A 72,089-nucleotide genomic window follows, 5' to 3' on the forward strand; every position below is an offset into this window, starting at 1 on the left:
TCACAAATGCAGGCACCCTTTGATACAAACCATGCACTTTGTGGCGGAGATGTTCCACCCACCACTTCCCAGCACTGCAAGAGGAAAAAACATATCCAAGGTGGAGCATCAGCCCACGTCCATCTAGAGGAAAGCTGAATGTCAATCAAGGAACTGCTGAAGCTGTGCAAGAAACAATCTCATATATATATATATGTATATACGGAGACAGAAAGTAAACCACTCAGAGCTGGTAGTGACAGTGAGCTTCATTCAGAGCAACACCTCCCTTGAACACAGCTCTTGGCTAAAGGGCAGACTGCACACCACCTGGCTGATTGGTGCAGAAGTATTTTAAGCCTATAGGGTGAAGGCCTTCCCAGGTGCTGCAATCCATGGCTGCAGGTGCATTACCAGCAAGTGTGGCACCATGCACCTGTGAATAACGCTGCAGTACATAGCAGTCACTGGGAAAAAAAATCTCCTATTAAACCTATGTAAAAAGCATGGAAACTGTGTGTGCACCGTGTGATGGATGGATGGGCAAATAGCAATGTGTATTACATTGGCAAAAGTATCAATCTATGAAGCATAGACAACCATTTTTAAATTGTATAGACTTAGAGCTATGTATCTTAACTGCAGTCCCACTTTAGGGTGGATGAGTGCTGGAAGTGAAAGTGGAAAAATGGGGGTTGGGATAAATCCAAATGAAAGGGAAAGGGCTCCTCTTCCCTGGGGAGCTGTGACCGGCAGAGATGCGCTGCCGATGGCCCCTGGCTCGGAGTCAGCTCCCAGCACTGCACTGCAGGAGGGGCCGCAGCAAAGCGCTTCCCTTCACAGAGGTGCTCTCAGAAGAAGTGAAAAGACAACAACCGCAACCAAGAGAAATGAGAGAGAGACTCTTTGCTGTGAAGCCTGTATGCTTTTCCAACTGGTCTAATAAAAACCGTGCCCTCCAATTTTCTCTCCCAAGAGAAGTGAGAAGTTTCTATGAACTTGACTCAGACTGTTTGGAAATTTGGCAGGGTCTGCAGATACCAGCCTGCCAGCGTGGAAAAGTAAGCTAAACAATTCTGCTAATGCCCCAAACACAGCACTGGGAAAATAGATTCTTTTTTTTGTTGTTGTTTTTTCCCCTAAAATTTTGTTTTTCTCTCCTCAGGCGAGTAACTTCAAGCATCAACAGACATGAGGCAAAACTCATTGTAATAATACCTGAAGGCATCCTGGTCTTTACTTGTGTCAGTTTGAGATTAACAGAGCATTTCACACTTGGGTTGAAGGTAGCACAGGGGAGCTCCAAAGCAATCCTAACCAAAGCCAAGATAAAGCTTCCTTTAAAGAGCATCAAGGTAGAGCTGCTCCACCTCCGTTCCCAGAGGTGCCAAATGTTTCTTCCAGCTCCAGTGATTAATGTGTATTACTTCATAAGAAGAATTTGTAACTTCTTGGAATGCCAACCAGAAAGCAAAAACAATGGTGTCTTCTTCTCTGCTCCCCCCAGCAAAAGAAAATAAAAATGCAAAACAACTACATCAAATGCACAGAGAATTAGAAATTGTTATATAACCCTCTGTGTGGTTCATCTGTTTACAGAGATCAATTAAATTGTAAGTATTTTCCATTGCACCACGTAAAAATAATTTTCAAGCGTTTGAGAAACAGGGTGGAAAAAAAAAAAAGACAAATGAAAAGAATAAAAAACTTTAAAAACTTAAAGATGAACCAAAAAATCAAATCCAGATATTTACTGAAGCTTGGGAAAACTTGTATCCCCACCTTGACTGGTGACTTGACTTGCTTTCAGAGGGCAATTATTCTCAGAAGATATACTGGAGCCATATATTTCCCCTCTCAGAGCTTCTCCGTGCCTCCAATATCCTCTCAGAAAAACATGGCAGTGCATAAGAACAATGAATACAGAATTTCTGGTGTATTTACATGACTGTGTTGTTCTCCTAAGTGCAGCTTCATAAACATCAACAAAATAGGCATCATGCTTTTCTCTCACCTTAGTTAAGCAGGTTAGGACAAAAGGCTTGTTCTCACCTTCCAAGAGTTTTGTTTTCCTGTGTTTTGAGCATTTTAACCAAATGTTTAACAGCAACCAAATCATTGCACACGCCTGAGGAAATGCTTGGCACTGCTGGAGGCACAGGAACATTTCCACCTTCCTCTTGAAGCAGCTTTGGCCCTAGACCAAGACAGAGGAGTGCTGCTGCTCCTCTCATTTGCACTGGTACTCATGTTATCCAGGAGCCCACACTGCTGGCTCAGCATTTCCAAGGCAACATCAAGTCCAGCCTTCCTGCCCTCAGCACCCCATCTGCTCAGCATAGGCAGAACTATGGACACCAGATGGGTTTATTCCATGTAGGTATCCTCCCAGTATAACAAACTTCCAGATGGATCTACAGCCTAACTCCCTGTCACTCTCACCACCTTGATATCAGAATCCAGGACTGGATTTACATCAGTCCTTCTGGTGGGGAACAGAAAATGAATTCAGAAGTAGGTAAAGGTTATTTTGTTTCACTTTCCACTGGTGAAAATAGACTCCTTGTTGTTCTCCATTAACAAGATAGTGTTGCATTGGCTAAGGAATTTACAAAACATTTTATAAACTGTTACAAGATATACTTGTGTTAATTAGTAGTGTACAGCCAATATCCAATACGCATGGATTTCCTGCACATAAACTGAATCACATAAGAGAACAGCCAGCATGCACCTTGGCCAAAGCACACCACCAGCACTGAACGTTGTAGGAACTGATGGAAATCAAACTTTTGTATGTCTGTGGGACACCCTCATTTTCTACAAATTGCCAGAACACAGTTCTGTGCTGAGCTGCTCTCCAGCAAGAAAGCTTTAATACATGGGTAGGTGTTAGGCTACCTGCAGTAAGGCTAAATCATACTTAGGTGACTCATTACAGTACAATAGAGGCATCATCACTTGGCCTTCACTCCCTATCTTCCATCTACCCTTAGGAGCATCCTTCAGAGGGTCATGCCAGGAGCAGAAGGCCATCTCTAATTTCCAACAACATGCTAAACCTATGTGTTCCCCACAGCACTAAAACCTTTCTCTTCCCATCTGCACACAGGTCCTACAGACTTAACCTGTGGACCTCAATTAATGACAAACTCATGATATATAAAGAATATAAACATTGTTAATTAGAGAAATCTCTCTAATTTTAAATGCATGCAAACTACAGCTGAGCAAGTAAAAATAATGATAACTATTGAAAACAATGGAGTTACGTACACTGCTTTTTCAAAATAAATGAGTAGTCCGAGGCTTTTGGTTTTGGTACTTTCTGGTGCACCAAAATGTCTGATATTCTGACCCCTCTATATCACTGAATCATTAAGATTGGAAAAGACTGATGATCTACTAAGATCATCAAGTCCAGCCATCAATCAGTTTCTTACAGTGCCATTAAAAATTCAACCCATGTTTTGAAATAATAACTCAAGGATTTTGGTGATTATACAAAACATCTGGATGAATGTGATAAAATAAAATAGCCTCTTGTATTTCTTGTAGTTCTGCATCTAAATATCAACTCCTTTACTCCTCCTCTCATAGGGCAAAGATAGATCTTTTTGTTTGGAGAAGGGACAGAGCACAGGAAGCCAACCAGCTCCAGAAAGACCAGTGTGCAGCAGGTAGATTCTCAACACAGTGACACCACTGAAACAAGTGGAGTCATACAGCTTCTCTCTCCTGTGTCTTAGTCATTTCATACACAAAAACAAGCCAAGGTTATTTAATTAAAGTCATTTTCTTATTGGTTATAAGGTGATAGTAGATAGATTTTTAGTAGATTTTGTTGGTTAATTAAATGTTCTCTATAGTTATCTCCACATAATACTGAATTTTTGACAGTGTATTTTAACTGGTTAATGACTTTAATATTAACATCTTTCTTACTAAAAATAATTATCAGCCTGACAGTATACCTCTGGATCCTCTCTTCCTTAAGGCAAACTGGGTAAAATCAGCATGGGCGCCTTAAATACAGTGATGCACTCACTAGGCTGGAATTACCTTCCTGAGACCACCTAAGATAAGCCTTGACTCCAGAACAAGACTGGACTTTAGCTGGGTCAGGACTGAGAGGCAAAACTGCCTAGTCTGCCCTATAGGAAGCTCATCAGCACTGATTCATTTTCTGTTCCCCTCCTCACTTCTCCCTTCTCATAACACTGATTCTGATCCAACACTATGCTCCCCCTCAAACAGCTCTGCTGAGTCACCAGTCTTAATAAAGGCAATTTAGGACCACAACTGCTGTTCTGAAACTTACACATCCATCTGACCGACTGGAATCCAGCACAGATGCTCCTGTGGGGCAGGAGTGCCATTCTTGGTACCTCAACTCCACTGCCTTGCCCTCCTTGCTGGTCAAGTTCAGGTAATGTAATAATTGGTGGGTAAATGGGGACAATCTTTACTTTTTTCTTAATTGGACAAATATATACAGAGAGAATAGCTTTATTTTCCCTCTCTTATTTATATTATAAAACAGAAGGAGAAAGGAAGGTGGGACTTTGTGCCTTTGGGGAAATAAGCTGATCTGCACGAGAAAGTACATCCCCAGGCTGTTTTCTCTTTGCAATCAGGCTGAATAACCTGTCCAAACTATAAATACACAAGGCACAAAAATATAGCAGAAAGGGGAGTTGCCAAATATACTGCATCCTTTGGTCAACAGTGGTAGCATCTGTCTTCCCAATGACTTCTGAATATTATCACGCGATTGCTCCATCACGTAAAAGTTTCCAGAATTCTTCAACACAGCAAACCATTGAACACTGTTCTCTTTCCACTGAAGTCAGTGGTAAATCTCTGAATGCAAACAGAAGTAATCTTGCTTTTGAGAAGGAAAACATTCATCGATAGCAAAAATATCCCTCCCCAGCACTCTGCTGAGATGAGGTTTTCTACTCAGAACGGAAGCAATACATTTTGCTCGTACAAATAGCAACCTTGCTGCCTCTCCTTCCCAAACATTTGCACACACACATCTTGGCTTCTGTCTAAGCAATGAATAAAGTTGCAATTAAATGTAGAGCTTACATATAAAGCACATTCATATGAAATACATGCAGACTGAGGAACAAGTAGCTTGCTTGCTGATTTGAAAATACATTTACTGTAAGATTTCCAAAAGATGGTATTTAACATTGTCATCATTAACATGTCTGGATTTTTCAGCTGGATTTTTTAGGTTGCTTGCCGTGACCACAGGTGTTCTTGTCCAGTTTCACACCTTGAATTGCAAGCACAGTTGTTGCAAAAGCAAAAGGAATATGGCAGAATATAATGCAATTAAAATCCTTAAAATAAACAAATGACATTTTCTCTTGAAATTGGCAATGTCAGCAATAGAACACTAACTTCAGGAGGCACTCAGCTGACTCAGCTGCAGAGGAACACAGATATGCCAGACCATACATCAAGTGTAGAAAGTGCCATGGCTATATAATGGAAAAGGTACACTGGAAGCAACAATGCTGGAAGACTGTGGCATCGTGGTAAAAAGGGGTAAAAAAAACCAACACACACACAAAAAAGGGTAGATGTGGCACAAAAGGACATGGTTTAATGGGCATGGTGGTGATGGTTAGACTAGATGATCTTAGCTTTTTTTTTTTTCCCCAACCTCAATGAATTTATGATTCTGTGATCATAACTAAATAACCTTCCAGCATGAAACAGCAGAGAGAACTGGTTGTGCCACCAGTGAAGGAGGCCAGAGCTGCCATGCCACAATCCCTACTCCAGAGTCTCTGTACTGAACAGACAGTTAAGAAACAGAAAATATACGGATAACAACCAAAATACTCCCTGAATGTCTGGAGAACCTGAATCTTTTTGTAGCTCTGAGTTGAAGATAGAAGATGAGTTGATCACAACCTCTAAGTATCTATGAGATAACATTAGAGTAAAAAGATAATCCATAAATAAAATACTACCCAATTGCATCACTGAAAGCTGAAACTATCCAAAGTCAGAAGAAGGACAATGAATGGAAAAGTTAAATGATAAATACAAACACTTTCCAGAAGGTGCAGCAGGCAGTGCTGTCTTCTAAGCAGGACCTGTACTCGTCTACACAGGTACATGCCAACTCAGCCAAAGCTGTGATTTTGATGCTGAAATTTCTGTGCAATATTCCATGGCCCCCACAGCTCTGGTGATTGGAGACCTCTGGAGAGAGGTCTGTGCTCAATGGTTTTGGACCAAACTATAATTGGAAATGATGGGATAACAATTAGATCACGTCCTGTCTAGTGTTACAGACTCCCAAGCTCAATTTGGTCATTCAAATGTTGCTTTAAGATAATTATTTTATCAATTTACATTCTTATTCTTTTGAACTGTAGCTGTGTTATGGATAGAGCGTCATTAGTGCATAGATATATATTTTTTATTGTTCATATTTTTTCAAAAATATTATGCAAGTACTGCTGAAAAAAGAGCAAGTATCATGAAAGATTTCTGGACATCCATAACACAGTGGATCTCAGACATATATTTTAAATGTCAGCAGAAAAACAGCTGTCAAATGCCTCCATATGAGCACTAATTGTAAAGATTTTGATCTGCCTGATGTCCAAAGGCAGAAACACTTTCAAATTAGGGCTCATTTCACCAAATTTAGTCTTCCAAACATAACTAAACAAATCATTGCTGGTAGCACATGATATCAGTGCAAAGCACAAACACACATTATTTCAATTTTTGGTGATGATGGGTTTGCAAATACACCCATGAGACCGAAGGCTGGAACCCATACTTAAGCAATCCTTCTACACATAGTTGTACCAGCTGGACACAATATCCACACAGTCACAGTCTACCTGCAGAGATTCTTGGCTGGAGCTCTATTTGGCACTTTCTGCTGGTGGTATGGATTTGGGTCCTTGTCTGCTTTACACACCAACAGATAACTCCAGGTGCCCTAAACCACTTGGATTTAAAGGTCATCACAAAAGTAACGCAGAAACAGCTGCCTGTTTTCTGGCTTTTGTTTTAACCGAGGCTTTAATTCCTTTTGTATTAGTCATAAGCCATGATATTAGCAAAATATCATAGATATTCCCAATGCTGCCAAAACACTGCTGAGTTGTGGGAGAAAGAAACTACTTTTCGTAACTGGATGTGCTTTGAGCTTCCAGGAAGGGTAGGCAGTTCTGACAAGTGGGAAAAAAAATAGATTTCATTAAAAAACAAAACAAAACAAACAAAAAACACATTTACTTTTAACTATGAGGATAAAGACTGATTACTTGATTGCTAAATTGTCTTTGGGTCAGGCTGTGCGGTCATGGTTAGGGGCAGAGGAAAGCAGGAAAAGTTCTCACAGAATTGCCAGAGCAGGAGCTGCCCTTCACCCAGTCTCAAAGACTATGAAAAAGAGGCACAATAGATAGGAAAAATAGCTCTGATTCTACTCCTGCAGACTTTGGGTTAAGAACTGGCCAGGCTGCAAGCTGTAAAACAGCAGGAGCATCCTGCAAAGCCAGGGCTGCAGGGTGCTTGCAGGGGGATGGAAGAGGGAGACAATGCAATTGCATAAGAAAAATAATAACCATGCAAATGCAAGAGCAGTGCCTTTTGTACAGCCCGGATGCAGGAGTATCCATGTACAAGGCAGTCTCCTCAAGTCTTCCTCCTCATGGAGGTAACATCAAAGGCACCCCCCAAATAGCACTTTTGCAAAGGATTATGCTTTTTTTCCTGAAGTGTCTGTCTGCCCTACTTCAGCACAGACATTTCAAGCAGTTACCTTTGGTGATGCTATGGCCTGTGAAACACCTTGCAAAGACTACTGCACTCCAAGATTTATTTATGATACAGCATTTTGAAAACAATGACAAACTACATGTGATCAAAGCAAGAAAATAGCCTTTTATTTTCTTTTCCCTCCTGTGAGAAAAAAATAGTCCCCCTATGATCAACTGGGATGGACACAAGTATCACTCAGAAGGCAAAACTATGGGGTAATTCCATTAGAGAGGAGCTCTGTTTCTCATTTGGGAAAGGATATGCAATACAGTAGTAGAGGCCCCAGAGGCAGCAGCATTCAGCAGTCTCTCTGGGCCCAGAAAAGCCCACCTTCCTGCTTGGACTAGGGCCACTGCACTTCCAGCACCTCACCGTGGACTTGTGTACACCCTTTAAAAACATCATTCCCAATACCAACGTGCTTACCAGCAATAACTCACTAACAGGATTTGCCTTCTGGCAGACCCTTGCCCTCAGTTTTACAGGTCTCCTTTAAAATACAAACACCACTACTGCCAGTAGATCATGACTCGTTCTGGCAGTACAATGCTCTGGAGCCCACATATCTGGATCCACAGAAGATCTGCTTGTGAAGCAGGGCTCCTCAAGGAGGACTTCAGTGCTCTTCCCCAGAGCCTTCGTGGGAGATGCAGGAAGTGGTCACAGTGCATAACCAGCTGTGGTCACAGCCTCAAAAGGTTTCTGTGATACCAATCCTGTTGTTGACCGCTTCTTTCCTGCCCAGTAGCACAATGTGTCATTTTGAGTAAGTCGCTGCATTTCACGGACCTTAAATCATAATGTCTGTTTTGTTTAGCTTCATTCTTCTCTCTCTTCCTGTAAGACTGACACCACAGTAGCCAAACTCTGTGTTCCACTGAACAGATGATCTCCAAGTAATGAAATCTGGTTCAAAATCACTGTACTGTAATTTCACAGCAGTAAGTATAGGTCAGATTCTGACTCCTCAGCATTTTTCAGGACCTTCTGTATTATTTTAACACCATACTTTTGTTACATGCAATCTAAGGCTTTGGTAGAATAAGAAGTTACAATTTCAACCCAAACTTCCCTGCAAATTGCTGGTTTACATACTCACAGCCTGTTGCAAGGCTCACAGATTTCTCTGTTAAGTGTATCAACACTAGTTCAAAAGAAAAAAAAATAAACCCACAATTACTTGTTTATTCTTTCTGTGCCGCTTCCAAGATAGTGATGAGAAAAAATATTTTCTTAAAAAAAACAAAACAAAACAAAACAAAACAAAAAACCAACCAAAAACGCCAACAAAGCAACAACTAACTTTAAGAATTTTCCAGTCATTACATCTTGAGCTGAAGAGCTTGGGTTTTTCTTTTCCCCCACTCCTTTATATCACCAATCTGGGCTCTTACAGCTGGTGGAAAAAATACTGTCAGTAGAATTGTTGAATCACTCAGGTTGGAAAAGGCCTTAAAGATCATTGAGTCCAACCACGACCTAACCATATTACCCTAACAACCTTCCACTAAATCATGTTCCTGAGTACTACATCCAAACGGATTTTAAACACATCCACCTCCCTGGGGAGCCTATACCACTGCCTAACAACCCTTTCCGTAAATAAGTTTTTCCTGATATCCAACCTAAACTTACTCTGGTTCAACTGAAGGCCATTTCCCCTCGTCCTGTCACCTGTCACCAATGAGAAGAGACCAACCCCTCTCTCACTGCAAGCACCTTTCAGATATTGGAAGAGAGCAATAAGGTCTCCTCAGTCTCCTCTTCCCCAGACTGAACAGCTCCAGTTCCTTCAGTCTCTCCTCATATGGCATATTCTCCAAGCCTTTCACCAGCCTTGTTGCCCTTCTCTGGACAAAATCATACAAATCATATATACACACACAACTTTTTTCTTTTTTTTTTCTGTTAAGTCGAATTCTCATCCAGACAAATGGATAATATTGTACCTTTTGCCTTTGTTAAACATTTATGGGCTGAATTTATCAAAGACTTCATCAGAAGTTCTCAACATACACACATTGCAAAATGTACCAACGAAAGACTGAAACCCAGGATCCTTCATCCTCAGAGATGTAGGCTAAAGACTCACGCTATTCTCTGTTACCACCACAACTTATTTGGGATGGAAAAGCCTCAAGGAGATGCCCCACAAACAGATCCTGTCCCAAAGAGCCTCTAAACAGCCAGGAACTGGCCTGTTTCCTGTACTGCCTTCAGCCAGTCTGCAGCCCCACACTGAGCCATCACTACTGTCCCTTTAGAAAGGCCTCAAATCATCATGGCCCTATGCTGAGAAGCCCCTGTCCTGTCTCCATCAAGAGAGACAAACGAAGGCCAGCCCATATCTAGGTCTCCAAAAAATAAAAAGGCCTTGACTTCTGCTCCAGTCCTCCTCTGATTTCACTCAGAACATACCGCTTCTGAAAAATATCATAATTGGAAAACCAAGTAAAGCTCAGGGATCTAAGCACTTCCCTAAACTCATAACAAAATGATTCCACCAGATTACTAAGGTCTCAGGATACAAACAAAATTCGTCATACAGAGAAGCTCCTGCTTTCTTCCTCATAGAGGTGTAAAACAACAACAGAAAAGGTATTTTTATGGCTATGGAAAAGGACAATTTTAGAAAGCTATTCATTGAAGAGCAATTTTCAAAATTTGAGTCATGTATGGGGTGACAGTCAACCACAGCCCACTGCACAGAATAATGTTGTATATTGTATCCAGTACAAATTCAGTACAAACCTGCATAGCCATATGCAGTTTCTTGCCTGCTTTCAGGTGCAAATCCATCATCCTATTAGAGATGTGGAAATAAATACAGAACAGCAAAACAACCAAACACTTCGCTCCTGTGTCTGTCAGAAGAAACAGGATGAATGATCTTCTTCACCAAGAACAACTACAGCAAGATCGAGGCTATGACCCACTCAGTTCACAAAAGTTATTGCATTGATGGTGTCAAAGTGCTCCATCACTGAATGCCTTTGACACCGAGTGAACGTTTGCTCCCAGTCTTGAACTCCTCACCTTGCACAGTAATCATGTAGTGAACCTAACTGTTCTTATCCTCAGAAAGAAAATTAGCACAGTGAATTGGCACAACTTTAAGGCAAATCTGGTTCTACCTGTATGGGCTGCCAGATGAAAGCTGGATCTTTGTCCACACAGACTGCTACAGTCTGTCCAAAACTGAAGTTCATAAAAATCAAGTTGAAGTGCAAATCTTTTCAACTGTTGTACGTACAGAAGAAATCAGTGCAACAAGCAACAAAAACAAAAAAACCCACCCCAAAACTCTTTTTTTCTCTGAATAAATCAAGAGCATATAATCCACTCTCTTCAAATTATATGGAGCAGAAGTAAATCCCAAAATAATCCCAAAACAAATTTTATATTACAAATATATTTAACAGATGCTATACACTTCAAAACAGATTTGGAGAACATAATTTCCACACTTTATTAAAAAACATAGACAACAAAATTGTGAAAGAAACTTCTACAAATGGAATCATGAAGAAATTCTTGACTCATCTCAAGGCACCACAGACTCTCACAAGATGTTCCCACATTCATCTGCAAGGAAACCATAGAGAGATACACAAAAGGCTCTTTCCAATAATCCATCCATGTTTTCTCACTGTAACTTCAGATTCCACAGGTGCTCTGACACTTGATTTCATACAGTGTCAAGGATGGCAGCGGCTGGTGTTTAAGTGTATCCTCTGCTTTAAATGGAAAAGCTGCTTCTGCCCGGAGACTTGAAAATTAATTACACCCTGTGCTTTAGCTGGGCCACTCAGGTGCGATCCTGCCCTTTTCCAGGGATACCACTGTGGGTCAGCAGTGGGAAAAAAACTTCTGTGTCAGTGGACAGCTGCTCATTGCTGCAGAGACCACTCCTGGAAAGATTAAGATTCACAGTTCTCTGCTCGATTTACGAACGAATTTATCAACTAATAAAAGTCACGTAGATCGGGGACAAATATTCTAGCTTCTGTATGCTTAAAATTCTCCTTTCACTATTTTAAATAAAGACTGCTTTGCTAAACACATCAAAACTAAGTATGACGCAGAATAAGACTAGCCTTGATGTGTTTTTGTCACCTTACAAAGACAGTTTAAATCTACTTTTTAATAAGCATTTCTAATCTTCCCAGCTTCTTCAACCTAATTCTCTCTGACAACACAGCGGCTGGTCTGCATGACTGAATTTATGTATTCTTCATCTGGTTGAATAATAGCCGTCAGGGAACAGACAATGATATTTCTTGCTACTTCAATGATGCATTGTGGCACTGAAGTACTTGAAGAAAGAGACACAAAGGTTCTCTTTCGCTAAGCTTCAGGAAGCTAATTTTGGGTTTCCAGTTCCTCTGTGCAGAGAGAACATTCAGGCTGATGTGAGGGTGGGTGGGAGCATGCAAGATACAGATGATTAGTAATACATTTAACTATCCTTTCTGCAAGCTGCTTCCTAATGTTCTCCCCTAAAGCAGAAAAGATGTGTCAGCTTGTGCCTATTCACCTTTTGCAGATGAAGGTCTACCCTGCAGGCAGAGGGTATGGGGCAGCTGAAGCGGTGGCCCACACAGCGGCTCTGAGTGTAGTCAAGGCCTCTCTCATAAGCTCCAAGCAATTTTTTGGTTTGTTTTTGTTTTGAGTAAAGACAAAAAGCTGTACTATCATTTGGATTATTCAGTTTGCAGCTTCCTTCCCATTCTTATTACTACAGGGTTATTCTTCAGACTTCAGCATGCATTGCCAAAGAGCAAGTGTTTTCTGCTTAAATGTTAAAGGAAAACATATTCATAAACCAGTTCAGGACGAATCTTGAAAAACATAGGAGGGAAAGTGAACAGTGCTACTAGCAACTTTTTCTTTTTTTAAAAAATATAAGATTTTAAAATTATATACTGATAGGTTTGAGAATGTTACTTTGTTAAACAAAGCTCCAACAGCAATCCGATTGTCTTATGCTAACAAACCTTGTATTTTCTAGGTATTTTTTTTCTTCTATCAGAAACGCCTCTATCAGCAGTAGTACCAGAAAAATTCTGTGTTTGTGGGCAGAGACATGCTTATAAAGGAACAGACACTATGACTATTTCTTCTTCAGAATATTCTTATCAATAAATGGGATAAATCCCCTTTGCCCTGAATACTTCCCTAATATTTGGAACAGGAACAAAATAATCGCAGCTGAGTTTACACCTAATCATTCAAAATTGCCAGAGGGAGAAGTACACCATCCATGGTCTAAATAGCAAGTTATGACATCATTTACTGCTCTTGTGGTATTCTACTTGAGAGAACACAAATTGTCTTTTGAAAATGAACATTTTGTTACTCTTCCTGGTTGTTTCTGGGCTCATAGAGCTCTTTATTGCTATGAAAGCACTTGGATTCTTTTATCACTGAATTCAATTGGGTCACACAGAGAATTAAACAAATGCCCTATTATCTGCAGGCTTCACAAGCAACATCAGAGACACACACAAGCACAAAGATGTCTGAAAGCTGATGAGTTTCAGGTATTTATCCTTGCAACATTATGTTCCAACAGCATCTAGGATGGCTCTGCAGGTAGGCACCTCATCAGAGAATAATTACGCCTCACCCCACAGCAGCTTTGGTTATGATGCTTGTGTTTAATTGCAAACTGAAAAGGAAAGCTGCATGCCATGCACTTAAGCATCACTTAGCACTGTAGGTACAGCTAAGAAACAAAGCCATCAGATGCTGATGTATAGCAAAACAAGAGCTTTCTGCTCTTTCCTCCCTCAAAAATCATCTGCTCCTGAAAACATCAAAAATGTTCACCCAGAACAACTAAATAAAAGCAAAGCAAGTCTTTTCCAACATGATACCCAACAGCACAACTGATCTTTGAAATAGCCCAAATTAGTGACCAGCTGCAAAGGTGTTTGGTCTTTCAAACATCTGCTAACAGACATGTTATGCCCTCCTCTTTCTCTGCTGTACCTTATGATCCCTTACTGCCAAGACTAAAAACTGTTTTGTGATTTCAAATTATTTTGGATGTCCACAACCTAACCCTCATTTCTGATATCAAACATTTGCATGGAGTTTGTGTGTGATGTAAGAAGACTTAGATATGAAGTCTGATGATATCATACACCCTGTTGATTATCAAGAACAATTTCCAAGGGGGAAAGGTGCAGTGAAAAACAAAACAAAACAATCCACACTACCACAGAATCTTTAAAGAGTTGTCTTACCCTGTGATTTTCAGCTCTTTGAAAAAGCAGGAAAGAACAGAGGCACCCCTGGTGCCTGGGTTAAGATAACTACAAAAGAACTATTCTTACCAAGTTCCTTCAGTAAAATGAAGAGTGCTTTGATTGCATTATTTATTTTTTTTTTTGGCCTCGCTAATCTCACATACTGATGGATAATTTCAAACAGCCAAAATATTTCTTCTAAGAACATTGATTCATACATATTAAATCCAGCTGGGTGTTTTTTTTAGGTTCTTTACAACTATCAACATTTTCTTTAAATACTTGGAAACTGCATTTTATATGATTAAGAGTGCAAATATGTACATGAGGGAAAAGGCAGAAAGAGTGTGACTCCATTAAGAGCAGTTTAAAGAGGGGTATTTATGGCTCTACCCTCCCTCTCCTACTCCCCCCTCCCAGGGTCTACATGCTAAATACAAAACAAAGCACATAACACTTTGTGCCTAATCAAAGTATTAGCATCACTAATTGGTAGCATTACCATGGCTGGCAGTAGCCTAAAGTAAACCTGATGGTTATTTAACAAGAACGGGTATGTAGAGTCCCAGCTTTGCACTCAGCACAAAGGCAGTCACACGAAAACTGCAGCTGAGACCTCAACACAAATATCCATACTACAACTTACTTGCAGTCTGAGAAGTTTTCCATAGGCTATAACCATGCAGTTCTTCCTCCCTTGCTTTTGGGATCCAAATACATCAGCACGAGTCTCCTTCCCACACTATGGATTCCTGTCTCTGTGCCAAAGGATAACTTAACATCTGTGCCACCCGAAATACAGAGTAAAGCAACCTGTTCTCTTTGTTTTCCTAAGGCTGGGGTCACAGAGGTGGGGACAAAAGATCCAAGAGAGTTTCCATTAACAATATGAATATTAGCACAGGAACAGCAGAAGTGCTGAAATTCTCTCTACTCTAGACATACCAGCAATTTACATAAAGGGAAAGACAATACTTATGCTTATATAGACAGATTCTGAAAAGGAAAAAGAAAAAAAACAGTACTAGAAAAAAATGTACTCTTTAAAAGACCTTTATTTTGGTTGCACAGTTACAATTCTGAAGTCCATCTTTGCTTAGATTGTTTCCAAACAACATTTCATAGATCACCATGTAAACAGTGCATTCTCTATCAGTCTAGTGTACAAGAACCTTATAAAATACAAATTGACTTTTTTCATCTGTACACTTTCCAGATTAGTTCATCAACATCAATTACAAATGCAAATAGATTAATTGGCAAAAAAAGTGTTTGGTTACATTCTTAATATATTAGTACAAAATGGCACAAAAGAAAAAAAGGTCATTTTAAAGGCTATAAGCATCAGAATTCTTAAGCAGTTTGAGTAAGTTCAACTGATTAAGAACTTGTTTTCAAATACCACTGAACTTGGAATTTAATTTGTAATCTTTTCTTCAGATGTATGAAAGACCTCACATACAAGTTTGGATCTGCTCGTGGAAACTGAATCACAGCAGTTTCAGAACAGTAACATTCAAGTGCAGTTAGGAAGCTGGGAATTTCTATTCTTCCCAGTAAATTTACGAATTCACAGATTAGAGCTTACTTTCATCTAGCCAAGCTCATTGATAAACACTTCAGATGCAAAGATACCAGGCATATGCACATAACACTTTATTTCTTAATGGAAAAACTCAAAGAAGAAATCCAAATAATTATATCATCCACCCTATCTACTTTTGTAGAGTCTTCCAGGCATAACCAGAGTTAACGCCAGATAGAGATACATGAATCATCTGAAAGATTAGAGGCAAACTGAAGGCTTAATTTGAAGACTTCAGTTAAAAAGAGTTCACACTAACTTCACGCCTATGTCTTAATTTTGAACCACCCATATCAAATGGGCAGGTGGGTGAGATGGAAGAGAAAAAGACAGAAAGACATTGCTAGCTTAAAACTAAATTCCAACTTGTGAATTTATTGCCTCAAGCAACAATTCAGGAGTTTGTTTTGGCAACAACATTTAGCAGTATCCCAGTGATAATCCCATCCCACTCCCCCTTCCTTCAAAACAAGTTATCAAGATTTTGATTAATCTCCTAACCCTTAAAAGGATTTTAAGTTAAGTTAACGGAACAGTATATGATGCTGACTGGTTTTACTGGTAAGACAGCACTCACGTCCAAGAGAGCAGGCAGTTATGGTATGACTGAGAAAGTTACTTCTCAAGTTAAAACAAAAGTCTCATAAAAAAAAGTGAGTGTGATGAAGTACAGAAAAACCATCATTTTTACTGAGCTTCATGATGAGCAAACCATTACCGTAGAAGTGTTGTTTCATAATTTAAATATCAATTGCAAAGCTTTCTCTAGAGACTTATTTTAGAGAAAACCATAGGATGATTCCAAGAATCAGTGCTCCAATAGCAAGTATACCAATGAGGATGCACATCTTCTTTCGGGATCTTTGCTGTAAGAAAGGAAAAAAAAAAAAAAAGCTGATTGAAAACTGCATCACAAGATCAAAAAACAACTCAACTGTTTTTATGACCCTACTGCTTGTGAAATCTAAATAATGTCCTTGCAAACAAATCATATAAAGTTATTCACGGAAAGAATAATCCACGACTTAATTTTCTTGCTGTATTAATCAACAAAAGGATTTTAGTAGCGTTTCCTGGCTCAAATAACAAACTAATGAAAAAGAATGCAGCAACATAATTAATGCATTTGAATAAAACACTAGGGAAAGAAAATATTTAAAAGCAGATGGCCTTGTACATAGGAAAAATCAATCTGCAAAGAAGAGGAGGTAGAAATGACCTTCTCTGAAAAAAAAATTAAAAAGTGTAAATGTATTTACAGAAGTCCCAAAGTACTCATTTTTAGACTTCTGCAAGATGGACTTTGCATCAACTCACAGTTACTTTAAAGTTGTTTTTGTGATGTTTATTACATCCAAATTGCTCTTAAAGAAAAACAAAACACAAGATTAAAAGACCTAAGTTCTAAGATGTCATTATAATACACTGTAAGTTAAGATCGTGTCCAAAACTTTCAGATCTCCCACAGAGGTTTGTAACTTGAAATACCAGAGCAACCACAACTAGGAACAGATTCTCATCCTTTATCTCAAGCAGAAAGAAAGGAAATAACACACTCTACTAGTGGTTTTGCAGGCTTTTGCTAATAGCCAAAGAATAATTACACGCAAATCATGGGAATCTAGTTTACAGCTCCAGAGTTCTGCAAAGCTCTGCTCTCCTTTTAGCAAAGATCTATATCACTGCTTATGTTGCTTGTCCTGTGGGACTACATCTGTGCCAGTTCCTCACTGAGGCAATCTGGTCTCTGCCCAATACCATGCAGACCATCAAGCTTCTTTCTTAGATATTCTCTGCTGCTAGTCTTACATATTCTCTACTGCTAGTTTTGCTGACTCACTTCTCCCATTTTCAAGCTGAGATTTCTGCCCCTTAGCTGTTTAATCACTTTGCTTGCTAGCACTCAACTTTTTATTAGGGTCTCTTTCTTGCTGCCAGATTGTCTCAATTCTATCAGATTGTTTCCCTACAACTCTTACTACTCCCGGTTTCTTCTTTTTTCATTCTGGAGCACCTTTTACCAACACCACATTACAGTCAAACACTTTCTATCTAACATTACTTAGGCAAGGTAATGGAATAAAGACACGGGCATCTTATTTCCTTTTAGACTCGATGATCATTTCTACAAGTACAAAGCAGTGGCAATAATGGGGGAAAGAAACAGAGCAGCCAAGCCTAGCTTTGACCCCAACAGCTCTGCTCCACAAACACATTCCACAAGGCAAAGCGATAGTGCATACTTCCTCAAAAAGGAGTTGTGAGAGCACTAACCAAACCTAGTTCTCACTAGGATGCCTAAGCTTCTACCAGCTCCCTAAGCGGGTCAGAGCACAGATATATTAAATGCTTTTTCAAGTACACAGAACAAAGCTGAGCTTTCAAGCAACAGCAACTTCAAATCAATCCAACTACACAGTCCTTCCTAACACAAGCAAACTCAGCTGAGTATTCAGTCTCTGCTGTGATATATATGAAACAGGAGCTCATCAAAAGCTTGATAACCTTGAAGTTACCCAACCCTTCCTCTTCAAGATGAATCAGCACAAAGGTTTTCATGTTAAATTTCAACCCCAAAACTGACACCTTCCAAAGAAAATTTTGACTGCTGCTATTTTTTTTTCTTCCTGAATTTTGTCAGTATCAAAATAGCCATCAGTCATACTTAATGGTGGGTTGTGCCAATTACTGCCACTTAGCATACAGTTTGAGGACACATCCACCCTTTTTCCCTCCTACTTCTGAAATCAGCAAGTAATCCTTCAGACATTTTGTCATTGGTTTACCAACCTGGTTACTGTTAATACACATAAGAGGATTAAATTATTATTTTTTTTTTAATCTACGGACTAATTTTTACTAAAGAGGAAAGACTTATTACTTATAAGATTATTTATAACAAGTGCCAAAAAATTAGAAAGAAGTGGCATTAAAAGGTCTTTTCAAAGGGACTTTTCATCAAAAAGTTTGAGAGTTTGAAATGCATTTTTTGCACCATGGCGGCAATTAACAGAAGCTAGACATGCTCAGTTTTGAGATGATTTTGTACAGTAAAAATTGATGCTGGTACAGCACCTTCCAAAGACCTCCATACTCTTCTAGTGATCTTTACAGACTCACTCTTCACCTTTCCTTCTTGAGCTGTTAAAAGAACTGCTTTTAGTCCTAGGTAACTGTAAAATTCAAGGTGATCTGAGACAACCTAGATAGCTCTACATGAAACACAAAGCTTTCAGAACTTGCTCTCCCTTCCCCCTCCAAGGTGATCCATCCAAGTCTAGGAAACACTTTCAAGAGAGTCCTCAAGATCTGAAAAAAAGTCAAATTCTGAACTGCTATATTAAATCAGGACTACTGAGAAAGGACACTTAGACACAACTGGCAGTAGACACTGACATTACCTGGTAGTTTGCTGCTCTTGCCAACTGCTGGTTTGCTTGTTGCACATGTACATCAGCATTTTCCACGTTAGCTTCTATGCTATCTGTATTTTAAGAGGAAAGATTTCAAGCTTTGGTTAGTCATAAGCCAACTAAACGTTTGGAATACTGAAATACACTTGAGAGCAAGTGTGCCACCTGTCCCCTCAAAATGTTGATTTTTTTCATTCACACCCAAAGTTCCCATACCATGCGTTATGGAAGCCGACCTTTCCTATACTTGAGTTCATTTCTGAAATGCTGAGGTGAAGTTCATGTCAGCAAAAATCCCTCTTGCTCTCAGCAGGGATGAGCCTTAGAAACTGACCAGAATAGAAACTTTCTCTTAGTAGTCCTCTGCCATTCAACTTGCTACTGCCTACCCTTTGCTCAGATTAACAAAAACAACAACTAAGATCTACGAGATCAGAGGAAACAGATCAAAACACCCCAAGAGGCAGAAATAGAATACGAACACACAATTCCAAAAACTACTGTTACATATTTTATGTACCTTAAAAGGACATAATTAAACATACATTTAAACTATATTTCTAAAATTATCTTCATGGATCCCCATCTACCTCAATCTACCCATATTAAGTTGCACTTGATTTGCTTTAGCATTAACATTCTCACTAGAGGAATTTTTCCAGCAAAACCACTGCTCCCTAGGTGACGTAACTTTTCAGATAATATTTGAGTTGGGCTTACCTATTACATCGCCTTGCTCATGAATCATCATTCCTAAGTCTTTAAAAATTTCATTGATGTCCATAATATCAGACTGCAAGGAAACAATCATAACGTTATTTGACAGAGCATAACAAGGTATCTGTAAATGCATCTAAAAATACTACTCATTTTCCTCCTGAATATACACTCTTCACCCTACAAGAAAAAGAGAACTTTTAATATTAATCTGGAAGACTTTTTTGTACTTTGAGAAAAAGTTTATGAAAATTGAACTAACTGAAGATGGCTGTGCACGAGGCACAAACTCACATCGCTTCAAAAACAGGATCCATCACTGCTGAAGGCTCTTCTACACACAAGCTTGGCTCAGTTTAAGTGACAGCACAGGTTTGCGCCAACTTAGCTTAATAAATACCAATTTAAACACAATGAATAAAAGTACACGTACAAAGTGTTTCGCACTAGTTTTAGGAAACACACTGAACACACAAAGGCCACAAAATTTACAGATGTGGCATTTATAATATAAAGCCAAGTCACTGAATCAGGATCACGCTACCCTACTACTGTTTGGCTGCAATGAAGTTATACATGTCACATTGCCACTGCATGTATGATCTCAACTAATAACTGATAAATACTTAGTTCATTGTATGTGCAACGTATGGATGGCAAGGGAGAAATTATCACAACAGCATCTTTGTTGTTGATGGCAGAGATGTGGATTCCAGGTTGGCTGGAAAAGCTTATTTTGTCTTCATAGAAATCTCCTGATGTCAGTATTTTATCACATGACATTGGTATATTCACAACTCAGTGCTAAATGCTTTTAATTTTTTGACGAACCCTTAATTACAGAAGTTTGAATAAAATAGCGCAACTCTATTTCTGAAAGAAGTATTCAGAAAAAAAAAGAAGAAAATACTCTTACAAAATTAAGAAGCTGAATGATTGGGAATAGCTGGGTAGGAAGGTACAGCCTTGGTTCAATTTATTTTTGAAAAATTAAAAAACAAATAATTGGCAACATTTTCCTCAGAATATTTTCTTGTTCCTCAATGAAATCATCTGAGATTAAACACATCAAAACATGGCTTTCACACATTAGATTTCTGATGTACATTTAATATATATCACGTAAAGACAGTATTTGTAGAGTTGAAAAAAAAACTATCCACAAACAATTCCTAGGCCCCCAGGATTTATGCTAATATAAAGCAGTTTTTTTCTTTGGCAGCATTAAGAGCATATTCTGAAATCTGCTGTGTAACTGTTTATGCCTACCTCAAGCTGCCTAATGGAAGATTCCCTCTCCTCAATAAGACGGAGATCATCCTCTGTAATTTCTTCATCTTGCACTTGTGCTTGAGGTTGACTGTCAAAGAAAACCAACCAAAGCCAAAATTGAACAGTTACCATATGGAATAAATTAGAATATGAAGAATAAGATGACAGCCAAATACGTATGGCACAAAGTTTACCAGTTAACAAAGCACACATTTTTAGCCCTGCATGCCTAGTCAAGAGAGAAGACCTAACAATGCTATCTTTGATACAGGAAGTTGCTGCTATAGCAATCTGCACATAGCATTGAGCGAGCTGTTTGGAAATTCCAAGTAAGTATGTAAGGACAAAGTTTCATCTGAATTATGAAGTGCAGAGTTCAAACAGGCAAAGATAGGCTAACCGATATCAACAGAATCTGAGACTGAGATGCAGTTTTTGTAAGAGTGTAAATAACAGGAGATCCCAGTAAACAATGGATCAATCACAGCTTAACCATCTCACACTATACACAGGCTGGACTATGCTTACCTAAGTTTGGGTGTCCCACAGCCCAGATACGGACTTGGGTCAGCTTAAGAAGATGATTGAGGTGAAGGAAAAAAAAAAAAAAAAAAAAAAAAAAAAGGGAGACAATGTGAAATGCTTGATTTTCATCCCATCTATCTCACTAAAAAGGCTCTTTTTCACTATTTCACTATGGAGGAAAGCTGCAAAAACAGCAACTCTTCTCTGTAAGCAATTTGTTTTTTTAAATTCTGAACTAGGTTAAGTTTTAATAAGAAATTCAGTCTACCTGTCCCAGGAGACGAGTGTTCCTTCTTTGTAGCTGTCTTCAGGAGCACCACCCTATGTGATCAGTGTATGGAAAAAAAAAAAAAAAAGGTAAAAATATTATGAACCAGAAAGGAGCACTGTCAGCATTTCTATAATGAGTAAATATTACAAGGCTTATAAAGAAGTCAACTTGAAACTGAAACATGACTTAACATGTTTGTTCCTTGATTTTGCTTTTGCATGCATAAAGTTGAAATACACACAAAAACATTCAGCTCACTAAATACCTGTTAAAATTTACAAGTACAGTAACATGTACTTGGCACAGACTAAAAAGGCAAAATTGACACGCTAACATCTCAGCCTCCTCAGCGCTTCTCCACATCAATACTGCATAGATACCTGGCAAGGGATTCTTCCTGGTAGAAAAAGTTCTCATTTCTAAACGCCCAGAAAAAGAATTTCAAGATCACTAAAAACTGCTTCTGTAAGACTACAGTACAAACTCAGGCACATTCTGTGCCTTTATGTGACCAAGGGGGGAAAAAAAAAAAACAAAAAAAAAACAGCTTTCAGGAGTTTTCATTACAACATAATTCAGCTTTAACAATAAAATGAACCGTTAAATTCAGCTGCATGGAAGTAAGCAAAGAAAGCCACTATGCTCATAGTCATATTTTTACACATTCTGCAACATTTGGACTGAGATATAAGCTCTTGTAAAAAGCATTACAAAGGCATGTTTGAAACCACTACCACCACCACACCGTAAACAGAGTACAATAGCACATTTTGCAGTACTTACAGATATCCTTGAGCTGGCTCTTACTCTGGCTACAAAGTCTTTTTCTTTCTCAGCAGCTTGCCTTTGCAGCCTCTGAAAATTTGTGAGCGCTGTGGTGAATTCCCCTACAAGACGATCTTTCTGTATTTTCTTTTGACGCTATGGGAGAAGAAGTTTTACCAAGCCAAATGAGATCAGGCTTTTCAAGACTCATCATTTCCAGACTACTCAATACTCAGGTGTACTCTATTTTTTTTTTTTTTTTCTTCCCTAAATACTGTCTACAAAACTACTTGCATGGACAAACCTACCCTTTCCCCTGGGATTACACAACTCTGTCACAATTTTAGAGATTTAAAGAGGAAACCAATGTATTTAGTTCATTTAACAGCTGAAAATAAGAAATGAGCAGGTCATATACAAGGCACCACGCACTGATACAGGGAAACCTGATTAATAAATTTAGTCTGTGGTTAAGTGTGAAACATCTTGATATTGCAAATTCTAAAATAAGCAAAGAAGAATGAATGAGGGGAACAGCGCTGAAAAACAAGAAACGAGCAGGGAAAAAGCTCTCCACATGTATTTTACATAAACACTGGAAATGCATATTGAACTGCAACCAGAAATGGGTGCACACCCCTTCCAAATCCTTAGAAACTGTTAGAGAAATAGCTACTCTATCTTTCAAGTATTTTTTTCTTTTTTTTTTGAGGAAGATGCCAAGGAAGAAACGTCAGTATCAGGTACACCAGAAAGCCTCAATTTTATTTCCCTAAACATATCCATTATACCAACTCTGTCTTCCAAATTTGCAAGAGCCCATAACTTGCCATTCATCAACCCAATGTCTGTGTATTTCACTGAGTGTTGTCTTTGATGAAAATGCTCATGATAAAAGGATTAGAATTAAACAGCAAAATATCCCACGGCCAACTTGTCAGCAACAAGGCAAAGAATAAAAAACATCTTTGCCTCAACCAGAGGTTACGTACTAAGACCAAGTTCTAACTCTATTAGAAGTTCACAACTTAGCAGACAGAGCTCAGGTGGAACACAGCCTGCCATTTGAAATGAGTGTTTCAGGACAATTCACTTTCCTAAGTGCTCTTTCCTAACAAGTCACAGATCAGACGAATTGTCCAAGCAGCAATAGGCTGCATTCATATTTTCTGGGGTCCTACTGCTCTTTCCTTATTTAAGTCATAGATTTCATTACTAAAAGAAATCAAAGGATGGAAGTTGAGAGCAAGCTAATGACAACAGCTACTTTGCATGTAAACTCCTGCATGTATTTCACACAAATCTGGGAAAGAAGCAGCTTAGAGACTGCACAAATTGTTTCAGTAACAGCTCTTGTCCATTCCTCTTAAGAAAAGAAAAGCTTGTGGACAAGACATAGCATATATGCTGATCTGAGTTATGCAGATCAGACCTATTCTGCACAAATTATTTGGACAGCGTGCAAACAGATCTGGTCATCTGCCACACGGTTAAGGCAGGCAATAACTCCTGGCCACTGAAGAACTCAGAGTGCCTGGCGAGTCAAACTCAGCAGCAACACTGCTACAGATTACTGAGTGCCATAGCTGAGATCACAGGCACAATGTACTGTTTTGAGTCCTGCCTTCTCAGTCAAACTCAATCCTAATATTTAAAAACATCTTTGAAACAAGTCTGGAGCAAAACATACTTGTGTAGTAATTGTTCCTGCCATGCAAATGTCCTGACTGACCAGTGCTTACAAAGCCTGGTGTAGAGTACAAAAAACAGGCATGCAAACTGAAGTCACTCAAATACTCTACATGAGCCAACATGATAGTCAAACAAGCCATGTTCTTTGGTTTTATACCTGTTCACTTGTTGCAGGCAAAGATCCAAACTCTTTAATGTATTTGTCAGTTTCTTTGGCAAGCTGGTTTGTGTACTGCTGCTTCTGTTGCCTAAAAGCAAATGCAAACCTTCATTAGAGACTGCTGGCTAATTTTGTTGAAGTTTCACCAGTTCTCAGAAACACAGTGGTATTAAACACTCACTGAAGTGTACGATGCCATCCTTCTACTGTTCTTCACTGCAAAAACATGACAACAGATCACCACAGATTCCAGATGACATAGACACTAAAGGAATGTTTCTCAGTGTGACAGCACAACTACTCACCTTTTACACTTTTTTCTTTTTGAGATATTGTAATTGTTCCCCTAATGCACAGCAACAAGGTCCCAATTACTGTGAATAAATAAAGATGCCTTTCCATCACTTTTTTCAGGCTATCAGTAATTGGAAAAAACCCGCTCTTATTTTGTTAAGGAGTTCAGAATAACTGTATAAGGGACCAAGCTTCCTCCTGTATTGAAGAATATTGGGCCCGAACATAATCCATGATAGGCCAATTCCTGATAGTCACAGGGAAGCTTATCCAAAGAGATTTATATTCTCCCATGATACAACAGCTGTGAACTTACCAGGAAAGTTTAATTAATTGCTTAAAAACTTAATAACTTAAATTGTGCTTTAAAAATACTTGTGCTCAGCAGCACTTCTATTTGCACTTTATGTTTCTTTTCACTTCTGCTATTACCACACACTTCCATTACGACTTTCATTTTTATTTTCTTCCCCTGGAGAAATTTTTTTTTTTTTTTTTTTTAACCTGTTTTCACAGGCTGTAAAGCAATTAGCAAGCAATCAACATAAATAGTTGAAAGTAATCAAATAACTCTCCCAGACAACTTCAAACACAAAAGGAAGGGCAAAACGTTCAGACCAGTGGAAAGATCACGGCTGAAAACCTTACAGAAATTTATCACATTAGCACCTTCGTAAATGGACTAGAATTCACAAGTTTCTAGCCTTTTTAGTTTTGAATTTATGCTTAGTTCTTGCCTGCTACTGCATAACTCACCTACATTGATCTTGATGTATTCCATCTCTAGCATGACATCCACCTGGATGTGGATCATACCTGGCTATTGTTATGATCCTCAAGCTCAGGTTATTATGAAGCAAGCTGGCTGTTCACACAAGATGAATACAATGCCTTTGGCTCAATACTTATTTCCTCCTACTACTCATTTTCATATTACTCCTACTGTGTGCAGCATTAGCCACAGTGAAGACTGACAACTTTCTCATCCCTAGGGTTAACACAACACAATGTTTACTTGCATTTATGCTGCTGAGTTTTATGTGGTAAAGGAGGCTGATTTAAAAAAAAAAGTCATACTGGTTCATCAGACTGTGCTGAGAAGTGGAGAGATGCTGACTGACATGTTCATGGAAGTCCATCTTCAGGAGATGGAACAACAAAGCACAGCATCCATGTTTAAATCTTATTTCATCTTGCTTTTTTTTATTTATTTATTTTTTCGTAATCTGCTCCACAATATCACTGCTTACTGTAGCTTTCATTATTAAAAAGAGATTCCACTTTCTCCTCAGGTACTGTATCTCACAAAAAAAAAAAAAAAAAAAAGACTCAATACATTCAGTACATTATTTTGTGAAACTGATACAGTCAGATTTGAAGAGTTGACTGGAGAATGGGGTGAAGGGTTGAAGTAGTGTTTCTTATTTAAACAGCCATGTTGCTTTTTGGCCCTGTTGCTTTCCCTTTGCTGACATACAGAATAAGTTTTGTACACATATTGATACTGTAGGCAATGTATGTGTGCATGACACCTGACTAGTGCACAAAGAGTATTCAAAATTAATTAAGAATAAAAAAAGGCTCCTCGACATGCAAATTTCAAATATTTCCCTATACCTGCCTTTCTCAGTGAAGAAAAGCACCTTGCCTAAGGAAAAAACAAAAACAAAAACAACCCACATCTAATCATCTTCCTGGAAACTGTCTGCAATGGAATGAAATTATTTTCATGTGAAATACTCACAGCTGTTGCCTCAACTCATGTGTGTCCTGTGGTGTTCCAAGCTGATTTAGTATTCTCTGTATTTCGGCAGCTGTTTGTGAAGAGGAAGAGAAAATTTAGTGGTGCACAGACATTTCCAATATAAGTTCATGTTCTTTTGCTTGACAATTCTAAAACAAAAACAGTTGACAGAATGATATTGAACACTTTTTTTTTTTTTTTTTTTTAAATCTCCTGAAAAGATTTCACTAAGAGATTCCATAACAATTTGTAAATGATTTTGCCAACTCAAAGACAAAGCCCAGGATTTCTCACAAAGCATGAGAATATATTCAAGTATCTAAGCAGAAACAGACAATTTAAAGGCTAGCATTTTAATGTAGTAAGTATAAATTAGGCCTTTCTATTATAATACTGTAAATTAGAAGCACAATTATTTTCTGGTTTAATCGTATTTTCTGCATGCTATTTTGAAAAGCCATATGAAGGCCTGATATGACACTACTACACGAAAATATTTAAGAAACGAGGCAACAACAAAGCATTCATTGGCTTGCCATACATTAAAACACCAAAAATCAGGTTATCTAGATTTAAATTTTAATTGAGATCCTTGTTGTCAATATGTACGTCCTTTTTTAAAAACAGAAAAAAAAAAACACTGCAAGGTTGTAAAAGTATTATATAAAATAATTTCAAAATGCAAAAAGCAACACTTCAGCTGCATGTTTGGGTTACTAAATTGACTGTCACATGAGAAAGCAAGGGGAAAAGTGGACACATACTTCATGACATTCACTTAATCACACTACAAAACTAAAATTCTCTGTGTGCTCCATCTTGGCTCAACAGTCTCACATCTTTTTAAAATAAATAATATGTACACAAAATAATTTATTTTTGCTCAGCCTCACGTAGGAGCCAACTGGTCTTCCTTGTACATGGTGCCCTGTGGTGCTTCCCAGGCAGACTGGTACCAGTACAACACTCAGACATAGAAAACATGACAGTATAATAATATGCAGGATTCTTACTACACTAGCATACTATCCATTCTTCCAAATTCAGTTAAAATTACAGTAGAAGTCATTGTTTAATAATGGCAAATACCACAAAGAATAGATACCATGGGAGAGATCTGCAACAGAAAGAATTTCAGTTACAAAATGCAACTACTCAGCATGCTGATAAAACTAGAATTCCTTAGAACATTTTTACTAATCAGACTCTACTATTTGTATCAAGAGGTAACAGCCTTAAGTTGTGCCAGGGGACGTTCAGGTTGGATGTTAGGAAAAATATCCTCTCATAAAAGGAACAGGCTTTCTGGAGGTGTTCAAGAAAAGGGCAGATGTGGCATTCAGGCACACAGTTTAGTGGACATGGTGGTGATGGATTGGTTGTTGGTCTAGATCATTTCTGTGGTCTTTTCCAAGCTCCATGATTATATGACTCTATGATACGAAGTCTCCAGTGAAACAGATATTAGATCTTCTACACTGCTTCACACAGCGTGGTGATCATGATGACTGCTGCAGCCAGTTACTTCTTTGCACATTTATGTACTGAAGATATTTTTAAAAATGGAAGAAGTTAGTCCTTGAGTCTTACACGAGATCAAAAATCAAGTATCTCAAGACAGAAGGTTTTGAAGGAGTCACAAGCTGCTAAAAAATTAGTCAGAGAAACAGGAACTGTAAGATGGGCTTTGTGCAGCTTGTTCCTTATTCGAGTTGAAAAGCACCAAAACCTAAGTGAAAATTCTTCGATGCTTTCTACAGTTGAAACCTAATACCATCAGCTTTTCCCCAGGTGGAGGTCTGGTACTTGCAAGGGCCAAAAAGCTCTGTGCAGCCACCTCTACTTCAATGCTTATGCACAGCAGCAGCTTGAGCCCAGACATGCACAAGCAGCCACAAGTACCCATAAATAGATATTTTGGTTAATTAAACCCATTTTTTTTTCCTCCAGTGTAATGCATCATTTTAAAATAAAATGTGTCTTTTCGTTGTTATCTTTTGAATTCAGAGTTAAGTTTTAACATACGTACAAAATTTCAGAATACTTTGCTTTCAGTTTTATTTGATCAAAGAAACTCTCCCCTCTGATTCAAGAGCCAAGGTCTTCATTTATTCTTTAAGTATTTTTACAAAGAGAAAAAAAAACAATCTACAAGCACTCTGTTGAAATGTATTTTGCAGACAGAAAAGCTAGCATGCCTTACTGCCACCTACAGACAGAGTTATTTCATTACAAATGAAGAAGTGAAAATGGTTTGACTCACACTTGAAAAGCTCTTGGAAACAAAGTCTATATTTAAAGTATTTTCATACCAGCTTACTTAGATACTTAGTATGCACCTGTAGGTCTACATCCTTTGTACTCCTTCACATTAATAAAAACACGTGATTGCATGCACAGGCTTAAATATGCTAACGCGTTTCCTATATATTCAGAGATCTTTTTTATTGCAGATTCTTTACTGCTGCTTCTACTCACGAAGAGATTTCATTTAAAACTATTAAACTACCTAAACTGCAAACATTTACCCAGACTCATGAACTTACACAGATGTATTGCTAAAAATACAATTTATAATAGGTTTTAAGACAGTACCACCTGAAAGAAGGTAAAGCGTCTTGTTCCTTCAGACACACGTACAGACCTTAAGAGAATTTGATTTAAAGCAAGAACTAACTTCAAAAACGTCTCAGATAAAAGTTTACATCCTTCCCCAACAGAAGGGCATGGTGGCCACAGCCCCGTTTCTTGGATTCACAGAATGAAAAAGGTTGAAAAAGACCTATAAGATCATCAAGTCCAACCACCAACCATCCCCATCATGCCCACCGAACCATGTCCCTATTAGAGCATGTGACTTAAGGGCAGAAAACACAAATCTCTGTTTGAAGTTGGTCCCTTTTCCCTGTTTTCAAACAGCTGGAGGAAGGCACACTGCTCCAATCCATGATCGATGCCATTCTGAGCTCCCTGACTTACAAACATCTCTGCTCTCTCCCTCCACAGCACCAGCTGGGAAGCACACAGTGGCCAGTCTCTGCACTGAAAGGGGAGAGTAAAACTGCTGGACACCCGGGAATACTTTCTGTAAGACAGAGGCCCCTACATTCTCTTCACTGCTGATCACAGCATTTATGTCTCCCCTGTTTCACCAGCCTTCTACCTCACGCAGGGAATTAAGGCTGGCAAATCAATGCATCTGGCTGTTTGTTAGATGCCTCATAATTCATCAGCAATGACACTCAAGTGTCCCAGAGAGCTGAAAGCACAGGCCAAAATCACAAAGCCATAAATGCACTGACAATCACTAGAAGTCAAAGATCAGAAGACAATTTTGACTGGTTCCTAGGTGACCTCATCCCTTAAGGTTTTCCCTTCCTCACTTCCTGATTCTTCCAGCTTCCCACACCCTGTGGCAATGACAAGGGACTATGAAAACAAGAATAGCACTGCTGCCAGAGGTTCTCCCTGCTCTTCTGGGCGTTACCAATCCCACAACAGAGCCTGTACAGATCTTGTGTGTGATTTTAAGCTCTTCCAGTGCAAAGTCTGACACTGTAGCTCAGGTTCCGCGGGCACGCAGAAGTAGCTGCTGGACTTTGCTCCAGAGCTGCAGAAGTATACACACTGTGTGTGCACAGATATTTTTCAGACCTCAGAGGTACACTAACTGATCAGGCCATCTCTGCAGTGGAGGTCAAAGTAGATGTTTGTGTATAATGACAACCAAGAGTTCTTTCGGAGCTTACAACATCCCCACAGAAGCAGCACCTTGTCAGCTACTCTATCCAGATGTTTTCTTCAGGCAGCTACCATCTCATGCCAAAAATCTTACTTGTTCCATCTCTGAAAGAGTATCAGAAAGAAGCAATACCATTTTGGTAAGAAGACTTTCATTCTTTCTGCAGCATTCCTAATCTGTACCACATAATATGTAACTATCAGCTGTTGAAAGCTATTTGGCTGCTCTCTGAGCAGTCACGTGCATGAGAACAGGTCAGACATGGTTAATGATGAGCCAGCAATTAAGAGCTAACCTGAATACCTATGGAGAGAACTAGTTAAGAGCCAGCTTGTGTTTGCTTTTACTATCCCAAACAGGGGATCCATTTACAAGCAGTGGATGCACTAAGTAAAGGGAGCAAAAACAAACAAACAAACAAACAAAAAAAAAATGGCACAGAAAAGCCCTGCAATGCCTAATATAAAAGGGCCTAATTTTCTCTACAAGGGTTATAGGAGTAGTGAGATTTATGGTGGAAATACTTACTTTTAAAGAAAAATAAAAGTAGGGGTATTTAAGAAACATGCTCCTGTCAAATCTGCAGTATACAATATTTCATATATAAAAACATACAACATACTTGAAATACTGGATGCTAACTGGAGTAGTTGATGCTAACATGCTAACTGGAGTAGTTCACTCACCTTCTCTGGTAGGGCTCAGAGATGTCCAAGTACCACATTCATTCTTAGCGTGACAAAAGAGAAACTGAGAATGGTCTTGATTCAGAACACTGACCCATAACTGTAGCTACAAGAGAGATGCTTTCCCAACTTACTATTGGCCAACTTCCTATATCAATCTCCCTTCAGCTTTATGTTACTCAGTTTAACATTCATAAAACAAACCCTAAAGCCTTCGATTGGCCATCTTCAGCTCATTGCAGCTTCACAGCTTTAGAATGAGGTGAATCAACACACAGCCCAAACCGTTCGTAAGAAGAGGCCACAAACACAGAAGTATGAAATTCAGGAAGAAGTGTTTATTCAGCACTGCTTATTGCCTACTTGCAGCCTGGAACTCTCTTCTGTTCAGATCACACAAGATGGCATTATAGCCATGGAGCAATAATTTCCTTCTGTATTGCAATCCAAGCCAGAACAATCATATCACCATATTTCATTGAGTTGCTATCAAATACTTCCACAGGAAATGCATGGGTGTGCATGGAAAAAGCACCAGCAACAAGCAACAAACAGGAGGTACCATACTACAAAGAGGACAACAACCAGACAAGCTGGACAAGCAAGTACAATGAATTCAGCATTGCACAATAGCAACACCTGATACTCATCACAGAAAGAGGGAGTACAGTTCCACCAGCAACTAGAGCTGCTCATCACTATTTGCTGCAGTGATGAGGGGTCATCCAATCCACCACTGTGTTTTGATGAAAAAGAGGCAGATGTGGTTTCAGTCACTGCATAAGGTTCAGTGCTTTTGACTGAAGCTGCACAAGACATTCCTGGACTAACACTGTATAAAAGCTTACATGCAACAACATAGCACAGTGGCAATAAAATCAGCATATCAAGAGTTTTCTGTACAAGCCTAAGTAGCTCTTTAAAACTATCAGTACAGTTCACATTCACTAAAGATTTTAAACATACGCCTCGCTACCCCTGCTCTAACAACAGTAATAGCTCACCAGAACAACTAAATCAGGATACCACCAGTCGAAGTTGTTCCAATCTAATAAAAAGCGACCCAGCCCCTCCAAGAGTGTACCCAACTGCTATTTTCTAAGAGGCTGGTGATTTGGTTTCAGATGATTAAAAAAAAAATAAGTGCAATGCATCAGTACAGAGGAACAGTGAGGGTGACAGAGCACTGGAACAGGCTGCCCAGGGAGGTGGTGGAGTCTCCTTCTCTGGAGATGTTCAAGACCTGCCTGGATGCCTACCTGTGCGACCTGCTGTAGGGAACCTGCTTTGGCAGGGGGGTTGGACTCAATGATCTCTGGAGGTCCTTTCCAACCCCTATGATTCTGTGATTTCCAAAAACAGTACCTTAAGTATTTATGTAATAAAATGAGAAATGGGAGACTTGATTGGTACAAAAAGCAGGAAAACTAAGTCTCATACACTTTTCCGTTGGGTTTTATTAAAGCTTCTTACATTTCTTAATGGAATCATGCCTGCAAGTAACCAGAAAGAAATACAGGTAGCAATGTCTGGAGTTGAGGATCTGCCTTCAATTTTTTCAGTTCAACTGTAATTATTTTATGCTAGTTTACTACCATCTCTAGTGGTTCATATAAAGAATCTGTCAAGTGGGATTGAAGTACTGCTTGTTCTTCTAATGTGGATGCAGAGGACACTAAATGCATATTAAGTGCATAATAATTGATCATGTGATCAAAAGTTACAGCTCAGCTGAGGGGAAGTCATTAAGCCACTTTGTGTTTACATCCTAAATTCTTCCTGGCACCTCCCTGAAACCCAGTCAGAACATTTATCTAAAGAACTTTTGTTCTGTAAGCAGTGCATGATTCTTTAGAGCACAGTAGCTGCACAAACACCATAAACCCAACCCACCCAAGCAAAGAAATTTTGTTCACTATGAGGTGAGGCCAGTGACACAGGAAGCTTATTCAGGCAAAGACATTCAACATCATTGACTGGTCAACACAAGAAAGTAGCTATCACTCAGGAATACACTTGCTGTCAACCACTGACCTGGGCTTATTTGCAGGAGAGCAGCATACTGCATGTAAGCTTTAAGTATGTGATAGAAGGCTCCCTGGATAATCAAATTGCCATGCACTATCCTGTTTTCCTGACTACAGGGAGGATAATCCAACAGAATGAATGAGGTGCTTTAACTACCTTAGAGAGACTCTTAAAATTAACTCTAGACACAGGAAGGAACATGCTGATCCCTGTAGAAGAAAGACATGGAACTGCTGGAGCAGGCCCAGAGGAGGGCCACAGAGATAATCTGGAGCACCTCTCCTATAAAGAAAGGCTGAGAGAGCTGGGCTTGTTCAGCCAGGAGAAGAAAAGGCTCTGGGGAGACCGCACAGCAGACTGTCAGTATATAAAGGGGACTCATGAGAAAGACTTTTTACCAGGGCCTGTAGAGGATGAGGGACAGCAATTTTAAAGTGGAAGAGAATAGATTCAGGTTGGATATAAGAAAAATGTTTTTCCACCATAAGATGAGACAGGGAACAAGGTTTTGTCCAGAACAATTGTGAATTCCTGGAAATGTTCACATCCAGGTTGGATGGTGCTTTGAGCAATCCAATCTAATGCAGGATATCTCTATCCACAGACTAGATGAATTTTGAAGTCCCTTCCAACCCAATCTCTTCAGTGATTCTGGCAGAACTCTGACCAGATCCCTTCGCATCTCTGCTGCAAACAGAGGTTGTTCTGCAAAAATTATCTTGTCTGGATGAGACCATATATATGTTCCACCACTGAAATAAACAGTTGTTCACACACAACTGTATATGCCTCCGCTGGTCATCAGGCTATTTGCAATTGCACAGTGATTTTATAATTACTACTTACATTTCTAACAATACCATTATTACAGTCTCATCAAGCTCTGCTTGCTTTAAAACCACACCTGTACAAAACCACACTCGAAACAGAAACAGAATAGATTCTGTTTTCATACAGGGCATGACTTTAACACCTCAGTGATCCCACTTACCATTCTACCATCATTACTTGGCAATCTCTAGTCTTCTAAAGAATAATCACACAAATCTGTTAGAGATACAAACATGGCAGCAGATGTATTTCTCACGAATGTTTCAGACCACAGAGGGCACATATCAGAAGTCTAGTATTCCTCAAGGCTCAACTTATGTTTATGATTTTCTATAGTTACACAAATTGAAAGGAAAAGCCATACGATAGATGTAATTCAGCTCTGATTTTAACAACATTCAGTGAAGATATCAGCTTACAGAATGCTTGGGATTCAACAGAAATTGGACAAACTTGCTGTCACAGGAGAGGTATCACATGACAGAAGTATCACAGCAGTGATCTCTGCTGGTCGAAGCTGACCTTCAGGGAACGCACTCGTTATGAATAGATGTCTGTGCTACCTTAAGAAACAGCAAATCAGGAGTTGGCAGAAAGCAGTGGTCCTTATGAGAAAGTCTCTGTTAAAGCCAGACAGACTCTCCCTAGCCACATGCAGATTTTGCCTACTGAATTATCATAACATATTTTTAAAATAATCTTTGCAGAGCACAGCTAGGCTGACTTTCAGCGTCCACAAACAAGTCAAATACACTATCACTGACCTTGCCAGAACTAAGCAAGGGTAAATTATGACATTGTACTGACTTTGCAGACATCACTGGGCAAAAGCTTGCCACATGACCTTTATAAACTGGGGATGGAGAGAGGGACAGTGGAGAAATATGAATGCTTCGCATGAGTCATAGTGCGCTCTGTAACTGCATGATTACAGTTTGTAGACCAGAAGACCCCTCAAACACTAAAACTGGGCATGATTTATCAACACCAGACTTTGTTGTGTGTTCTCTATCAAACCACAGCATATTGCTGTACTGCTTCTCAACCAACAGCTCCTAAATCCAGGCTTCAGATGTCAGTGGAGATGCAGTAATTATCGATGTGGCTTGCACTCTTGCTCTTCTTAGAGGATTACACAGTCTTTGGTAGCCCCGTGCAAAAACAAACAAAAAGAATAAGGAGCAAAGTGAAACAAAGGCAATGACCCCCACGCAGGAGAAAGACTTGAGAAGAACACAGGGTTAGGAAAAGAAAAAAAAAAAACACAACAAAAACACAGTGAACTATGTAATCTTGCAGAGTTCCTGTCACAGATTCACAAGTCAAATCTTTCCAGCTGAGTAGAAGGGGGCCCTATTATCCTAACCACATATTTCCTACTCTTACAGCTGTGAAATCATCCTTCTAAATGAACACAACCTCCATTCTGTTCCCTGCTGGGTACAACCTTTCAAACAAACTGTTTTCCCTCGTGTTGATACACACAAAGTACTAATTCTTTAAAATACACAAACCAGACAGATTTCCCATAATTCTTTGCCCTCACCTTTGCGTTTGCAGGAAGTCTGAAATTAACACACTCTAATCTTTTAAATTAGGCTTTTTTTTTTTTTTTTTCTTATTTTACTCTAATCTTTCAATTTTCTGGATTTTCTCTTATACAATTCACTGTACTTACACAAAAATAAATCAATAAATAAAATCACAATGTGCACCCAATGCTCTCATCTTACACAGCATTCACTAGCATGGTAAAAAAAACATGCCTGGCAGAAAAGTTTCTAAGGACTTTGCTTGCCATTAAAAAATATTTTTTGTTAGCTCATCTGATTTCTGTGCATTCCTCTTTCCTTGCTTATCTAGATGCAGTAAATAAGTGACCAACAGGAAGTATTCGAGAGCAATGCCTTCCTTCAGGATGCAACAAGTTATAGCAGCTTTCATTATACTACCACAACACCAGTGAGTGTGTGACCTATGAAACCAAGTTCTGGGACTACTGCTCCTTTGACAAATACAGATAAAAATAACTTGATAACAAGTTCTCTATCTGCAAAATCCAGACATGTTGGAGCTCAATAGACTGTGTCATTCTTTATATACCATTCTCCATGTTCCTGTTCTTCATATTTAGAAAGAACAGAACTCAACCATCTGTAAATTTATATTTCAAAAATCCCACACAAGGTGTATAATCTAAGTTTTCTAATCAGACATAAGACTGGCCTGGAATGAAAATCATACTCACTTAGGACCAGATTCCAGACAGAGGGACTTTCAAACCTGAACCATAAATTGTGCTCTAGTAACACAGGAATTTAGCAGCTATCTAAGCAGTGCCAAAGTGCACTACAGGCTTGTTGGTTCTTCTCTTTTAAATCTGAGATTTCCCTAGCTGTTCACAGATGTTTCTCTCCCCAGATAACACAAATTCAAGATCAAAACAGCAGAACATGGCTTGCAGACACGTGAGTATGCCCCGTGCAGCTGACAACACTGATGCTCAACACAGAACACTACAGCTCATTCAGGCATAGTGGTTCATGCCCCTCAGGTTTCATATTGCTGCTCATTGAAAAGTCACGCGAACTCTGAAAACATGAGGAATAAACAGGTCTAAAAGCCCAGCTCTGACTCAAAGACTGCTACCCAGCACTGGATATCAAGTAGAGCTTTGATTTTCGCAATCCCAGCAGCTCAATGTTGCAGTTTCAATAAAAGAAGAAATGCCCCAGACTAGCTCCCAAAATCTCAGCTCATAGGCAACTTCAACATGCAAAATATGAGTTTGAATCTCTTCAGGCCAGGGAAAGTAGGCTCCACTCACCAGATAATATTAAAACTGCTTGTTTCTATAGAAGTACTGGAAATGAAAAATAGAACAAGAATACTTGTTTTTAAAGAACAGCTGAATATTTTTTTTTTATTCCCCATAGGACAGTCTAGACTTTGGGATCCTTAACACATCTAATGTGCGTTCCTGGCTTAAATTTCCAAGAGACCTTATATCTTTGAGATCTTAAAAATGACCTATCCAACACTCTCTTCCATCCAAAGCTCTGCCAGCCTATTACAGACAGCACTGACTGTTCCAGTTTACCAGGGGTTTGTTCAAGGCAGAATGGATCTACAACTCTTAGCATGCCTTCAGCTGCACGGCTGGATCAACAGACAAATAAAATCCATTCTTTAAGAGAGTGCTAAGCCATCCCAGCTGTTACCTGATATAAATGGTGCTCTCTATTAACACAGAACAGCTCAAAACAAAACCAATACTCTCTATAAGTGATTACATTATTGGTCTGTTTAACCAGCACAGAGCTTTGTTAGCCAATAGCAGTGGATTAAAGAACAAGGAAAGAAGTAAGGATCACGAGTACTAACATAACAGCAGCATCATGTGGGTGGCATTATGAAATGCTTGATATTTCATGTATGCTTTTTACCTTGTGTATATATGGCATTTAAAACCACTTCACAAGGAACCAAATCAAATTTATTACTTTTGGAAGGGCTACATAATTCAGCTTTGAAGTTGAAAAGTGCAACAGTAAATGTTTTAATTCCAAGCAATGTTGCTTTCTTTAAAAATTCTGTATCATGAAATCTAATTCAGGAAGTTAATCTGTATTCTTCCACAAGTTAAAGGGACAGCTTCTAGCTGGAAGAACCAGCTTCCTTTCAACTAATCTGTATCCCATCTATATCTGCGTAGAACTATTCAGCGTGCATGTTAACAGAAGTGTGAATAAGTTTCAAGGGACTTCCCATAACATACCAGTAGTCTGAAACAAAACTCTCTCCTACTTCATTATCTCGTTCTGAAAACCAGAGAATCTCCACAACTTCAGGCACTGGAATAATGGAGGTAATTCAAACACATTGCTCCATCTCACAAATACTAAGAACTTCTGTACAGAAGTGCAAAAGTGAAGCCAATAGCTTGGAAGCAAGAGCGTGGATTCAGGGTCAAGATTCCAATTTCTCTCTCCCTCCCCCTCTAAACAAGATCATAAAGGCATGTAACAGACACCTACTTAGCAGGTAGTAGCTCTGCGGCTCCCTAAGCTTGCAGGCTTCTCCCCATCTGACCTGGAAGTTCCTATGGTTTGTAATCTTCCAACAAAAAAAAACAAACAGCTCCTGAGCATGGGAACAAAACAGCTAGAAAGTGGCCAATCACTTAGAGAGGTCTATCCAGGAAACATGCTCCAGGAAACACTCACAGAACCCAGAGTGGTTAAAATTCTGTAGGGTCTAGAAGAGAGAAAGGGTGGAATCCAGTTGTGCACCTAATGGTTCCTAAAAAATCATGTGGGTGGACTTCTTGAAGCCTGATCTGGTTTTGAAGCCATGCAGCAGTGTAGATAACATATCTGGACTCAGGTCTTGGAAAGGCAGAAGCACCTCTCTATTCCTCACTTAGGAGGAATTTCAAAAAGGAGGAAGGAACTGCAGGTAACCATTGTAGCATGTCACTTTCTAACTACACCTTGCCAGCTTTCTTTTTAAGTCATACTCATCACAAGGAGAAAGGAAACACAATAGAAGCAAGAAAGTAGATGGAAGAGGCAGGATGAGACTACAGACTTATTGAGCACAAGATGACTAATTACGTTCAGTGACAGTGTTCACAATAGTCTGGTTTCAACTACTGATCTCACTTCATGGTTTTACCTAACAGCAGAAACTTACATCTCAGTGTCTGCCACAGGCTGCCAGCCTGGCTGTTGATGGCCAGCTCCCTTACGATGAAAAGGATTCTTTGCATGATTTGAGAAATCAATTTATATTTGCTGTTCATATAAAATAAACCTATGAAAATATAATGGAAAACAGAGAGAAGGGAAAAGGACTGAGAAGCCTAACTGCCCAAACTTACTCCTAACTTGAAAGTCTCAGTTAGGTGGCTAAAATATCAGGTGGGATGAATCTAAGCACAGGTATATTAACACTTGCATAATCTTATTTACATATCTAATATGTACTTCCAAGGGTGAGCTGCAAGGCCACAGCTTCTAACCCGATAAGCAATGAAAGCTCCAGCAAATATTTCAAGCAATCCTTGCTCAGCAAACACTCCAACCCACGATCTTAAGGTGCCACATAACTGACCAGGACAAAATAGGCTTATTCCCAGCAGCCATCTTACTAACTATTCATTCATTCTGTGAATGCAGCGTGATACTGCACTTCTCCCAGACACATCACACTTAACCACACATCTGAAGGACTCAGTCTGCTGCGTGGTATGCCACAAACCTGTCAAGTGGGCAGGTGAGGTCAAAGAGTGAATTACCATGAATGAACCTGCAAAACTAACCCAGAACACAGAGCGTGGACACTGAAGTTTTGTATAAACATGCATAAATTCAACTTACAGCATTGCGTGATCTTCTGGATGTTAGAAGTTATGCGCTGGGCTAGTTGATTAGGATCCACCAAGCCGGCACTGTACGACATGGCTGGGTAGGTTTGCTGTCAAAGTCATCCACGATGGGAATGGCCTCCACTTATTAAGGACACCTAACCCCCCCGCAAAGAAAACAGAATTATGTCCTGGTCGTTGGACATACATGGACATATATGGACATACAGAAGTATTCATCATCATAAAGAAAAATATACAAGAAAAGATTTTAAAAACCCTTCACATACTACTGTTTACTCTCTCCTACAACAGAGTATTAAGTATTAAAGAAGAATGTGACAATACAATAACTCAGTATTAGGCTTAGTAATAAGTACAGGTTAAAATCTGCAATCACACTACAGCAGCTACATCACAGAAACTACCACTTTTGTCAAAGTTCTAACATCTTCCACAGTAAAATAAAAAAAAGTATGCATTCTCATTAAAGAAAATGCTGAACATTTATTATGTGACTGCCAAATCCTCTAATGAATTATGCCCACAACCAATTGTATGGTTATTTCCACGCCATGTATCATTTATATCACCAATAGATCCTAGCATATTGAACTGCTGTGTTCAAGTGTCACTGTTTTAAGAGTGACACTTTCTCACAGGGTATCAGAATGAATGAGGCACCTTGTGTCCTCCAAATACCAATGATTTTTAACTGCAGTTGCAACTGAATTCTATGAACTGTCATTTTATACTGCTTCAGCTGCTACGTTCCTAAACATAAATTCATTTCTCTACAGCTTGGGTATACAAATGCATTTGTAGATGTGTTTTTTTTCTTTTGCACCTAGAACTTATCTTATTTTAAAAGGCCAAAATTCAGTAACACAAATATGCTCACAAATGCATTTGCTCTGAAAGAACACATATATATAATCATACAGTATACAGTAACTATTGGAAATGTCCTAGTTTACTTTCCATCATCACAGAGCAACTTCCAGTCCAAGTTCAAAGATATCCCAATTAACATGGCATAGCTATGGGTATATGTGCAAATGAAAACTGGCAACGCATCTGTTCTGCGGTGAGAATGCAGACAAAGCGAGTATATGTGCATCCAACACAATGCTGCCATTTCCATGCTTAGTTTTATCTCATCCTTTCCAATCCCCTGCACTTCACATTAAAGGGTTCAATGTTTTAACTTCCCCAGTTCCCTCCATTTCCACTGTTTGACCCAAACTGTGCAACGTTCTCTTTTCCTAGGCGACCAGCTTCTCAATAAGAGATATCGCTACAACAGTTTTAGGGTCAGCCAACCGACTCGCCAACTGTGATACCAGCTGTCCAGTCTGCAAGCTCAAGTCCTTTTTATTTACTTTTGAAAGTAAAACTAATTCACAACTCTTGGTGCCAAACATTACTTTCTTCCACCTCCAGAATGGCATGTATTAATACACTGAAGCCAATACCCTGGCTGTTTTACAGCAGAATAGTTCTCACATCACTTTCAGGGAGAGCAGCTGAACACTAAAGAAAATTCAAATCTTTCAGTGTTCACAGTTTCTAGCAGAGCTGCCATGAGATTGCAATGGTCAGAGCTACAAAACATCCCATCCCAAAACTCCACCAAAGCTGCAACTACAGAAGTCTGGCCTGCAGATGCCACCCTGCAGAGTGCATCACCTACACCAGACTGCTACCACAAAAATAAAACTCTCCATGACTTTGAGAAGATTGCTGGCTGCACCAGGGTTTCAAATCCTGTTTGGAGGCACCAGGCCTTGAAGCATCCCCCAGTAATAAGCAATCTGATGGCAGATGAGGAGACACATATTTGCATTCTTCAGCTTGCTTCACAATCACTGGCAGGTCATTCTGCCTCTCTGCAGTATACTTCCTATCTTAGTCTGTTGCACATGCAGATGCAAGTTATTTTGGGTCACAGATGAAATCTTGAAGTCAGACAGCTTAAATCCCACTTCTCTGGACCAAGGTTAGCACAACAATCCTTGATTTCATTTGGAAAGTCTAGGCAATATTGCATTGAACTGGTAATTTCAATGTAAAATTTACATTAAGTAAATGGCTCCACAGCTTAGCATGTTGACAAAAGAAATTGTACCATTTTAGTGGGAAATACAATCACAGGCAGAAAATGAAAAGACTTCAGTTTAAAAAACAGAAGAATACTCAAAACTGTTGACACTGCTTTTTCCCTTCAGATGTTATTTCTAAACATGTCAGTATCATGCTAACTGGAATGCCAGCGCTGGCTAAAAATACATTTTAGTTAAATATTATATTTAATGTTAGAAGTTAAACATTAAAATGCAGTTGCTGAGCGGAAGAGCCAGCAAGAAACCAATCATCTTGGGTAAAAGGCTGCAGAACTGAAACAGTCCTTCACGGCTGTTTTTTCCCTTGTATTTGTATTCACTCACAGCTGCACATAACACATTTTTCAAGCATTTAAGTGTTGACAAAAGCAAAGCACTTAACTTTCTTGTTGTCCTGGAACTTAATACGGCTGACTTTCAGATATCTTTAAACAAGTTGCACTGTACTTCAATGAGGAAGCTGCCTCAAACGTACTGGTTGTATAATACACAAAACTTTGAGCTTTTCAACTTTCTAGTTACATAGCTGGGCAGCCAAACATAACAGATAGTGAGAAGATGTTCAGATGATAAAATCGCAAAGTTCACATGATACACTCTAGCACATGTGGTCTTCTCTAATGAGTTCACCTCACCTTATCAACAGAAGGCACGAGGAGAATAATTTCAGCTGTAATTATATACACTGCAGAGTGCTGAGTCTAGGACACACTTGTAACTACAACAGTCAGCACTGCTGCAGAAATCATTTAGTCCCCATTCTAAGAACACCCCAAAATGATAAAAGCTGATGCGATTCATGAGCATTTCCTAAATTGAACTTTTTATTTGGAAAGTTTTCAGCTTCTAGATATCACCAAACAGCTTCCGTTTCAGACATACAACAGCAGGTGCCAAGAAAATCTTTCTAATGGTGTAACTGTGTATGTAGTTAAAATGCTGACTTTTTTTTCAATTTCTGAAGTTGCTTCTTTGGAAGTTCACTTGGTTGTTTAAAGAATTAAAGTGAAATGAAGAGGAAGGAGTGCGGTTTTGGCAAGGAACAACATACTTCTTTTAATTAGAATTTACAGTCAAGTCACAGCATAGCAATGTAAATTCATAGCTGTCTTATCCCATACAAACTCTTCCATCAGTTATGATATTCCAGAGCACATCAATAGCGCAAATTGGTGCAGGGTTAAGTTCCTGGTCTCTGACTAGTCCGGGTAACAGACTGGAAAGAGGAGTAAGCAGGCAGCCATCAGCTTTCATCAATTCCCAATCACAGAGCAGCTCAAAGAAAAGGAAATTTTTGTATCTGAAACAAAAAAAAAAAAACCAACCCACCCTCTCCGACAGCAACAAAACACACACACACAAAAAAAAACGAAACGGGAAGTATGAGTTTCTTCCTCATTCTAGTTATATCAGCTCTGGTGTCTAAGAGAATGAGCACTCCAGATGTACACCCTTCACTTGTCAGCCTGGAGTCACTTGCCCTCTGAAAATCCAGACAACTGCACCCTGGAAGCCAAGGGGAGCTCTGCTAACAGCAAGGGCAGGCAATCAGTCACTGGGGAACAAAACAGATGTGCACCAAGCACTTCCTTCCAGACAAAGCCAACAGGAGCATTCATTAAGACCCTACATTTCCATAGAAATTATCCCTTTCAGTTCCACAGTATTTAACTTCTCCATCATGCAACGCTTTGGCATTACTGCCTGCATGACTTTTTAAATGGGAACTAATGATGATATGCTGCAGTTTGAGGAAGTACGTTTTGCATTCAAACTGGAACAGATCTGCGTTTGTAGTAGCACTCAGTTCTTCTCAAAGTTTCAGCCTGGTGCAAGCTTTTGATTTTAACTCTCATCTTCTGCTTGCCAACATGGTCTGAGACTGAGACCACACCTAGAGGTAACTCAGCTAGTCAAATGACTGAAAAAGGTTCACCAAAGAACTGAGTCTTGACAGGAGGGGGAAAAAAAAAAAAAAAAAAAAAAAAAAAAAGACTCAGAACACATAACACTGAATGAAACAAGATCTCTCTGTACATACAGAAAAATCTAAAGAATTCAGGAGATCAATATGTATTTTTCCTAACTTCTCTATTAATGAATTACTGTCCATCACAGTCACTCTGATATCCTAAGTAAATAAAGAACTTCAGTTTCAACTTGCTTTCTTGCTTTCCTTCATCAGGCATGGAAACAATTTGCTTTTCCCTTGGCTGTTTCCAGTAAGGTTGCTGCTGACTGCAGAGGCCAGTTTCCACTGACCAGACAAGGACGTGGAACTCTACAACCAAGCAGCTCTCTGATGCCATCCTTGAAAGCTCTCTTGAGACAAAAAGATGAGATGAGACAAGCACAACACAGGCTGGATCTCAGCAGCCATCATCTAACTACACTGCAGGTGCTGGCCGGTTACGGTTAACAAACATCTAACCCATTTGGTATTTTCTCATTAAGACATTCTATGATTTTTCCTTCTCCTATAAAAACTGTCAATACACAGCATCAAGACAAAGAACACTTAAGCAATAATTTTACTATTTAAGGAATATTTACATGAATCCTCAGCTTACGGTAAGCAAAAATTATATACTGCATTCCAGAGAAATGCTTGAAAATTTAAATCTGATTGGAATTAGGATTTTGTGCCTTTAAATATCCAGAGACAAGTCATGTGGTTTTCTTGGACATGCTTTTCTTTTTTTAAAAAAATAAAGCTTCTTCAATGACTTTCTTTGTAATATAATCTCTGCTATATATATACATATATATATCCTTCAAATAGGGCAAAAACACAATAAAAATTTTTGATGTAAGTATTAGAAAGATTCTACTCCCATTCTCCGTAAAAAAACATCAGCCAGTCATAATACTAACTATTGAAGCTTTGTATCACAATGATTAGTAAGATTTCTGCAAGTTGACAATGCTCTATCCACCTCATCTGAGTAGGCTTTGCCAACCAGCTTCTGAGATGAGACAAGGTGACATAGCGCTTTTACAGAGTGGCTCCAGCTCCCATTCTAAAGCAGCTCAAAACAAATCATCAGACATCAGCTTTTGCTGATCTTAGCAGCAAGTAGTTAAATTAAACTTTAAGAAATAAAAGCTTCTGGAATAAGGGAGAGACTGCACACCATATGGTAACTACTTCTCTGCTACTGCACCAGAGGCACTATCACAACTGACTCATACAGGCAAGAATTAAATCTGCCCCTGTTCTCTCCAGAGGGGATGGGGAGGTAAGTTTTGTTTGGATATATCCTTTCCCCCCCAGTTTAATTAAGGCCAAAATGTATTAAGAATAACACCATACTTTCCACTTCTGTGCTTTACAGCTCCAGATGGGCTGAAACCCTGATCCGCAAAGGCACTCTACGGGCATCTATAATACAGGAACAACTATGGGACATAATAAACAGAACAGCAACATAATTTCCTCCCTGCCTGTTTAAAAGAAGTGAAAGTTAAACTGTTCAGATTTCTTTTCTTCAAATCATCTAGCTTAAGGTAAAACTAAGCCTAAATCCAAATTGGGAAGAAAGCAAGCAAAGTTTATTTTAAAACTTTATTTGCTCTAATGCAGGAAAACTAAGATAGAAGAGATCAAAAGATAATTTTTTATTCCACTCTGCCCAATCACCTTGGTCTTGCCTCATCAGTTGTGTTGAAGCGCACCAAAACTGAACTTACATCATGCAAAGACCAGATGATTTTTAAAGAAGAAATAAGAATTGTTAAGACTGTGTAACTGGTCAGTGTCATTCCCCTAGAAAAGATTTCCCAACAAAGATGTAACTTAAACATTACATTTGCAGTTATGCATTAGAAGTGCTCAGTATGTAAAACTGAACTATGGAAACATGAAACGTGATTAGGCGTAAAGGACAACCAATGCCGCCTCAGCACACATGGCTAACAAGGAATATACTTATCGCTATCCAACTCATTCTTACTGATTATCACATGAAGCAACAGAAGAATGTGCCTTTTGCAAGCCTAACAACACAAGTTCTCAAGGAAATGCCTTCACAAAGAGAATCATGCTTCTGAGGAAGAAACAGGAGATGAACATTGGGAACTGGCCCACCAGGATATGGCAATGACTAAATTACAGGTCTTCATTTTTCCAGAGCTTTTCTTTGATAAGTGTTACTCACTATTTTTATACAGGGCTACAAAAGATGCCTATTCCACAGGAATAGAAATACAACAGCTCAACAGAGCACCCGGCACCACTTTCCCCTAATTTTAAGAAATTTCAACTGTTTACGTTCCTCCTTTCCAGTAACAACATTCATGTGAAGCCACGGGCTCATAGCAAGAGGCTGCAGGGCAACACCACTCCCAGCTTCTGCTTTGCTCGTTCCTCAGGGGAAGTCAGAATACACGGACACATCAGCTGTGGCATTAAGCACCCTCCGATTTTAGCGTTAAGCTTTGATGAAGAAGCAGCACCACGCGTTTCACGCCTGGCAGAGCCGAACCCTCCACTTCCCCCACAGCTTCACCGAGCTCCCACTTCTCAGGCAGCAGCAAGTCACTCGACAGGAAAGGCAGCGATAACGCCGGGCCCCAAGCCCAGGCCCTATTTGCACAGGCGATTTGTAGCCTTCCTTCCCGCAGCCAGCACACCTTGCTCCCCTCACACCTCCAACACCACGAGCGCTCTGATGCAGCGCAGCTCAACTCCCCGGGCTCAGACTGCACTTAAGCCGCCACAGCACACCGGCTCGAGGCCTCGAAGCAGCACGGCAGCGCCCGGCAGAAAGCCAGGGGGATGTCACGGCGGGAGGCGCACGAGCTGCCACCCCGGAGCTGGGCAGCCTCCACCCGACAGCGGGGTTCCCCCGCCTTCAGCCGCCCAGCTCAGCCCCAGGCCCAGGCGGCGGCCGGGAGCTCCCGCAAGCACCGAGGCCCCACCGTGCCGCCCTCTGACAGCCCCTGCTCGGCCACCGCCCCGCCCGCGCCATCCCTCGCCGGCTACCCGAGCGTGGAAGCAGGAAAGAAGCGGCCGCCCCGATCCACTCCCGCCGCCCTTACCCGGCTCCGGTGTACCTCCTCGCACCGGGCGCGGGGCGCCGATGACAGGGAAGCCGGCTTCCCGAGGGAGGGCCGGGGCCTGGCCGCCCGGCACCACCCCGTCCTGTCATGGGGCGGGGGCCGCGCCGTGACGGCGGAGGCGGGGGGAGGAGCGGCCGCGGGGCCGGGCCGGGCCGGGCAGAGGAGGGCTGCGGGCCCAGAGCCGCGGGCAGGGGGCGCTGCCGGCTGGGAGGCTCAGGGTGGGCGGGTGTGGGCTTCGCGCCGCGGCCTCCAGCGGGCGGCGAGGTTTCAGAGGGTCGTCAAGGTTGGAGTGATTAGAAAGACCGCTGAGATCATCTGGTGCGACCGTCAGCCCACCGCCTCCGTACCGCTAAACCGCTTCACTCAGTGCCACATCCATGTGGTTCTTGAACACATCCAGAGACGGTGACTCAACCACCTCCCTGGGCAGCCTGTTCCAATGCATCACCACTCTTTCCAAGAAATGTTTCCTTATATCCAACCTGAGCTTCCTCTGGCACAACTTGAAAACACTGAAATATAATGAAATACAGTGCCATTATGTGAATGTCCTTTCTGACCTTCTGTTTTGGTCATCATCTCTAAATGGAAGTAGAAACTTAAAAGTAAACTGAAAGAATGGGAGATTATAAATATATTTAAAGAAATCTGGTGAGACGTCTGGAACAAAAGTTGTATGAGGAGTGGCTGAGAGAACTGAGACTGTTTAGTCCGGAGAAGAGGATGCTCAGAGGCAACCCTTTTACTCCCTACAAATAACCTGAAAGAAGGTTGTAGCAAGGTGGGAGTCAGTCGCTTCTCCCACTTAACAGCAATAGGATGAGAAGTGATGGCCTTAAGTTGTACCAGGGGAAGTTCAGGTTGGATATTAGGAAACATTTCTTCTCAGAAAGAGTGGTGAGGTATTGGAATAGGCTGCCCAGGGAGGTGGTGGAGTCCCCATCCCCGGAGGTGTTCAAGAAACACGTGGATATGGCATTTAGGGACATAATTTAGTGGGCATGGTAGAGAAGAGTTGAAGGTTGGACTAGATGACCTTAGTGTTTCTTTCTAACCTTACTGATTCTGTGATTCTGTGCCTAAAAACCACTGGGGCTGGGGGAGGCAGAGCTAGCAGTTGGACATGGGAGAACCTGGTCTCTCCTAACCCAGTTACTTGAGAGCATGGGATAGATGAACTTCTAAGGCCTCCTTCACAGCAGCTGCGAATGCTCCTGAATCCTGCTCCATTTTTAAAATGGAAAAATCACAGGATCATGTGTTCCCCAGTGCCCTGCATGCTGGGATGCTTAACTTGTGAGATTAAATTAAATATTGCAGAGTAAACCCTGTTGTATGGGTGGCTGGGAATGCTGTCTCTTCTGCAACACCCAGCCTGGACCAAGGAAGTTGGGAAGAGTGATTGTCCTTCTCCTCCCCTTGCGCTGCCTCACAGGCATGAGTGTTTATTTTTGCTCTGTCATGGATCTTGGTCATTGCTGTGATCTGAAAATAACTAGAGTAGAGGAAACTCTCATAACATGGTAAGCAAATAGCACTAGTAAAGAAGTCCAAGAAAACTCCAACACAATGCAGTGAAGTAAAAAGCCTGAAAGATTTACCCTTACGTAGACGATTTTTAATATTTTTTAAAGCATGCTCAAATGGGAAAGGACTTTTGTGGTTTTATTCAGCAGCTCAGCACCACACAGACTTTTGCTTATTCCCTCCTCCTCCTAGTGTTATAGGGGAGAGAACTGGAAAAAGAGAAAAGTAGAACTCATGGATTGAGATAAAAGCTATTTATCAAAGCAGAAAAGGAAGAGATAAATAATATATATAATAACAATGTGAGTGATGTACAGTGGAATTGGTTACCATCCACCCACTGATGCCCAGCTAGTTCCCAAGTATGGCAGACCCCTCGTCCAACTCCTCTCAGTTTTGTAATTTTTTTCACATGTTGTCTGTCATATGGTACAGAATATCACTTTGAACAGTTTAGGTCAGCTGCCTTGGTTCTGTCTCCTCCCAGCTCCCTGTGCCCCCAGCCCCTTTGCTGGCAGGACAGTACGAGAGGCTGAAAAACTGAAACATTCTTGTCTCTGTACAGAACTGCCCAGCAACAACTGAAACATCGATGTGTTGTTTTTTTCTCCTAAATCCGAAACACAACAGCATATAAAACTCCGAAGAAAGTCAAATCTGTCCCAACCAGGACAACAACATAGCCTTCAAGACTGGCATATCTACATAAATTTATATTAATAGATGCCTGGAGATGTCCAGCCTTACATTTATAAATTAAAGTTGTTAAGAAAAAGCATTCTGATATGCCTAATTTTCTAACTTGCCATGGGAATGTTTACCTCTTCATTCTAAATTTAGTATGTTATTTAGATTAGCAATGATCTTAATGCAGCTACGTGCATGGGAAAATTTTCCATCCACGCTGTTGAGCAGCGGAGTTAATCCAGGATTATCCCACTAGATGGTGCACTAATGAGAGGGTAATGCACTTCCTTTCTGTATTAAGGCCTTGCCTTGATTTTTACATCCAAGTTTTGATTATAAAATCTTTGACTGAGCATAGCCACTCCTACTTCTAGGAGCCTCAGCTAGGCTCACTGTCAGTTTTCCCTCAGAAAACAATGATTTCAAATAAGTACTTCCAATTGAAAAATGAAAGAAAAAAGAAGTGTCCTGTTATTCTTCCCATTATTGCCCCCATTACTCTTACTGAGTACTTCATCTGCAGATTGCCACTTCTTTTTTAGCTTGCAGATAACACACTCATCGATCAGTGTTCATTCTCACACCTTGGAAATAGGTGAGATGAATGATTGCCTAGAGATACTGGGTGTTCTACGGACAAAATGCTTGTTGTCACATGCTGTTAGCTCATTTAGCATCTACCTTTCATTGTTAAATAACTAGAAAAGCTTGTGATATTATTCTTTAATGTGCCCATTTCCTACAAATATCTTACAGCCTGGGAAGGAAACTGGATTATTAAACAAACTTTTCATTACAATGTTGTCTTACTATGAAAATATTTAAACAGCCTCTTTAATATAGTAATCTGAAGTAAGATGCAGTTAAGACAGCAGCCAGAAAGTCCTGTTTATTGACCAGGTTCTCCTGAGAGCACAAAATATCCTTTAAACAGCACTATGAAAATGTGCGTTGTTTTACAGTTAAAACAGCAGTGTTATTTCACTTTTTTCATTATTTCCTTTGCTAATAAATAATAGTGTTTTCGATCATTTGTAATATATGGCAGGAGTTCTGAAGAAGCCGCTTTTAAGTGTAATATTCAGAGATGCTGGAAAGGAGAGCTGCTAGAAAATTTAATCTATAAATTCATGCCATCAGCATATTTCTAGACCTCATTTGTGTTACCTAGGAATTGAACTCTGGAACCATAAGTTCATCCAATTGCAGGCTACATTACACAAAATGGGGAAAGCTCTGGAAAAAGAAAAGGAGAAATATTGAGACTGTGGTATGTGTAGATTTGGCAGAGAGGGTACTGTGGATATTCAGTAGATATCACTTAAGATACTCTGGATATTCATTGAGTCTGAAAATCAGCATTTCATATCTCTGCTATTTTATGTAAAATTAAACTGATGTGGTGTAACTTCAAAAACATTCTGTTTATATTCCCTATGGTATCCGATATTTGAAAGAGGTTGAAATTAGACCAAGACCGACACCATGTGATTTGGGAGAGACACTGCTTCCTGCTCTCCCAGTGCCTGAGCCAATAGTCTGCTCCACCTTCCTGTCTCCTTCCTGGAGTCCTCTTGTTTCTGCAGTCCCCACCTGCGAGCACGTGTAGCCAGCAAGGCGCGGATGATGAGTACAGGGTGGCACAGGCATTGGAGTTGCTGGTGAAACGGGCTGGGCAGTCACTCCTAACCAGCTCTGCATTCCTGTATGATACACAACAGCACAATAATGCAGAAATTCATCCCTATCCTCATACTCCTTACAAGTGTCTTCTCTCCCAGGCATGAGCAGAGCATAATTTACCTTGCAGGCGAATCTCATTCTTGGCTATTGCATTTCACTTGCGCACCACTGACATTAGATATGGAGAGCCATGCTGTTCACATTTGCTACAAATGGCAAATTGTCTAGCAGGGCTTCCCAGCAAAAGCTTGATGCATTCCACAGAGTGAAGAATTGGGTTTACTGTTGTTATTGCTATTTGCAGATTTAATTCAGCTATCCACTCCAAAACCTGAAATAGGATTATGTTCCTATTACACCAGATGCTGTTCCAAGTTATGGCAGATGACTATTTCAAGCCTTAACAAGCTAGTGGGTGAATTACATTGCAGAATGGCTAAAAAATTGTTTAAAAAATTGTTTTGAACATTTGCAGGTTAATTAGATTGCTACTTACTCGCCAGCAGCAGTAATTGTCATGTAGTATATATTTTAAATAACAAGAGAAAAATTCTATTCCCAACATGGATGTTTCCTAAAAGAATAAAAGAAAATGAGGCTTTCTAGCAACTTGTTTAAATCTTTATTTGCCTTTCTATTAAATTCTCAAAAATCACAATATGCTTTACCTGCACAAGAGAAGTGAGCTGAAATTATTCTTGCAAATTCTGGTCTTTAATTAAGAGGTTCCTGGAAATAAAAAGTCCATCTTCCCTCAGGCAGACCACTTTAACATGATGAAGATTTATGCAGGGCATAAAATTAATCGTCAGTATTTTGTTCAGATAAAGAAATACAAATCTATGGAAGAACATACATTAAAAAGAATAAGTCTATGGAATTTGAGGCCAGCAACTAGATCTTACGGAACTAATATCTTTTCTTTTCTAAAGGAGTTAATTGTTGAGCAACTGATCTCCACTGTTTTATAGCTCATCATTGCCATTATCATTTTACAATTCATAATTACCTTCATTGCTTTTTGAAACCATGGAGAAAAATGCACAAAGGAGTCCTGACAAAATTTGTCTATGTAAACATCAAAGGTAAGGAGTAAGAGGAGGGGTTATAAAGATGATGAAAGCATGAGTTACAATTGCTACAGAATGCAGTGACAGAAGAACAGGAAAGCAATTATGGCTGCTTCCAGACCTGCCTCACCTGTTTGCTCTAGCACTGTATGTGCCTCTCTCCATTGTCCCAACCTGTTTAACCAAAAAGAAGATCTAGCAACAGTCACCTAATGTGATGTGCTAATCCTTCTACTGTAACCTAGAAAATGATTATCCATCAGGGGAACAATGCTCATCCTCTTCCATAGAAGAAAATTATAAAGACAGATTATGCAATGGGACTCCAAAAAGAAGTGGCCAATTGAATATGTTTGTGACGTGTATTTTCTTGAATCTATTGAGGATTGGTAGAAAATATCTCAAATAACAACTGGAAACTCAGTGAAAGCTCCCTTTCTTTATTGCTTTGGCTGTGGTGAGTTCAAGAGAAAAAGGTGTCAATAAAAGGTGTTTTTAAGATATCCATATGACGCAGTTCGGTTTGAGACTTGCAGATTTCTACATAACTAAATGTCTAAACTTCTGTAAGATGCCCTTGCTTATGCTAAATACCCAAAAAGGGACATCTGGTGCTGATTTAGATACCCAGGTATGTCCCACCTGGCTCTATGCCTCCGCTTCCTCTGAGCTGAATGCTAGTCTTCTGTAGTCATCTCAGGTTCCCTTAGGCATCTTTGGTGTCACCAGGCAGCTGATTCATATTCTAGAAATTTACTGACTGCAAGCAGAGCTTAAACAGCCATTCTGGTTATAACTATAATCAGCTTAAACACTTACTGTAATCATAGACAGCTAGGCACATTAAATTTAAGAGCCTTCATCTTGAAACTCAAGCCACAATCTAAGATTTTAAATATATATATTGTTTTCATACATATTTCTGTGGTATTCTGTGACCTGTATTTCCCGAAGAATCTGATTCTGCTTTTCTTTCTTTAGCCTGGTCATTGGCTTTGCTGTGCTGTGCTAACTGTACAAAATCTATAGATGTAGGCAGTAAGGTGTGAGGTTTTTACCTTTTCTTACAGAATGAGTAGATAGAAGAACAGTAGAAAAGTCTTTGTATTCCATCCTAAGAAATAATGAAAATTAATACAACAAACCGGGGGAGTATCAGACACTGAGAGAAGGATGTGATATAGAATGATGCTAACATTCTAACTAACAGACATAGGGCTTCATAAATGTCTTAGCTTAAAAACATCGACAGTTTACTGTCACTGTCCAGGACAACCTCGAGATGAACTCTTAGGTATTCTTCTCCTTCCTCTGTAAAGCTTGAGCTTTGATTATTTTGAATACCAATATATATATATATATTTTTTGGCTGGGGTGTTACGAGTATAGACAAACAGTAAAAAGTTTTGAAATAATCTGATGTCAGAACAGATTACAAAATGCTAAAGCAATAACTCATTTTTGCTAATTGAGGAAACTCTTGCCATGCAGAAATCTTAACAGTATGATTAAAAAAAAACAAGAGCAAAAGGAGTTTTGGCATTTAGTTTATTACATACGTAGTTAAAATATATAGCTGTTACAACAATCACATTATTGCTCTGATTTCCGACAGAGTATCGGTTGTGAAATTCCTCTCTTTTGTTCTGACACATGTGCCCATGTGAGATTGATTCAATTGCCTACTGAATTAGTAAAAAATTAATCACTCTTTTAAGAAAATTGTTGGGTGTCTGCTGGTCTCTTGCTATTAGTTACTTTCTTTCTGTAGCTGTCTCTTCTTTTCTTCTTTCAGTGTTTGTCCTATAGAAAATATGCCTCTGAATATAAGATGAAATGACATTCTTTAGAAGACAATAATAATTCAAACAACATTAAAACCTAACAATATTTTCACATGCCATTAACAGAATAAAATGATGGATTATTACACTTATTATTTGTATGCCTATTAATTCTTTATAAAATAATTACTATTGCTTGGTACAATTCTTTTCTTGATAAAATGGTCATAACGATGAGGTAGAAAATAACTCCATTATGTATAGTACAAAATTTTACCATTCAGCTTGCTGCTTCCTGAACAGAGATCACAATGGTCTACAGATCTAAAATTGGCCTATGAAATCACAAAAACGTAAACATAGCTGAAGAAAACTAAGAAACTGCACTGACACTTCATGTGCAGCTCAAATATATAAGCATATGTTATGTCTGTAAGCAGACCCACTTCTTTGGGATCAATCAATCAAACACAAAAGCATGAGGAATCCTAGGGAAAAGAAAGACAGCAAAGAAAAAAAAAACCACAAAAATTATTAACAGTTTGAATACTCCATGCAACTCCTTTCCTCCCTCTGTCCCCTTCTTCTACTCCCTTACACAGTAGGAATGGAAAAGATACGAAGAAGGAAAATAAGGATCAAAGGTATGGAGCATTCAGTTTGCACATTCTGATTAAACAGGTATCTTCATTCCATGGGTTTGAAGAGATTCTACCAAGGAATTTGGTATGCATTTCCCGTACGTAACATCTGGCTTAGTAGCAGTCTAGGAAAATTAAGTTAAAAATGTCAGATTGACGTTTCTTTTCCTCTGCTATTGTCCACTACCATAGTTAAGGATTTTGTCTTACCTGTTGTTGCATCCTTATACTTTTTTGTACTTAAAAATTAGCATACACCCTTTGTAACTTACTAAATCATCATCACCTACTTTGTTTATTAAAAACAACTGTCTCTTAAAAAGGTGTCTTCAGAGACAGGCAACAATTTTTTCAGTAACAGTATGGATGGGGTCCTATTTTGCAGCTGACTATAGACAAGTTTCAAATGCTTGTCACATCACATAGCAAAGTCAAGACTAACAAGGCATGTGTACTGAGATAAATGTTGTGGACAATTATTCACAGAACAGCGTGCCTATTTAAACCTGAGATTTGCACAAGCCAGCTGTTTTAGGAAAAATAAAAAACTAGCTAGCTGGATGATCCATAATATTCATGAGGAATGCCTAAACATAGCCTAAAATATTTTCAGTGGTGCATGAGAAGGCTCTGGTCATTATTGGTACAAGTCTACTCTTGATGTCCTGGAACAAAAGATCCCCTGAGTTAAAACTAGTTTCACAGCTTTCCTGAACCAATGATAGGAAAACACATAGATCAAGGGATTGCAGGCAGAATTAAAGTATGCAAACCAAATGAGGATGTCAAATAGGACTGGAGGAGTGATGAAATTCACAAGGCTGTCTACCATGGTGTCAATAGTAAAGGGCAGCCAGCACAGGAGATAGATTCCTACAGCTACCCCAAGAGTCTTTGCTGCTCTCTTTTCACTTCTGGATGCTCCTCTGTGTAGCCGAGCCCCAAAACTTTTATTCATGTTGTTTATTAATCTGGCTTGCTTGTTAGCGACAGTAAATATTTTTACATACAAAGTTATCATTATGAGGCAAGGGAAGAAGAATACTGGGAAATTCAGCCACCCCCAGAGCTTATTGAACAGCAGCTGGCAGCTACCAACGCAGGGTACATCTTGCAAAAAATGGCCCAGTCCTTCTGCAATCTCTTTAATGTACAAGAAGATATAGGTGTAGACCATGGGGACTGCCCACCCCACCCCAATGCACATGCAGGCCACTCTTAGAGTAAACTTGGTGGGGTAGAGCAAAGGGTCACAAATTGCACAGTGCCGATCTATGGAAATGAAACACAGGTGAAATATGGAGGTCAGGCAAAAGAGTGTGTCCAGAAAGGTGTGCAGTTTACAGAAATCATCTCCAAAATACCAGCAACTCTCTACAGACCGGATAGTGCTGAAGGGCAGCACAGTCAATCCCAGGAGCATGTCAGCCAAGGCAAGGGAGAGGAGCAGAAAGTTGGTGGGAGTGTGCAGGGCTTGGAAATGGGAAACAACGATGACAACGAGTAGGTTCCCCAGCACTGTAATCAGTATGCCTAAGGAACAGGCCAGGTAAATGGCCAGCTGCACCCCGAAGGGATGCTGGGTTCTGTGACAGGAGCCGTTCACCTCATAGCACAAGGCGATGAGCATCCCCATCTCCGCACTACGGCCCTGGGCTGAGCCCATGGCAGGTCCTGTGCCTGCTCGGGTTAGCCGCAAGCCTGGAAAAGGATTCAGCTTCCAGTGGAGCTGCCAAATGACCTGCAAAAAGCTGTTTAAAAGGCAGATTAGGAGGAGAGATGCCTTTTAATCAAATATTTTTATTTAAACTATTGAACAGTTTGCATATTTCAAGTGAAAAAAAATGAGCCTATAATATCACTTTTGTATCTCCTGAAGCTTCAGATCAGCCTGTTCAATTTTAGTTGCAACAATTTTCCTGCATTTTTGACTTGATTTTCTGTCATCCAATACTGTGAGTAGTGTAGGGAATGCAGCAAATCTGTGTAAGTAATAAACAAAATGAAGTCCTGCCATAGAAGGAAAAATACTGCTGAGTAACAGGCTTTGTGAGCCAAAGCTCGTGGAATATATTAAAGCTGACTCCAGTATCATAGCACACTGATTCTTGTGAATTTCCCTGTAAAGGAAGTTCCAATTTAGTTGTGAATCTTTTTATTAGATAGAAACTGAGAAGTGATTTTTACAAAGTAACATCTCACTGCAAAAGTAAAACCTGCATGGCACATTTCTCTGACTAGTTTCCTAGCTATGGGCATATGCACGGATATCTGGTGAGGTGATGACAAATATTCAGCAAGACAAACACAAATATTGCTGTATGTCCTAAAGATTGCCACTGTTTTATACTTGTGACATTACTATTCAAGCTTTACGTTTAAGTTATGTAAGTTTTAAATTGAGCTGTACCAAATACAAGATATCAGTGGATTATAATGAGTTGTTCCAGTAATCTGGAATTACTAAATCAGATAACTGAATGGTATAGTTTTTAACAGCTACAGTTAAAAACACAATATTTTCCTCAGTGTATTCTTTTTTCCTTAAAATGACTGCTGTAATAGCTGGATAATATTGTCACCTTTCCCATCCTTCCTAGCATCAACGGAGCTCTTAAATTGGGAATACTTACGGTGAAATAGGTCTTTCCATGCTACAGGAGCTGTACTGCAGTGTATTGAAATCCTTTTCCAAGTACGTCCATTGTCTGAGTGGAAAATATGAGATCAGTCAGCGCCTTAAATAAACCAGATGGAGTGTCCCTGTAGGTGGCTATTATACCTTAGGGGCATAGGGGGACTGTTGTGTATCTGGCAAAAATAGCCATTTTCTGAAAAGCTGTTCAAACACACAAATGCTCAGGTGCTGTTGAATCTCTGAAGGCTTATCTCAAGGTTAGTATCTGTACTTTCTTTCTTAGGATGCTTCTGAAAGAAGATGCAGCTCATGCTATCTCATCCTGGGGTGTCACTGACCCTCACCCCATGGAGGCCTCCATGACCAGTGTGGACATTAAAAATCCCAGTGCATTAAAGTATAAATTAGGCATAGTTCAGTGAAGGACTGCACTAACCTGGACATATTTCAAAGTTTTCTCCTTTTCCTATGTCCATGTTTTAATAAACAAGCATTTATGTTTTGATCGTTAGAAGCTTTTAGATAGCTTTAATATTACCAATAGCTTTTTTATACTCTGTGGTCTAGTATTCCCATTAATTTTCATTTTTCCTATATTTTACATGTAATAAAATACCATTCTCACTCAATCCCTTTGTCATTCATTGTCAAAATACTCGTCAGCTAGCTAACTATCATGGTGCTTCTGAGGTGATTATTGTCACCTTGAAAGAGACTGGTGTGTAACAAAACAATCTCAGTTTGCCCTTCCTGCACATATAATTTGCTTATCATCTGGTTGCATGAAAGAGCTCATGATCAAGAAAAGGCTCAGACAGTGGCAATGTATGCCCTTATAGCTTAAAACAGGAAGAGATTATTAACATGTATCAACTCTGAATGTAAGAATGGTATCATAAAATGAAAAATGTCAATCATTCTCAAAATGTACCTTCCCTTACCTCTTCCTCTTTCAGACAAAACTGCTGGATATAATCTCAAACTGAGTTTTTGTTGAAAGTACTACATAGCCTAGTAGTCAGCAGAAAAAAAGCCCACAAAAAATATAGGAGGAAAAGTGTTCTATCTGGCATAGTTCAAACTCCTGCAGTGAAGACATGGATAGACCGAAATCTTTTTTATTGAAATTGCTGTCCATGGGCTCTAAGTTTTTCTAGATAACCTCTAAGTCTGAACTCCTTAAAATAGAACAAGGCAGTTTGAATGGATTATGGACCAGGACAGCCATCATCATTGCCTCTGTGCTGTGAATTTTTTCCTCACAGTTTCAAAAAGAATGAGTCCGGTATCCTTAAACAGAAAATAAAGAATGAGAAGGTGATAGGCTTGCTAAAATGACCTATGCTGCACTGCTGAAACTAAAACTCCAATCTTCTGTCTGTAATGGAACCTATTCTCCTTTGTAACAGAGAGAAGTGGTTGTCTCTGAAGAAGTCTGCATATCATATATGAATATTTCATCATTACTGCAGACTTGCTGAAATGTACATTGTGTAAATTCTCACCCAATGCAGTCTAAAATCATACGAAGGTGCCATTCACTGCAGACAGGGGTCTCCACTAGGTGCTACATGTATCTCTTCTCTACTGGACTGAGGACTTCACATTTGGATGCAGTACTCCAGGTGAATTCCCCACTGGTGAGAGGGGGTCACCTCCCTCAACCTGCTGGCCACGCTTCTCTTAAGGCAGCCCAGGATGTGGTTGGCTTTCTGGGCTGCAAGGACACATCGGTGGCTCATGTCCAGGTTTCCATCACCGTTACCCCCAGGTCTTTTTTTTTGGCAAGGCTGCTCTCAATCCTTTCATCCCTCAGTTTGTATTGGTAATGGGGGTTGGCTTGACCAAGGTGCAAGATCTTGCACTTGGATTTTTTGAACCTCATAAGATTCACCTGGACCCTCTGAATGGCATCCCATCCTTCTGGTGTGTTGGCCACATCCCACTGCTTGGTGTCATCAGCAAACTTGCTGACGGTGCACTAAACGCCACTGTTGATGTCACTGATGAAGGTATTAAAGAGTATTGGCTGCAGCACCAACCCCTGTGGGAAACTAATCTCCATCCAGACATTGAGCCATTGACCACTACTCTCAGGATCAACCTGTACCCAGTTCTTTGTCCTTCAAACATTCCTCCAATCAAATCCATATCTTTCCATGGAAAGATCTTTTCCAACTTCCTTTTTGGAGGAAAGGATATTGTAGGGTACCATGTCAAAGTTGAAACGGAGGACATCAGTGGCTATTCTCGAGTCCATTGATGCAGTGACACCGTCATAAAAGGTGAACAGGTTGGTCAAGAAAGATTTGTCCTTATGAAGCCATAATGGTTCTCCAGTATCACCTCCCTGCTCTCCTTGTGCCTCAGCATAGCTTCCAGGAGAATCTGTTCCATCATCTTCCCTGGCACGGAGGTGAGACTGACAGGTCAGTAGTTCCCGGGGTCATCTTTTTTACCCTTTTTCAAAATGGATATGATGTTTACTTTTTTCCAGTCACCAGGACTTCTTCACCTGATTGCCAAATTGATGGGCAAAGGCACAAAATCTGGATCCTAGCTCCGCTGATGCCAGGTACCTGCAGTTTATGTGAGGGTAAATCTCCACCTGAAGGATTCTCCTTTTGTCTCCAGTCTATACACCAGAGCATTTCAAGATTTCAATAACAAAAGTCAAAGAGTAGCAGCTTAATGATCTATGTAGCTCTTTCTTGTAGAGTAAAACTAATTTTACAGTGGTTTTTATTTCAGAGTCCTGGCTTTTCTCTTTCTCGTTTTTTTTTTGTTTGTTTGTTTGTTTGTTTTTTGTTTTTTTTTTTTCCTTGGCTGGAGAGGAGATGGAGCAAAACAGTTTAGCCTTTGTTTATGTGGCAAACGAAATACCTTCAAAGAGGAGCAGGTCTGTGACCCTGCTATTTCTGCTGTCTCAGGTTCAGACATCTGGTGCACAGGAGCAAGTACATGTGTGGACTGTGAATGTAGCTGAGAAAGGTGAAAAAAACTATTTACTCTTTCAGAAGTGATCTAGCCACATAATTTGCACTGATTTTAATTATATGTGGTGATTCAGATATTTTTATAATACAGGTGATAATATCCTTCATTAAGAAATTATCCTTAATAATATCCTCTAATATGCTTTGCAGACACTTAAGAGGAGTTTTGCTATTTATAAACCAACTAGAGGCAAAGTATTTTGTCTGTCTGTTTTGTATTCTCAACAGTGCTTCAAGTTGTTTTTTGCCCCTTCATTCCAGTGTAGCCTCAGTTAGACAAATACTCTGATTCAGAGCTAGCCAGCAAAACATATTTAAATATCTGGTCTGTTATTAGAATGCTTTTTTCGGTACTCTTTTCTCCCATTATTGCATTTTGGAAGAAATGTTTAATTGGAATACATCCAAAACCAGTCTTTCTTTTATACAAGAATGACCACAATTTTCTCAGTTTATACGTAGTTAGAGTCTCACGGCTGTCCCTTGAGAAGTTGCTCATTTTTTGCCACATCAGTTTTCTCTCTAATGCCTCAAAGATGCATTGTTGCTGCTGCTGCCTTGAAAACAGACACACACACAACCAGTCGACTGGGAAGATGATTTGGTTTGGTTATGTGAAAGGAAGAATAAATAAAGTATTTTAATATACTATGTTCACGTCTGTACATGCCCCTTTTGTCAGGAGTTTCATAGAACTCTTACTTCCACTTACTTAATTTTCATAAATAAAATATCTCAGGGAGGTCTTTGTCAAAGACATTACAGATTGGATACTGACTATGGAGCATTAATTTTGGAAATACTATGGCAGTGTCTCAAGGAAATTGCCATTTGGATTTTTGTGTTGTTGCTCATCTCCAAAACATACCTCTGTGCCTCTAGATCCCCTGTTATGCCAGTGAACTGGTGCTAAACACCTCCTAAATGCTCTTCACTATTAAGGCACAAAATAAAGATTAGCAGAGATCTTGTAAAATTAAATCCATCTATGTATTACAAAACGTACAAAATGGTGTTTTTGAAACCTAAAAATTCAATTTTATTTTATTTTTATCCCTCTATAGATAAAAGCAAAATAGAAATGTCAGTCGTCTTCTTTAAAACTGCTTTTGCAGGTGGACTCCACAAGGGGGAAGGAAACCCTCTCAGACAGTTTATTTAGGATGTGACACAAACGATGGAAAAAAGAGACACACACTCCTGCTGCCTCCACTCCCTCCGAGGCAGTGTTAGCTCCTGCTGGAACCATTCCCAGCTAAAAAAAATAAAAAAATAAAAAATAGAAGCCCCAGTGCTTCTGGTTGCTGTCCCAAGGAAAGGAACAGCCTCGCAGAATTTGCAATAAAACATGAAAAAATGTGTAAGGTTTTGAATTTGTGTTGTTTACAAGCAGGTGGAACAGCAAATGGTGCTGTATCCTACAAGCCCCTCCCTGTGACAGATCTGCAAGACACCTTGTCCAGAAAAACTACTCCGGTAGTCCAGATCCAGCTGCAGGCAGACTGAGCAGAATACTCCAAACACACCCAAGGACATGAGACACTGAAGCCTCACAGGTAGCTGCACGTCATTTTCTGAGGATTTGCAGTAGAAGAGATGTAGGTGTAATATATTGGGCTGACTGTGAACAGTTTACATAGTTTGTTAAAGAAATCCTGAAATTATTACTTAAAATGTCTTTGACAGCATCATGTGTCAACAGCTAGGTATATAGAAAAAATTTTCAGAAATGCTTTAATGCAGAACCACAAACTTAATTGGATACCTACCATGAACACAGTCCTGTTGAAGTAGCAGGAGGAATTAACACATGCTTGCCCAGTAGTTGAGTACAGTGGTGATCACTTATGACAGCAAACATTGTGAAGATCCTTTTAAAGGATACGTGACTAGTTTTCAACACAAACCCTTCATGGACTTCCACCTGTGCTGTCTGCAGATGCTCATTCTTATTTTCACATAGAGACTGACTGATCTGATGGCACAGAAGTTCCTCTAAAGCAGCCACATTGAATGATATGCAGGCATGGCCTGGGACATCTGGTTGTGACACCGCCTCTGTAGTCTCCCCTATCATCTGTCATGAAACCCTCCCTGTTGACAGCAGCACACTGAGGATGCTACATATCCCTTCAAGCACTGCAAATTTCAAGGGATTAATCTCCAAAGGAGAGGCAGAAAGTCCTGCATCTTTAAGTATAGCAAGGCTCACATGAAACTTACAAACAGGGTATTTCCAAAGAGAGATTTCTGAGTTCAGTTTCATGCCCAAGGGCCTTCCTATCTGGTAAGCTAATCATTTTCCCTTTCATCAGCTCTTAGTGGACAACAGGGTCCATCTGCAAAAGATTTCTCATTTTCAATGCTGATCAACAGTGCACCTCAAGAAGTCTACCCTGAAAGGCATCCCAACTGAAGGGAATATAAAGGGCAATAGGCAGTGGTCAAGAGCTCAAGGGGTTCTTCACTTAGGGCAGTATTTATAAGATCTTGAGATAATTAACTTTAATCAAAAATCTTTCAATTTCTGGCTACAATTCAGGTGAGGCAATCTTGGAATCTTCTCCTGTAGATTTCTGGTACTCTCAGACTGTACATTCCTAGTGCCTTTCAGGCCAGGCTACAAGGAGCTTGAGTTTCAGGCATGGTCAGGGAGTGCCTGTTCATCTAAACTCACCACACTTGAAAGGCAAAAGCACAATGGTGGCTTACACTGAGCTTGTAGAGTGGTATGGTGAGTCTGCACCACCACAGAGCCACAGCTAGAGGCTTCAGTTCCATGTTCGGGTTTGCTGGAGTGAATCTTGGGAGAGTTCGTGGTTGGAATATTCTGTAGCACCTGGAGCCTGACGTGGAAGCTGAGAAAGCACAGGGATGTACATAAAATGTGAGTAGAACTCTCATTCCTGTGCACTGTGCATATGGGGGGTAAATGCTGCAAATCTGATTCTGCTGATTTCAAAGGAAAAGAGCAACTTCAAGCCAAAATTACACTGAAATTCTATACACTGGGAATTACAGCAGATAATATACATCTATACATTAATGCCTTAGTCAACCTTTAGACAAAAGGTTGGAAATACTATCACCATACTGGTTTGGGATGTATTCAGCTTAGGAAATTATTGATGATTGATTATTGATTAAGAAAGACTTGCTGCATGCATGCAGAATTAGATGAAATATTGTGTTTATAGACTGTATACTTCCGAAATAGCTCATGCAGAGATTCTAGAAAAATTTAACTTCTCAAACAGAATCAAGGCAGTAAGAATCAGCACAGGTGGCAACAAAATACCAAAATATAAAGTGTCTGATTTTATTAAGGGAATATTTGATAATTCTACAGAACTGAATTGTGAGATTCATATTGTACATTTCAGATAATTTACTGAATTATGAACACCAAGTAATCCGTTGTTTAATCCTCACCTTTAGAACTGGTGTCAGTTGTAGAATGTACAATGTACTACAGTGACTAATCTTCAGATGAAAGTTTTGTTGTACGAAGCTGGGAGTTAAATATTTTGCCTGTTACAATATATTTAAAAGCTTTCCGAAACCATGGGTAGAAAAAGCCATATATTAATGGATTACAGGTAGAATTTAAGTAACCAAACCAGTTTAGAGCATCAAACAAAGGGGAAGGAATAGAGAAATTTAAAAATGGATCAAGTAGGACCGCAAAAAAGCAAGGAAACCAGCATACAAAGAAAGCCAACATAACTACACTCAAAGTCTTGGCAGCTTTCTTGTCTTTACTCTTAGGAAGTCCATTTTTCATACCACTTTTTCTGTGCTTGTGTGTCTGGCTCAACACACGTATGTGCTTTTGGGAGACTACGAAAATTTTAATGTAGATCCCTAACATAATACAAGCAGGAGCAAAAAGACCAACTGTAAATAAAACAATCCCCCACGCTTTGTTGAACATAATAGGGCACAAGCTTGAGCATTTGACCAAACTTTCATAGCCCTCAATTCCAGAAGCATAAGCTTCTGAGAAAACAACACCAAAAGCAAATGCAGCTGGCACTGACCAACACACTGCTGTTATTTGTTTTATGGCAGCCATAGTCATTGTGCTGGCATAATGGAGAGGGTGGCAGATTGCATAAAAACGATCCACTGCAATGGAACAAAGATGAAAAATGGAAACCAAGCAGAGCATCAGGTCAAAACTGTAATGAATTTTGCAGAACATCATCCCAAAATACCAGCAGTTCTCCACAGATCTCACCATGCTGTAGGGCATAATGGCAAAGCCCAACAGGAAATCTGTGACAGCCATGGATAAGATGAGAAAATTGGTTGGAGAATGAAGCTGTTTGAAATAGAAGATGGAAAAAATTATGGCCGTATTCCCTGAGACAGTGAGAAGGAAGGCTGCAGTTATGGAGAAATACAATACCCCTCGTACTCTCAGTGACCTAGAGCTGTCAGAACAGGACCTATTTCCAAACTCAAAGCAGTCAGTAAAATCTCTTGAGGTGTTCATGGAAAATATAATAATCCTTTATCAATTTTTCTACTGGGTATGAAGTTCCGTAAGTAGATATAATTTTCACAAATTTCCAAAAGGTTCCATGTCCTAACATGAGAAGACAAGAAAAAATTAGACAAGAGCATGAATAAATTACAGAGGGAAATGCAATAATTCAGAGACAAACTTTCTCTTGGCTTAATTATTGCAAATAATGTATAAAAAAGCGGTTGAAAGCAAGCTTAATTATCTTCTAAATTAACTGAACTATAATACAGCATCAAAAGTATTTTATGCATTCTTTTGTATCTAGATTACTTTGTAAAATATTTTGTCTTTCAAATAGATGTCAATATCACTCATTCTAAAGCATTAGAAGAAAAAGATGCGTAGACAGAGAGACCCAGGCTCACTTCAGTTTCCAAATACTCTACAGGATTTTTTTGTCTCTTCAATCCTAGAACACTAATATTTTCTAAAGGAGAAACATGTCATCACATCAACTTTCCTAGAGATTTCAGTTAGTGGGTTATATTCTAATGCTCATTTTGTAAGTCAAAATTCAGCTGCCAGCTCCCCCTTTTCAAATTATTAATCATTCTAAACTCACCTTTTGTGGATTATAAAGTATTAACAATGAATACATCTGATTGAAATCAGTTTTAGTGCTTGTTTTGAGTTATTATAGTTTCAGTATCTGGAAGGGTTCAGCCTTGCCTTGTTTCCTGAAATAAGCTGTGGTCCAGCTGTAATAAATACATATGAATACACTTGTGACTATTTTCAAGAGTCAAAAAATTCCCTTTCTTCTGCAGAGAACCACACCCTTTTCTTCCCCATCTAATTCTTCTCTTAGACTCAGAAGAAATTTAGAAATAGAAGCAAAAAGAGATACTCTTCTCCACATCAATTTAACCCTATCAGAAATAACTTGAGAAGCATTTTAGTCCACTGAATTTTCCAATGGGCATCACCCTGAAATGAAGAAAATGCAGAAAGAGAGCACCAAAATATTTAAATAGTCATCTGTTTTATAGACTAACACTACCTGAATCTGTTTTAGTATCATCAGTAGATTCTTTAGTAGGTATTTTCTTGTTTTGTTATTGTTCTGTGGTGTTGCAATGCCTGTAAAAGGCAGACCATCTTTATACCACGGTTCAGTTTAGTGAAATGTGGGAAATCATTTTTCTTTTATGGCTTAATACTTAATTCCCAGGAGTTTTTAAGTTAAAAATATTTGTATAATTCAGGGATTGACATCAACAGGAGATAAACATAGCGAAGTGTCTGAAATCCCAAGACCATTATTTCTCTTTTCTCCATTCATTTACCCTCATGCATTACTGAGCTGCTTTGGTGAGTTAAGGTAAATATAAGCCTTATTAAAATTAGTCTTTAAATAATGATACTAAATTTAAGATGAAAGGAAGTTGTAATGTTTTTTCATCTACAGTATTAGAAAGTGCTCCTTAACTTTCAATTTTAAATAATTACTATTTCTAATGAAACTTAGGAACAAAATATGTAATAAATTTAAGATTATCATCTTGTAACTTAATGAGTGGAAACAGCACTGTCTCTCATGCTAGTTGTAGCAGTAGCTTTTGTACAAGGTACAGAGGAACTTCCCTATACTTTAGCAAATAATAAAGATGTATAAAAAGAAGTGTTATTTTAGAACAATTTATCATCTGTTATTGGACAGCTTCCCATTTAAAAAGAAATAAAACCCAACAAAAGAAGTATTTATTTTCTTACAAGAAAAGACAAAAATTAATTCTCTACTTATATGAATAAATTGAGTCTTCTGAGGTTAGAGGTGGATATTTAGATGTTGAGGCTGAAGCTTGTATGGATGTATGGAAGATTCATTACAAGCCCAAGTGCTAATTGTTGTTATTCAGCATATGGAGGATGGATTCTTATTGATTAATAAAGTACGTCATGAAAAGGGGGCAGAAAATGAACACTGGCTTTAAAATTAACTACGGGAAATGTTAGAGCATTTAATGGAGTTTACCTTTTTGACAGTTGTTTCAAAAGACAAATAAATGGGGGAACTTTCTGCTGGCAATAAAATGCAAATACAAAACAGAATCATTTATTAACTCCAAAATAAAATAATAATAAAATAATATTTTTTTTTCATTGTGTACAGTAGAAATATTTTATTTTTGAGATCTGACAGTATTTTTGTGACAAGCATACCTAGAAACCGTTTTTTAAGTAATTGAGAAATAGGCAAGCTTCACACAGTTGATCTTTTGTTAAAAGAGTCACTAAAATATAAATCTGCAGAAATCTATGCAGACCAAATTATATTAGATTTCCAACAAATTACTGTTACAGGAGGCTATGCTTCAAAAACCATTACCTTCAGGAAGCAGTGTTCCATGCACCTCACTAGTGGTTCTCTTTTCAGCACGGTGCAGCAGACTGCAATGGGGGAACAGTTTGATATATTTCAGAAATGAGATGTTTAACAACAACTAATAAATTTACAGGAACTGAAACCTTTATGAAAGAATCTGTTTAACTGGGTTGAAGGAAGGTTGCTGAATGGATCTTGGAAGCTGTCCTTGAGAACTAATCATACCAGATACTGCAGCACAGCACTGGCAGTTTGGAGAGAAAATGGTGTAGCCATGATTTTCATTGATAGCACAATCTAATTCTTGCCTACATTTTGCTTCATCTTGCACTTTGTTATTTCCTTGATGCTCTGAAATATTGACTGGTTCCAGTAAAGCACTGTGAAGACGGACCTCTCTTATTACCCTGAGATGACTTCAGTGAAGTGGAAATCACAACAAAGAAGCATAAAATATCATCTCAAATTTTCTCAAATGACTGCTTTCTCCTGTTGGTCACTGAGAAAGTACAGAGTATAAGGTACACTCTGTTTTTCAGTTCTCTCTCCTTAACTTATGTATATCTTTTAGTTAGTATGCCGTGGCTACTTGATGCTTAAGGAGAATAACTTCTCTTATATCTATGAGAAATAAAAAGTCCATATATCTAGAGTGGGTTATGGAGTTCTGATTGCCTAAGTTGCTTGCAAATCTGATCTCTTAGGAAATTAATTTGTTTTACAAAGGCTAGTGCATGCATCACACAAATATTTTCAATTATCTAAGCACAACATTTGATTTAAAGTGAAGGTTATGAAGATCATGAAGAACAAAAAATGTTTTAAACAAACTTAAAGGAAAAGAAGGAAATTGAATTTAGTTGGAAATAATTCATTTAACGAGGCTAAATAACACTATGCAAGACTTAGTAAGTATGATAGGAATTAAATTTCATAAAATAACAGGATCCCAGAATAATTGACATTGGAAGGAACTTCTGAAGGTCACCATGTCCAGCTGTCCTGCTCAAGCAGTGCTATCTAGAGATGGTTGACCAGAGCTGTGCTTAAATGGCCTTTATATATCTCCAGGCATTAAGATATTTATAATAAATATTCTCCACAATCTTCTGGACAACGTGTCTTTTCTTGGTCACCCTCACAGTTAAAAGGTGTTTCCTGATGTTCAGATGGAACACACTGTGTTTCAGTTTGTGCTCATTGTCTCATTTTCCAGTTCCTTAATCATCGTGACCCTTCATTGGACTGTATTCACTTTGTTCATGCCTTTCTTGTACAGAGGATTAGAGAAATGGACCCAGTACTCCAGGTGCCACTCTGGGTTGCAACATTACCCCTCTTCTATCAGCCACTCTTCACAATTTGGTATCATTTGTGAACTTGCTGAGAGAACTCCCTAATCCAGATCACTAATGAACATGTGAAACAAACACTGACTCCTGCTTAGACTTTGAGCCACTGATCACCATCCAACCCCTTGGCCATTCTCTCAATATTCAATCTGTTCTTTCAATCAACTATGTTTATCCAGTCCATATCTCAGCAGCTTGTATTTATATAGAAGAACTAATGGGATACAGTGCTGTAAGACTGTACTCAAGTCAAGGCAGACAATATATACTACTATCTACCTAGTCAGATAGCAGTAGGCAGACAATATATACTGCTATCTGACTTGGTAGATAGTAGTATATATTGTCTGCCTTGACTTGAGTACAGTCTTGGCACTGTATCCCATTAGACTGACTACCAAGTCAGTCATTTCACATCACAGATGTTTATCAAATTTGGGCCATGCCTAGTGGAAAAAAAACTTACTCAAAAAGGAGATTAGAGCTAGGCATAGTCTTTTTCTGTATTAGGTCACTGGATGATGCAGTTACACTGAAGACTGTAGATAACTAAGATGATCAGAAAAAAATGTTCAAGAAAAAGCCTTTTGTGGAACACTAAGTATCTTGTATTTGACTGTATGTAGCATTTATGTTCTTCTCATCTGTGTTGAATGAGTATTTATGAAATGTACAAGAGAGTACATTGTGTCCAGCCTGGATGAGTTAATGATCTAGGGAAAGCCATACACTCTGTGGAATTTACACAGTTTGAGAGCTTATTTTTTTCTGTTTGAGAACTGCACTAATACACTTTTTCATCCAGCTGGTAAGAATGCTCCATTTTGGAGTGATACTTGCATTGTGAGGTTTCTGGAAGGGTTCTGCTTGGATAGCCAGTGCTCATCTTTTTTCCCTGTGCCACTTCTGGTGACCAAGGGGCAGGCCATGAGGCTCAGCTGGAGGTGGGACCACTGTGCATTGGGCCAAATCTGGTTGCCATTCACAGGCTGCAATAGTGTATCAAAACAACCAAAACACAAGCTACAGCTACCAAGACAGAGGCAACAGGTGACTCTGTGTCATGGAGAAAGAAACCTGTCACTTCTGTTTAAAGCATGAGAGGAGGATTGAAAACTATTTTCACTGGTGGCAAAACAAATAGACCTGGGTTTACCAACAAAAAAGAACTGTTCATAATGTTGAAATAATTGCTTTGCAGAAGTTTTCAGGGAAGTTAAAACATATGAAATCACCCACTGGAGATTCATTTGCTTCAGAAAAAGTAGACATCTGGGAAGTGTTTAATAAGGTCACTAATTAAATGTGTTGATAAGTAGTTTAACAAGACCCTTTGCACTTCATTTACATGATGTCACCTTGTAATCAGGTATTTTCTACATCACTAAAGCTAACCGATAATGATTGGACACCAGCAAGAGGTATTTTTTTCTGCTCTTCTAATTTATTAAAAACTCAGGTTTGAATAGAGACCCCATGGTCTCATTAAAACCTCTCACTTGTATGTCTCTTTCACACTGAGAAATAACTTTGTGCTACCTGTGATTAGAGCTAATGAGAGAAAGTAACGTGGGACTTCATTAAAGTTGCTCTGTCAAAGAAGACACTCTGTAAACAGAAGGCAAGGAGGCACTTTGGGAAAGTGACACCTTTGGGTAACAGCATACCAGAGAAAAAAAAGTTATTTCTGAAACTTTCTGAGGTAGGTTGTGCACAAAATTGACTTATAGGTCAAGTATGAAGAGAAGTGACTTCTAGATATGGATGGAGGTCATCAGAGAGTGGAAATCCCTTACTTTTGCAATTTATTAGCATTGGTGACATCTTGGCCAGACTAGCTTTTAGGAGAACTGCTGGTTTGCACAGTGAAAAATTCTTCCACCATTTCCGTAACTTGGCTGTGGTGGTTCTGTGCAGCCATGATGTTTTATGATCTTCTGCAGCATTCATGGGATGGCTAAGGTGATCCTAAGCGAAGGTCTCTTTTTCTGCACTCTCCAGTAAGTCAAGATTACCTACTAGCTGCTCACAGTTTGTGACCTGCTTCATTTTCAGTGTGCTACAGGGCAAGACCTCAGGGAACTTCGTGTATGCCTCTCGGACTCAACAATCCACCTGTTCCACCACCTTCTCCCACTTGTAGCTACTCAGGGAAACCTCAACTACTAGCTCTATGGACCACTGCCTTGATCCAAAGACTCATTTCAGGGTTCTTGCTAGTCAAGAGTTGGTCCTTAGAATTTGTCTAACTGCTAGTTTCAGAAAACTGGCCTCGATGCAGTTTTTTTGGTGTCCCAAGAACATACCCACTTTTCCATAGTGTGAGATACATCTATGCCAAGTAACCTTCACCTAATCTACCTAAAAACTGTATCTGAAATTGCTTAAAACTTTGTGCTAGAGATTAGAAGATCCTTCATGGTAGTAAGAAAAGGAGCATCTACAGTGGCAATTCTTCTCACCTAAAAATGGATAAGGTGGTGAGATAAAACACCCTTGAAGGTAACAGTTTTTCTACAGTGAGCATAAAAAGAAATGCAAATGACTAAAGTAGATAAAAGTACTGCTTTTGAGATGTCTAAATTTAGCTTAGATTACCATCAGCCTTCATGAGTGTGGGACAGTCATGTAGAAGCCAATGATCACCAGCAAAAAGCAAGATAAACAGATGGGATCATACTTTTACAGTTACAGACCCAGAGGGGTAAGATTTCAATTGCCTTAGGCAGAGTTTGTTTATAAACCTATTACAAAATTGCAATTTACAACAACCCCCTACACATAAATAAGAGGAAAGAACAAATTAGAACATGGCATAAAAGGAAAAGATGAAGAAAGGTTCAAACTGTGGTCTGTGTGCACATTTTTAAGAGTTGCAAATAGAATGCTGCCGCTGATGTTGCCACACATTCTTGAAGTTTTTATACAGTGGATGAAGGGGAAGAGGCCATGTCTCCTTTTGCTTCTTGAAGGGACTACAGTAACATATGCTGAATTTATTAAATATACCTAGAAACTCTCAGATGGTCAACATTCCTCATATGGAAACACCACTTACCTGCAGAGCCCTGTAGAGAAGGATCTAAGGATTCTGATGGATGAAAAACTGAACGTGAGCCAGCAGTGTGCTCTTGCAGCTTGAAAAGCAAATGGTATCCTGGGCTGCATCAGAAGAGGGGTGGCCAGCAGGGAGAGGGAGGTGATTGTCCCTCTCTATGCCGCCCTTGTGAGGCCCCATCTGGAGTACTGTGTCCAGGTCTGGGGCTCCCCGTACAATAAGATGTGGAGCTGTTGGAGAGGGTCCAGAGGAGGGCCACTAAGGTGATCAGAGGGTTGGAGCACCTTCCCTAAGAAGACAGGCTGATGAAGCTGGGCTAGTTCAGCCTGGAGAAGAGAAGTTTGTGAAGAGATCTCATTGCAACCTTCCATTACTTAAAAGGGGATTATAAAAGGAGAGGAATCAACTTCTTACTCAGGTAGATAGTAATAGAACAAGCAGGAAAGTTTTTAAGCTCAATGAGGGAAAGTTTAGATTGGGTATCAGGGGGAAGCTCTTCACAGAGAGTGGTGAGGTGCTGGAACAGGCTGCCCATAGAGGCTGTGGATGCTCCATCCTTGGAGGTATTCAAGACTAGGTTGGATGGGGCCCTGGGCAACCTGATCTAGTACCAGATCTGGAGGTTGGTGGCCCTGCCTGTGGCAACGGGTTTGGAAATTGATGATCCTTGGTGTCCCTTCCAACCAAAGCCATTCTGTGATTCAATCTATAACAGTACCAGAAGAAAGAAGATATCATCTGGCAGCAGTTTTGAAGCTGCCATTTCAAGGGAGATCAATATATCCGAATGATCACATAGTTCACTTCAGGAAGCAACATGAAACATAAGAAAATGAACTGTATCAGGCTGACCTCAATGGGATGAAGAGAAAGGGAATTATGCATTCATTTATTGGAAAGGTAGATTTTTTAAAATCTCAAATTACTTTATTTCTCTGAGATAAAGTATTGAAGTAGTCATTATGTCACAATTCAGAATTATCTTCCACAGTACAAAGCTGATGTGTTGCATATTTCAGTCATTGTTCTTCTTTTTTCTTTTTTTGTCATTTTGGAGTGTGCTGACTTACACAATAACACTGTAAAGGAGTCTCAGATCCTGTTGTTTTGGTTTTTTTTTTTTGCTCTGCTGAAATATAGTATCACTGAACTCTTGTGCTCTACAGTGCAGAGTGCATCAGTGCTCTGAGAGCACAAAAAAAGAAGATAACACATAGAATGTGTGCTTACCCCAGCAACACGAATGGAGGACAACATTTACAGCTGAGCATAGCTCTTACTTCAACATCAAAGCATCAATTTCACCATAGCATTTTTAGGTACTAATCTTTTACTGTCCATTTCCAGAATTAGTCCATGCTCCAACCAGATGTCACAGGATCAGGCCAGAAGTGTTATTTCCTTCTGTTTGGTGATACATTAATTCTAGCAAAGCCAGGTCATAGGCAAAAAAAGTCAGAGAAAATTACAGCCTGTG

General features: G+C 39.4%; 3 protein-coding genes across 3 annotated transcripts; all 3 read right to left on the minus strand.

Annotated features, from left to right (window-relative positions):
* Nucleotides 1–15,079: 15,079 nt before the first annotated feature.
* Nucleotides 15,080–46,382, minus strand: STX7 (syntaxin 7). Its single transcript, XM_042823359.1, has 10 exons — nucleotides 46,299–46,382; nucleotides 39,149–39,293; nucleotides 26,481–26,550; nucleotides 24,440–24,530; nucleotides 22,609–22,746; nucleotides 21,823–21,875; nucleotides 21,027–21,117; nucleotides 19,761–19,833; nucleotides 19,029–19,111; nucleotides 15,080–16,493 (listed from the first exon to the last, which is right to left on the minus strand). Exons 2-10 carry the CDS (start codon nucleotides 39,228–39,230, stop codon nucleotides 16,401–16,403), a joined length of 774 nt encoding a protein of 257 aa, XP_042679293.1. The 5' UTR covers nucleotides 39,231–39,293; nucleotides 46,299–46,382; the 3' UTR covers nucleotides 15,080–16,400.
* A 7,966-nt stretch (nucleotides 46,383–54,348) lies between these two features.
* On the minus strand, nucleotides 54,349–55,347 carry TAAR5 (trace amine associated receptor 5). The gene has a single exon (XM_042815265.1). The coding sequence runs from the start codon at nucleotides 55,345–55,347 to the stop codon at nucleotides 54,349–54,351; it is 999 nt and encodes a 332-aa protein (XP_042671199.1).
* Nucleotides 55,348–62,823: 7,476 nt separating this feature from the next.
* On the minus strand, nucleotides 62,824–65,777 carry TAAR2 (trace amine associated receptor 2). Its single transcript, XM_042815381.1, has 2 exons — nucleotides 65,773–65,777; nucleotides 62,824–63,859 (listed from the first exon to the last, which is right to left on the minus strand). The coding sequence occupies exons 1-2, from the start codon at nucleotides 65,775–65,777 to the stop codon at nucleotides 62,824–62,826; spliced, it is 1,041 nt and encodes a 346-aa protein (XP_042671315.1).
* Between the last annotated feature and the right edge of the window lie 6,312 nt (nucleotides 65,778–72,089).

Source organism: Centrocercus urophasianus, unplaced genomic scaffold, assembly GCF_019232065.1.
Source record: "Centrocercus urophasianus isolate 14NV4802_14NV808 unplaced genomic scaffold, USGS_Curo_1.0 seq_10, whole genome shotgun sequence".
Classification (NCBI taxonomy): domain Eukaryota; kingdom Metazoa; phylum Chordata; class Aves; order Galliformes; family Phasianidae; genus Centrocercus; species Centrocercus urophasianus.

Coding starts and splice junctions, on each gene's coding strand:
- STX7 (XM_042823359.1), bottom strand. CDS start 39,230: ATGTCGTACAGTGCCGGCTTGGTGGATCCTAATCAACTAGCCCAGCGC. Junction 26,551..39,148: donor CCAGAAGATCACGCAATGCT/GTAAGTTGAATT, acceptor CTTCACAAACAG/CTGCCGAAATACAGAGAATA. Junction 19,112..19,760: donor TGAGCAAGGCGATGTAATAG/GTAAGCCCAACT, acceptor CTTAAAATACAG/ATAGCATAGAAGCTAACGTG.
- TAAR5 (XM_042815265.1), bottom strand. CDS start 55,347: ATGGGGATGCTCATCGCCTTGTGCTATGAGGTGAACGGCTCCTGTCAC.